This window comes from Vigna radiata, chromosome 10, assembly GCF_000741045.1.
Source record: "Vigna radiata var. radiata cultivar VC1973A chromosome 10, Vradiata_ver6, whole genome shotgun sequence".
NCBI classification, from domain to species: Eukaryota; Viridiplantae; Streptophyta; class Magnoliopsida; order Fabales; family Fabaceae; genus Vigna; species Vigna radiata.
Window position 1 is genome coordinate 10,673,467 of NC_028360.1, and position 67,544 is coordinate 10,741,010.

Sequence of the window (67,544 nt, forward strand, 5' to 3'; positions counted from 1 at the left end):
ATCTACTAATATAGTTAAAACTAACTTAAAAGAAATATTTAATAAAAATAGTAGCATAAGACTTATATAAAAAATAAAGTTGATCCCAAAGTAATTTATTTTAATTAAAATTGGGATGAAACATCTAATTTAACCTTAATAAAAGTTTGTCTCAAAATAATTTATTTAAAAGAAACTCATTAATCTAGTTAAAGTTAGTTTAAAAGTATTTTCAGAAATATTAAATAAAAATAATAGCATAAGAATTATAAAAAAAAATAAAGTTAGTATCAATGAAGAAACAACCTTGTTTCATTTTAATAAAAATTAAATTAAATTAAATTTAAAAAATATAAAGATTAAATTGAGACTTTATTATGTGATTTTGTCATTACAATATTAATAGTGTTACAAGACACATATTTGAAGTGACATATAAAAAAAATAAAAAGCTTTCATAGAAAGAACTGAAAAAAAAACCCCACAAATTGATATATAACATTATTTTTAACATCATTTGTTATACATTATTTAGAGTCCTAATTGCATCAATTTTTTTCATAGACAGAAGGATCAACTTGAGATATATATCAAAAGAATCATTAAACATAAATCTATTATACTATAAGAAAAAAATACATTAAATGAAGATAATAATACACATTAGATTAATATATCTAAAAAAATCTAACAACAAATATTAAAGTGAATTTGTCAATGTAAGAATACTAGTCAATTTATTCCTATATTAATTTGCATTTTAGTGAATTTTTTTATATAGTAATACATATTTTTTATATTTCTACACAAAGTTTATTATTTTGTATTTTTCAAAGCATATTAATTTTTTAAACTTATAAATATTCTTTTTAAATTTGATTATAAAACTGGTTATTATATATGAAATGTTATACGTCTACCTACGCATACACTATACACAACATAAAAGAGTAGTATTGGACTTGTTTTGTTTAACTGAGAGGCAGAGTGTAACCAAGGTTCTCCGACATCAAAGCTAGCAACTTTTGCATCCAACTCTGTCACGGATTCCATATACTGGATGGAAAATCGGGCCTCTGATTAAAAGCGGGAACATAATTTTCTATGGTCTGGAATCTGCGGTCTTTTTGATTAATAGTTGAGTCTCAGGTGTTCGACGAAATGTCAAACCGAGTTTGCATAAAAAGAGGGTTGTTGACACTAATGGGTGTTAAGTTTATGGGCAGACTGGAACACCCAACTCGTTTTTCCATGTATGTTCGATCCAAAACAACGTCTGCTCAGTATGTAGCATCGAGATTTCGAGACCCCACGTTTGAGAAACTCATGGAAAACTACAAGAACCTTGTTAAGGTCATTTCCATTCAAGACCTCATCCTTGCAAACCCAAAGAACCCATCAGTCTCCATTGATTTCCTCTCCAACCTCTCCCAGAAGCTCCACTTAAACCGCGGGGCCACTGCCTTCCTCTGCAAGTTTCCTCACATCTTCCACATTTACTATGATCATTCCAAGTTGAAGCCCTTTTGCAGGTTAACTGACGCTGCTCTTGGTGTTACACGGCAGGAAGCGGTGGCTATCAATGCTTCTTTGCCTGTTGTTGTTGAAAGACTTGTCCGGATACTCTCCATGTCAGCATCCAGAATGGTGCCTCTTAGAGCTGTTTTTAAGGTTTGGAAGGAGCTTGGGCTGCCTGATGATTTCGAGGACTCTGTTATATCTGCTAATTCTGGTGTTTTTCAGCTGTGTGATGGGCATGAACAGAATACTCATTTGTTGAAGCTGGTTGATGGTGTTTCCAGCAATGGCATTAGGGCGGCTGTTGAGGATTGGAGGGTTGTTGAGTGCTGCAAGGAAGACTGCAGTGTTGATAGGATGGAAATGCAGTTTAGTTTCAAACACGGATATCCTCCGGGGATGAGGTTGAGCAAGAATTTCAAGGCCAAGGTGAAGGAGTGGCAGAGGTTGCCATATGTGGGGCCTTATGAAGTGCCGGGTGAGAAGAAGAAGTCTAAGGCTGGAATGATGGCCATGGAGAAGCGAGCAGTATCGATTGTTCACGAGTTCCTGAGTTTGACAGTAGAGAAGATGGTGGAAGTTGAGAAGATCAGCCAGTTTAGGAAATGGTTTGGGATTGATTTAAATGTAAGGGATCTCTTCTTGGACCACCCAGGGATCTTCTATTTGTCAACTAAGGGTAAAAAACATACTGTTTTCCTGAGGGAAGCTTATGAACGAGGGTGTTTGATAGAACCAAATCCTGTCTATGATGCAAGAAGACGGCTACTTGATCTTGTTGTTTTAGGACGTCGGGGTCTGCCAGCTGTTAATTCGAAGTTGGAGGATTCAAGCAGCTGCGGTGAGGCTAGACAAGAGGAAAATCAGCAAAGACATTGTTTGTCACCATCTTGATTAAGGTGCCTCGTTTATTCGTTTTTTTATGTCTAGGGTTCCTTGGTTTTCTTGTGTGTTGCTTTTGGAAAACACCCACATTTACAAGGATAGCAAATTTGATATTTAACTTGGTCGAAGCTGAATGGTATAGAGGAAAACGTCATAATTAATTAGAAGCTCTATTCTCTTCTGTACTAGATGGCTGGATGGGTTAGACTTTTGTATAAGTTAACTCCATGTAGTTACTTTGTATCAGCTTGTTCTGAAAATGTTCTGTGCAGTTGTAGCTGACTTTTAGCCTTTATTACATTTAAAGATGCTAAACAATGGTTCCCTGCTTAGCACAGAAGCTTTGCTACAGAAACCATAAATAATACAAAATCTTTGTCTTTTATGCATTCCTGACAGATCACTTTTCTTGCCTGTATTTGGCATAACTATCATGCTAGTGCTGGGACATCCAGCCCCCTCTCTAATGCAAAACTTTTTTTTTTAACTGCTTTTGTTTATTTTATCTGTATAAATTTATAACCTGGTCTTCAAGTTACCTAAATAATGAGAAGAAAAAATATTTTTAGGGGGAATAGAGTCCCCTTTATGGCACTCAAATTGTTGTGATTTCTTATTACAGTGACATTAAACAAAGGCATATTCCATTTAATAGGTTTTGGCTTTGTGGAATAATTTTTGGCATTGGACTTTATCGAAAACCAAAACTTCAATAAAATGGCTTTTAGATGAAAGAGTCTCGGATTTCTTTTAATGTGTTATCTGGTCTTCTATCCCTGTTTGACTATATTCCATTTCATTCGCTTATTTACTATGATAAGGGTGTATTTGCGAAAACCTTTTCAGAAACTCTTAGGAGAGAAAAATAAGTTGAAAAAAATGCAATAAGTTTCTCAATAAACTAAAATTGTTTATATGCATAAGCCTATTTGTAAAAGTCTTCTCGTAAGCTTCTTTAAAAGTTGATTCATGCATAATATCTTTATTTTAGTTTATGAAAAAACTATTCCACCTTTCCTTCTTATTTTCTTCTCCTGGAAGAGTTTATGGAAAAATTTACCCAAACAAAACCATAGGTTATTTTCAATATATATATTTTTTTCCTGTAATAAGCATCTGTCTTACGAGATTTTCGTTTGCTGTTTTGCTCTGATTCACTGAAGATTTGGCATGTGTCTAGCTGTCCAGGCAAGATGAGCATTTTGTAAACAGAGAACTAGCTTACGATATTACAAAACATTAATTTCTGTTACCACTTTGAGGATGAACAGCAGGCAAACGGTGAATTCATCAAATTATTTGGTTTCAATGGTGCCTACATAATTTAGGCCCCGAGGATAGTGGTAGCTGGTTGGAATGATTGACTGTTGATATTGGCTCATTGCTATTTGTGCTCATCTCTGTGGCTGAAAGTTCATATTCTCATTGAGATCAAGGTGCGTTATAAACTTGTGATAAAATATTTTGACGTTTGTTCAGTTTTTATTATATATCTATTATGCTTCTTGCAGTGCCTTGGAAACTTTTGGAGAAACAAACATCTAAGGAAGAACACGCAATACCGCTACCATTCTGGCCCAATACAGTTCACTCATTTATGCTCTGTTGATATAATTCTTCAAAGTTGAGTTTGTGCAATTTTTGCATGTTCGGTGTTAGTAACTTCTTTTAAATCAAAGTAGCTTTTGGAATCAGAGAATATAGAATAATCGATCTTCCTTCAAGTGAGTTTAAGTCAGAAGTCATTCTAAGTCCCATTTTTTAATGAAAGAACAGTCCAGTTTAAGTCGATGGAAGCTGAATAAATATTGCTGAAACTGGCTCACCGGTATGCCTGGCGCATCCCGAAATTACAGGCTGCAGCATTTAGATTAGCAGTTTAAGACATCCTAAATAGGAAAATATCCTCAACGTGTCTATTGTTGAAGCAAATATGGTACTGATGTTATCAATCTACATAATTTCTGCTTACTTGATTATATATATGGCCTTTGTAATATTCTTAGTAAGCTGAAGAGGCACTACATACTCATCATGTGGCACTGTCCCCAAATCATTTTCATACTGATCTCCGTGTTCCTTTATAAAAAAAAATAAAAATTAATGGAAATAATTTGCTTCTTTGATTTCCAAGCCGAAGCTCAAGTAAGTATCAAACTTACATTCACTTGTTTCTGAAGCAGAATATGTGCTTCCGGGCATGAATGACCTGGAGAATCAATTTTACATATATGGACAAAATTTTCTTAATGACTTAGGTAGAAAAGTAAAAAGAAAAAAAATGAAATAAATTTATTCATAACATAGAATAAATATATATTCTTTTAAATTATGAAAGAGCTTTTAAAAAATAATCAATACTCTACTGCATCAAGGACTATAAATATAATCAGAGATGATGAGATAAACATGTCGTCACTGAGATTTCTTCTTTACAAAGTTCTGCATCTGATATCACCCGTTTGGAGCAATTATATCTTATAATTGCTTGCTATATCATTACATACTTCTCACGAATCACAACTACCGGTATCTTTTTTCACCATAACTAATCAACTCTTGATTTACTACAGGTTTCTTCTATTTCATAACGCTACCAAGATTGTTACACGGTTTCAAATCATATAGTCCTTGAAAATGTTATCATGCCATGGTATATAATAAAGTGACAGTGGCAGTATTTGTCTTTGAATATTTAATAGTCACAATTTGGCCCTTCTCATTCTTAAGTTCAAGATTGTCTAGCCAAAAAGAGGAAAAAATAGAGACTTTTCTTTTCGATAAAGTATACTACTACTGCAACATGGATATTGACTCCCTGTACCTCTGTCCACGGTTCTCCTTTACATCACAGAAAATTTACAACTTTGATATTTTGGCAAAAAGCATAATACAGCCAGAGAAGAGAATCTTTGGAGCCATTCTCTGTGCCAGACAAAACCCACAACGGCTATGCGCTATCAACCAATCACAGGGTCAACATAATCAAAACAAAACAGCAGCATGGTGGACAGCATCAAAAAATCCCTAGTCACGTTCTTCTAACACCAGGTTCACATGAGTCAAAAGAAACATTCATGTCCAAACTTCAGAAGGGAGAAAGTAGGGATGTCTTCAAGTGTTTGATTTTCTTTAGGCAAACTTGTGCCCTCTCAAGAACCAAATCCACCCTGTCTTTCCTCTTCTTCCTGCTTGAGAAGTGCTTTATCACGTCACTCTTGGGAGTTTCAAGCTCAGAACTTCCGGTAGTCTCCCCCTCCATTACTACTCTGTCTGCCGAAGCAGGCTCAAAACCACAGTCACTGCTCTTCCTTTGCCCCTCCAGGCTTGTGGATTCTGTATCACATGAAAAACAATATATCTCAAAAACCATATATATAATATAGTGGCATGACAAAACATATAAAAGAAGAAAGCAAAGGAAAACCTTCAGTATCAAGGAAAACAAGGTGATTGTTGCAGAGGTTGTTTTCTAGAAGAAGTTCAGAATCCAGGTTCTTGGACTGGAGTTGAAAGATGAAGGACTTGAGTTCATTTTTTAGATACTCATGCTGGTTGGGATATTGCGCTTCAAGCAGCTCCAACTCTTCCTTTGCCAGTTCTTCCATCATGCTTCCTTTGCCTTCATTCCAAACCATCATTTCAGGGTTTTCCTTGATAGCTTCATCCCATTTCCTAAGCTCCCTTTCGTGTTCTCTTTCTCACACTCAGACTCTGTCGCTCCCTTCTGACTCTGTACCACTGCTATAATGACTGAGGTGATGGAATTAGAGTATGCCTATTAATCTATTATTAATAGTATTAAGTTCATGCAAAAAATAATAGTTTTATAAATATATTAATTTACAGAACTCAATACTTTAAAAAATAATTTTTTTGTATATATATATTATTTGTAAACTGTATGGTTCGGCATATTGGTAATATGTACAAATTAAATAGACAATTAAACTTTATTTTATATTAAATATCATATTTAATATATATATATATATATATATATATATATATATATATATATATATATATATTTAAGCATAATTTTCAAATTAAAAATAATATTAATTATTCTTTTACCATTTATGCTTTTTTTTATCTTTCACCTAATGATTATTAACTAGTTTAAATATATTTATTATAATAAATGGCATACTTAAAAAGGTGGTAATTTGAGAACAGAAGGCAGAAAAAGAGGGAAAACATTATTGAGCATTGGTTTTTTGAAAGTTGAAAAGTTGTGTCTGCTTCTGTTAGGTTTCCAAAGTCACTAACTTTATTTATTCATGATTTGTTTGGTGGTGGAATTGAATGGTTTATCAGTGCCACCACAACAAAAAGGACCAAACTTTCTATCTCATATCAATATAAAAAAATAAATAACTATGTCTCTTTAATTTGCAGGGAATGTTCCAAATTATTGTCTGATTGGTCTCTATGATTCCCTTTTTGTCTTACTTTATTTTGGATATAATCAAATACAACATTTTAATCTTTTTAGGTTTAACATATCTTTATGATCTTGAAGTGAACTTTTTTAATCAAAATTGTTTTTTATCTTGTTTTTCCTTTAAATTAACTCTATTTTCTTGTATCAATTTTTTTTTCATACTTCTTGTGTACCCTTTTACTGTTTTATGTTAAATTAGTTTAAAACTTTACATATTCTCTCAAATCCAAATTAATATTAGGTTTAAATTTTTTTTCTTAAGTTATAAGTTGGTGTTCAGTTTAGTTCTCGTTTTTCAAAATATCAATTTTTGATCCCTAATAAAAAATGTATCAAATCAGTCTCAGTCATTAACGAAATCAATGAAATATGTATCAAATCAGTCTCATTTATATTCTTTCATAGTTGTATACTCTTTGAAGGTTGCAAAATTTCCATATCTAGATGACAACTTGATACATATTTTATTGATTTTGTTAACGGCTGAGACTGATTTGATATATCTTTTATAACTTAGAGACCAAAGATTGACATTTTTAAAAGCGAAGACTAAACTCAACCCCAGTTTATAACTTAAGGACAAAAAATGATTTAAACCTAAATCCTATACTTGTTACAGTAGAAATTATTCAATATATTTGTTGAAAAAATTAATTACTTTAACTATGATGATTTTTTGTTTAATACACAGTCGATTGTAATATAACTTTTAAGCTATAATAAAAATACAAAATTTATGCTATATAAATGATCTGTGGTTACATAGCTGTGTAAGATTATTATATGAATAATTTTATACACGGTTTTTTCATCGCATAAATAAAACTTGCAAAACAATTATAATTACAAGAGTAATTTTTTTTTATGAATTGTGTGATATCAAAACTTAATATTAATTTATTAATACTGGAAATTTTTGATTGGTTAACAATGGATATTTTTTACACCAACAAATGGGAAAATATATGTCTCATTAAAAGAGTGAAATTCACATTCAAAATTAAAATACAATAATGACCATCAATTAACAGATATAATCATTATTTTTAGATTTTATAACTTACGTATTTGATTATGATGTAATTTTAAATAATTGATTTTTCCATCAATGATAGCAAGTGAATTTATTGTTTTTGAAGTGTAATTCTATAAAAAAAACTGTTGAAAATAAAATTTGAATTTAAATTATTGTTACACTTAGTTACAGATAAATTTTATATATTTAAAATTATTTTTAATTTTTAAATATAAGTTATTTAAGAAAAAAAAATATAAATAAATGAATAAAAGAATTATTTTTCATAATTGTTTAAAAAAACAATAGCAGTAAACATTTTCTATCTCCTTATTTAAAAAGTACTTATAATTTGACATGTGTATTAACTTTATACAATTTAATGAAAAAAAAAAACTACTTTTGGTTGACCGTATTTGATTTTTATGCAAAAGTTAAGCTTTTAAAAACTCTCCCACTATTATTTGGTTGAAATATAATTTCAGTATTTTCATTTTGTTCATTTTATAGTTTTAGCATTTTTTTTTTTCTAAAAAAGCGAGACATTTGGTTTTAAAAAACGTGCAAGTTTGGACTGGTTATTCATTTTCGTCTGCCTCAATTTACATTTTAATAATTTTTTATATCTTAAATAAATACATTAAGTCCAAGAAAAATTAAATGCAACCTCCTAACTTATATTCTATTACTTTAAATTAATATAATATATTTTTTAAAATTATTTATTTTAATGAATAATAAATAATAAATATTCAATTAAATCTTAACTTAAACTGGATATATAATTTATTTCAACTAAAAACGTGTCTCTTTAACTATTGATTTAAAATTAAACATATATTTGTATAACCTACTAAGTGTTTTAGCCTAAGAAATTCATCAAAACCCAGTCTATAATTATTTTGATATAACTTCATTGGTATAGGGTTTCGTGATCAAAGTTCTTTTATCTTATTATCATAATAGAAGGAAGAGCTCAAGGAGGAATTTGTAGATCTTGACCAAAAATTACTTTAGACTTCCATTGTTTGTTCATCTTGATTAAAGGTAATTGACGATCTTAAAAAGTGTACTTAATTTTAATTTAATTTTATAAAATTAGTTTGTAAAATAAGTTTTGTACTTATTTATATAATTTAAATTAATTTCATCTTTAGTTAATGTGATATTTTTAATACATGTTTTTATGTTTAGGTATATATATTTTAAATGTGAGATTAGACAATAATAAATGATTTTATAGTAATTTGTTGGCGAGTAAAATAGTATGTTCACATAAATCTCTTTACGATCAACTTTAACTAAACTCTGTGTTAAAAAGTGATATTAAACTTAACTCCTTAGAAAGAAAATAAACGAGTTTAGAAACTAAAGGCATGAAGTTGATTTTGATGATTAAGGCAAAATAGGACGCATTGAGAAAATGTACTACAACTAATGTATAGCTTTAAAAGAATGTAGAAAATGAACGAAGTGATGATATCAAGATTCTAAAAATCCATCGACCTTTGCATTCTGTGCTCTGGACAAAAACTTCATGCAGATAGGTGGCTTGACTCCTGCCAAAGCTAAAAAAGAGCTAGGAAGAGTCCAAATTCCATCCCCACAAATCAAACCAGAAGCCACAGCTGATCCAAACGTATCAGCACTAAACTTGTCAAGCTTCCGCCAAATAAGCAAGATCAAACTGCCAACACACATATCAATGGCAAAATAACTTCCAATGTAAAAGGGTATTGCCATAGCCATAGGAACAGGGATAAATTCTGCCCACTTTTTTCCAACCAAATCCCGCAAAAGATTTACAACTATTGCAAATCCAAAGAAGGCATAACAAAAAATGAGACAGTATTTTGGCAGAGCTGACAGGCCATCTACTCCCAGTATTGCCATGTTACGATAAACAAGAGCATAAGGAGCAGGATATGCTGAGCCAGCAACCCCAAGGTTTCCAAAGGCCTTGTAAAAAAGCCAGAAAACACAAGGAGATATCACACAGCCCATTGCAGTTCCAAAAACTTGGCTCACAAACATAGACCTTGGTGAAGCCATTGTCATGTAACCTGTTTTGAAGTCCTGCATCAGATCAGAGGCTGTGGATACAATATTCATCATCACCCCACATGCAGCCAACCCAGCTATAACACCGCCATGAGAAGCTCCTGCCCATGCACCGATAGTAAAGATTGCTAATTTTCCATACGTCGATGCAAGGGACCAGTCTGTTAGTCCACACCCATATGCATTACAAAATGCCAGTGCTGGTGCAATCACGTAGATCACAACAATGTAGTACCACTTGAGTTGATGGAAAATCATGGGAACGACTATAATAGAGATTACTGCAATGATAACGTAGCCAGTAATGGCAAACCAAGCAGGAATTTGGTCCCTGAGGAACATCTCAGTCCTACACTTATCATCATATGACAGTGATGAAGATGAGTCAGGATCGCTGGGTGATCTCACTTTCTTTTTGAAGAATTCCATATACAAACCAATAAAAGTTCGACCGAGAACCTTAACAAAATTGTATAGACCGTCACCAAGAATCATTGCTATGGCTATGAAAACCTGCACTTGGAGAATACATTAACCAGAACATGTTCCTCAAATGTGTTTAACAGCTATATCTCCAAATGATATTATCCATATATCTAATGTTTGATCACCATGAAACATACTTCTGGTGTTTGTAAATGTTGAAAGAAAACTTACTTTATAACCTTGAAGGCCATGCAAGCTGCTTGACTTGAGGTCTGCAGAGTACCAATCTCCTTTTCTTGCATCAATGAGAGGCCACATGATGGCCCAAGATAGAATTCCTCCAACCAAAAGGGATATATTGATTATATATGGACATATCATCCCCACACCCACATATGTAGTCGAAAAGTCAAAGAAGAACCTGTTATGTAGATAAATATTGTATAAACTGCGAACTAAAATACATATATAAAACTTTATTACAGATAGTTCATGTCAATAAAAAAGTTAAGTTAGCATTGAGCTTCTTTGGGTCAACTTTGAATAACTTGCACTGATTATTAAGCATAAAAACATTCTGATATGGAAAGAGGAAAATCAGTATCCACAGAAAGAAAACAGAAACAGTGCATTCATTTTTCATATTTTATTCATTAAGGAGAAATATGTAGTCACATACTTGTTTTGATAGGCTTCAAGACCAAATGTAGGGAAGCTATTAAAGCCACAACCATCACTAGCAGTGTAAAACCATTGAAAGAAACCCCACAAGAAGCTAAAGGAAAAGAACTTTCCCAGCACACGTACTTGTTTCCTAGAAAAGGAATGTGTTAATAGGAAATTAAAAACATTTTATAGCTGTATTAATCAAGAAAAAGAAGGTTTTATAATAACTAGGGCCGAATTTTTACTTTGCTAGTTTGGCACCCTCTGTTGTATGGAAACTGTTGATAAGATGAGCTGTTGCAGTACCACTAGGATATGTCAACCTGAAGTCTACAATCATTATCTAACAACAAAAAAGGAAAATGAAACTCAATTGAATCGATAAGAAGATTCATGCATAGAAAATTATATGCCATGAAAGAAAGTTTGCAATTAGACATTCAAATTATAAACTGATCCTGCATTTGCAGTGATGCTTGTTATAAAATAATTGTTGATGTTCATTACTTGATGGATGCCCTTAGATTAGTGTACCTTCCTTAGCGGAACCACCGAAAAGAGTCCCAAAAAGCTAACAATGGAAATAAATCCTATCATCCATCCTAAACTTGGGTTCTTAATATCCTGTGGACCATTAGCTTCAGGAGATTGGTTTGCTACTTCTGAACTCATTGCAAAGATATAGCTACCAAAACCACCTGTTCAAGCAAATTCAATCAAATAAGTGTCAATAAAAAATAAGGTTTATTCTTGAGAAATGCAGTTAGCCGTTAAAGTATTGACAATAATTTCAACAAAGTATATACTACTTCTCAAACAATTGTTGATCATGGATTCAATTTTAAAAATATAGTCTAGATTTAATAAAGATATATCAAATCCATTTTAACTAAATCAAATTGAAGTGTATTTTTTCCATCTAATTTAAATTATATTTAATTGAGCTTGCATAGCTTCTTGAAATTAAATTTAAATTTATATTTGAATTGATTCAACTTAGTTTCAATGTGGCCAAACCTAACTTAACTAGGAATGGGGCGACTAAATCCAATTTGACATGTGTTTGACCCAATCAAAACTAAATTGATTTGAGCTTAGTTCAACATGACTTAAGCTTGAGTTGAGTTCATCAAGCATGACTTGAACTAGGCCTAGTTTGACCCACTTGATTTATTTTTTACTTAATCTAAAATGGACTTGATGAGTCTAAATTAACCTGGGTTTGACTTGACTTAATTTCAACTTGACCTAGACTAGATCTAGCCGAATTCAACCTAAATTAAGTTTGATTGAGCCTAACTTGACATGAACTTTGGGTTTACTCGATCCAACTTAGACTCACTTCAAACTAGATTGATCTTGACCTTCTCAACTTGGCCCAATTTGGGTCTCATCCAACTTGGTCTAACATTGGCTTAGTTTAACTCTACTTGACATATTTCGTCTCATTTGGTATAATATATGTTCCACCTTTTTGGTCTTACTTGGATCCAACTTGATTGGGTCTTACTTAAATCCAATTTAACCTAGTCTTATTTAGGATCAACCTTACTAACTTGACCAAGGTTCATTTTAACTAACTTGACATGATTATGTCTTGATCTAACTTCACTTGGACCCAATTTAACCCAAACTTGGCCTAGCCAAGCTTGACTTAAGTCTGAGTCAGTCCAGATAAAAAATTGATCGAATTCAGTTGAGTTGGACACAACCAAATCCCAGTTAAGTCAATCCCAACCAAGATTCGACTGAGCCAAAAATCGGTCGAATTCAGTGAGTCAGCTTCAATCGAAAATTGACCTAATTTGGTTGAGTCGACTCTTACTAAATACTTTCAAACAAGTAAAAAGTATAAAACAAATTAATTTTAAATTAATGAGTAGAGGTTCAGTTTTTTTGGTTCAATATATAGTACCGTTAATTGATAATTGTATAGTTAATTTTACCCGCTTCTAGTTAGAATATGTATAATGACAAACAGAGATAACTCGTTTCAACTCAGAATATTTTGAATATGGGAAGAGCGATGCAGAACTCTACTACACAGATTTATTTTATAATGACATAATTGTAAACTTCATAGCAGCAGAGCTTTGCGTGCATGCATATACAAAATTTAAAAAAGGAGAAAGTTAATTATCTGCATTTGATTATTTGACAACAAAACATAGAACTGTTTGATCATAGAAAAGTTGAAAAGATGGTGTGAGAACGGAGAAGAAGGAGGAAATCAGATTCCTTTGTTATTGCATGCATGAGTTTGATGAACTAATAATATAAAAAGGAAAGGGTGGTACCACTAAAAGCAATGCCAGCAGATGCAACAACACATGTCTGAATAACAGTATTCTCTTGACGAGTGAATGGCTGAGTGAGCATTCCCGTTTTAGCAAGCACAGTCGTCCAGGTCTTGAGAAAGAAGAAGCCTAACAAGCCTGCCGATATGTTTAACGAGGGAATAATTCCGGTGGTTAAATTGAGTTTCATTACAATGAATGTGAACAACACTGCCAACAACAAGCTGACCACCATTGCTCTCAGTGTTATCTGCTTCTGCCATCGTGGCACCACCTTCCCCTCAAACGCCTTCTCGACAGATGTGTCTTCAACCTCTTCCTCATTACCATTCTCAACTTCTGTTTCCCAAACCATTCTCTCTCTCTCTCTCTCTCTCTCTCTCTCTCTCTCTCTCTCTCTCTCTCTCCTTCTCCACTCTCAATTATTGACCTTTTCTTTCGTCTGTTATTGCTTCTTATAATCTGGAACACAGACACACATGTTACCTCCTCTCTTTCCGCACTGCATTTTACCGGATCTTGACATGTTAACAACTTTTTCATTCACAATGGTCACACACTATTATTCTATTATAGTCTTATTTGAGATTCCTTTTTGTCTTTATTGTTGTTTTATATTTTTTTTCTTTTCTCATTTAACTCTTTCTTTCATTTTTGTTTCTTTCTTCCTTCTCACTTTCATCTTGTTGCTATATTTTAGCCGTCATTGTTATTCTTTTGTAGTTATTATTTGAACAATGATATTTTAATGACTTCTTTAACAATTTTTTATAACAGAATACGTGTCATTATTTTATTGGTCAGTTTAAATTTATTTTAAAAAATATTTAAAACGAACCAATAACAAACTGTCGCGTTGTCAAAAAGTTGTGAATTGTTAAAGAGACTTTTTATCTGTCATTTTCGTGTTAGGACATTGTGACATTGCTTGTTCGTGTTGGACACACAACAATATTTATTCTAATGTTTGTTAACAGTGTAAAAATCTTTATATACAATAAAATTAGACTCTATTTTGAATATAACACATTTTATTAAATATAATATTATTGAAAAATATATTTATCGATTTTATTGATAGCTAATCTTTAACTGTAGATTGGTTAATCATATTTAATAAAATCTTGTTTTTTTTTTAATTATTTTTAACACGGAAGTTTCACTTAAGATAAGAATTCCATTTTCAATCAAACCAGCAATATATTGAAAGTGCACTTAATATATCAAAAAAATTAAATATTTATACTTTTTTTAAGTAAACGATATCTTGCTTAAAAAAAGTAAATGATAATATATGAATGGATGCTAGGTTATATTAGTGAGCCCATTTTCACTCAAACCAACATTGTTAATAGTGAATTTATGAAATAATTGGTGTTATAAGCTAATGAATCTGAGAATGTTTTTAAAGAATTATTGCGCGAATAATAAAATACAATAATTTGTAAAGGTATTATGTTTATTGATTTGTTTTTTCCATTGGTGTTATGTTATGTTTATTGATAACTACCTCACTTTAGTTAAAGTGTTAATTACATGTAGTTAATAAATCTTGATCGAATTTAATTTTAGTTTAAAATTAATTATACGAAAAGAATTTGAGTTTGGTATTACATTGCAACTATTTTAAAAAATATCTAGATAAATTTATTAAGGAATTAAAATAAAAATCAACAAATTTATTATATATACATATAATACAGCATTAATAGATTAAATGATTGTGTGAAAAAAAATACTGTTAATAAGCTTTAATTTAATTTATATAATTTTTAATATAGGCTGAATTTCTTTAACTATTTGTAGTTGAATTACAAGTTTAATCTCTACATGGTAAGATTTTTAAGGAAAATGATATTTTGACACTAATTTTTTATATCATTTTAACACTGAATACATGTCAAAATGTAATTGGACGATTTCAAATTAAAAAAAAATGGTTTTTCTCTTCCAAATATGTCCTTGTCTCAATTTTTTTAATTTGAAATCGTCCGACTATATTTTGACACGTATACAATGTCAAAATGGTGTCCAAATATCATTTTCCGACTTTTAGATAATAAAAGACAAGAACTTTCTTTATAACTGGATAACAAATGTACACATATTTTACACTGTCAATGCAATTTAGGTTCAAGTATACAATTAAATGTATAAAAACTCACATTTAAAACCTAAGAACACATTGGACTGATTTTATATAGATTTTTAATTTTAAAACCTGAAAAGAAGTTAAGTTAGGGGAATAGTTTAGCACAGAAAACGTGATTATGCATTTGTATCATTCGTGTTTCTTAACAAGAAAGGTTTTCATGCAATCTGCTAATTGAGGATAGTCCTCGAGTAGTTGTCGTTTTGAAAGAGTCTCATCCTCATTCTGTGGGGTCCATAACACCTTCCCAGCCTGTAAGAAAATTGAAATTTTTGTGATTACTGATGAACAAATGACACTGATTCAAATATATAAAAATGGATTAATTTGATTAGTGATCTCTCACCAATAAATTGCTTGAGAGAACAGTTCTAAGCTTTTGCAGGGCATTCTTCATATCTTCAGCTCCATAGACGTTAGGAAGCTTATGTGCTCCTTTAGCAGCTACCAAGATGGTTATCTGGCATAAGTACGTCATGAGTATAAGAACAAACAAAAGCAATTTTTTTTTTTTCATTTTTGAATTTTCAACTTCCACAAGAAAAGGGTCTTTTCAATATACATGTTCTGGATTCAGGTTTTTCAATCCAAACATAAATGTGCGCCTAACGATGAGACAATTAGGAATGAGTTACATCTTAGAAATATTTTCCTCTTCTGCTATCTGCGTTTTAGTGCCTATCAAGTACACTTAGGAATGAGTTACATCTAAAAATATTTTCAAGATAAAAGTGAACTGAAGTATCCAATGTGAATAGTGAAATCTTCCACTCGTACCACCCTGTTTGTTAGATGATACAAATTAAGCAACTAAGGATGAAAAGTTTGCGGGAACTGAAGCACTTGAAATCTTTTTATGCTTAAATTAGGAGTGAAATGAAAGTTTATGCCAGTACACAAACATAATATACATGCAGAAAGAGATCATACCATACCACTATGTACTCGTTGCCAAACCCGTTGAGAAGTTTCTCTTCTTCAAATATTTTTCTTTCCTCTTTAATATCTTTTCCATCAAACTGCAACAGAATATTAATTGTTTATATCTCTATTGATGATATTAGATGCAAAACTGTGATTTTCCAAAGAGCTGAAATTGAAAACTTTTTTGCAAAGGTGGTTCACGGTAATCATTTTGCAAAGAAATTGAAATATATTTTAGACTAGGTTTTTAATGATCAGACCATACCACTGAGCTTTCATTGTTAATCTCATCATTCTGGATTCTTGTGTTTCTCTTTTCTGTTTTGTTCAAATTAACCAATGTTTCTTCATCAAATTTTGTCCTTTCTTCATTTGATAACTGATAGTAACATTTCTCCCCATCATCTTTACTCTGCTTTAGATCCACCTGCCAAAGATGGTTCATTAGAGATCACCTCTTTAACAGTTACAATTTCCTAGCTACATAAAATTCAGATGCATATATTTTAACTAAAAACCCAACAGCATCTAGCTTTACAAAACTTAGATACATATTAACTTATAAGGTGTTGATGGTTTGGTCCAGTACAAAGAATCGAGAAGAAGTTGATAACTGTTTGAGAAAACCAAATTGTTTTAAAGAAATGCTTGAGTTGTTTTTTATGGAAAAAGTTTGGCTCCTTTTTTTTCATAAAAAAAAGGTTTGGTTTGGTTCTCAACCAGTTCGATTCAATTAAATTATTTTGAGCACCTCTAATTTGTTTATGATTTGGTTCAACACAGAATTGAACTGAACCAGTAAATGGTTCTTCTGAATTGAACTGAATTATTTTTAAAAATGGTGAGATTCAATCTTTTATAAAAATGATTAACTTTTTGTGCTTCGGTTTGGTTTAATTTTTTATAAACTCCTGCTAATAACCAACAAACAACTGCTATTGAAATTTGGCCACGGGAGAAGGAGTGAACTTACAAATGAATATCCTGCTACACAGTGACCAAGATGTCCAACCAAACTATGTATTGTGTCTGTCACATGTTAAATACTAAGAACATCAAATACAGAGCCTTGAATAGATAATGAAATGTTCAATGTTAGCCAAAACATAGAACAAAATATAAAAACACAGCCTCAAGAACTTTGACAGTAGATTGTAATTATAACCATAGTTCGCAGAATTACAGACAAAAAACTTCCTACGTGCCCACTAATATGACAAAAGGAATCATATTAATGTACAAGTTTTTCACTCCTAATCACAGTAGTTTCTACCTTATTTCACTCTTATATACTGAGGTGATTTGGTTCTTAGGGACGTGCAAGAAGCATTATACCGAAAGTATTATTGCTTATAAGTTTATCAGCTATAACAAGTAACCGTGGCTAAGGAGGATAACTCAAGAAAAATATACCCTCCCACCATCACATCCACACCAACTGATAAAAATATAAAACACTACCTATTTTCACATTGGTTTAATAAAACCAAATAAATAATATTTCACAAGACCCACATCATGCAAGAAAAATCTAAAAAGCAATGCATACCTGTCAATAGATATTTCAATCCATCCCGAGATGATGTATCTGCAGTTTCTGCAATCCTAGTTAGATCCCTTTGTATTGAGCTTCCCTTCCCACCCGAAATTGCAACCTTACACAAGACAGCAAAACAAAACTAAAAATAAACTCAACGGAAACGCAAGGACCAATGACTGTGATAATGCATGCACTGTCAAACTTCATAACAATATCAGTTCAAACCAAAAATATCAAGGTAGTAAGTGACACAAAACCAAACATTATCCTAAATCTAAGTTCCATCAAACATTTCTACATTCTCAGCATAAAAACAATTATTAGTCATTGGAAATAGTTGAAGAGGGATCAGAGCAACTCAAGTTACCAACCTGAAGCTTGAGCACAGTAACTGAATTTCCATTTTTGTTTTTGTAGAATCCAAACAAAAACATAGCCAACATGAAGAATAGAAACAAGAAGGGCACTCCAGCGTGACCTCCCTTTGCAAGCTCAGTGTCATGAGAAGACGCGACATTATCACGATGATGCATCATTCTGTATGATTCTGAATCCCTAGTGTAAAATTCCGAGGACGAAGAATCTGAATCTGAATCAGAATCGAAGAAACTCCCTCCCATCACACCACCGGAGGAAGCCGAAGCCAAGTTAAGGTTGCAAGCCAACAAGAACAGCAAGAAGACAAACGATGCAACAGCACTAGCAGCAACATATCTTCTCAGCAAGGCCATTTGTCTTTCTAATACCATACAAATTAAATCAAGTCCTGCATTCAATTAAATATGTTCAACGGAAGAACATTCATCAAATATTAATTCTAATGAATAAAAATAAGGAAAAACGATGATCTTTATCTAGGCATACATATAGAGGGATGTCTAAGATTTCGTTGAGATCAAAATGTGTAAAAGATTGAGAATCTAAAACCCCTTCCATTCCAACAATTAATTGCAGAAACTAGTTATATCATCTCAAACAAGAGTCAAATGCAATATTAGTGGAAGCAGTTATCTTATGCACATCAACTCATCTTATATACACATAAATAGAATATAATTAATGACAATATAAATTGAAAATGCAAAATTCATATGCAATTCATAATCAATATGGAATCTATTACATATTTGAACACGAGATGAAAAGTAAATGAACAGATTTCGTCACCTTACAATATTATCAGAAGACTTTACCTAATGCCCAGTTTCCTACACACCTTGAGTTTGTAGAAGAAGATTAATATCACAACACAACAAATCTAAAGAACTGAGTTTGTGGAAATAAATATGAGAATTGAAACTCTAATTTCAATTATCAAAAAATGGTTATAAATTGTCGTCACAAAACACAAGGATGGACAATGGCGGTGAAGAAAAGAAAGGTGTAAGAATTGGTGAAGAACAAAACGCGAATGGATGTCGTTTTGGGCCGAAGGAGAAATAGGATTATTGGGCCGAAGGAGAAATAGGATTATTGGGCCGATCCAGGAAATCTTGGTACCCGACCCGGATCCGTTTGAAGAGAAAAGTTTCCATTTTTATGGTTCTTTTCTTTGACAAGAGAGAGAGTGTTGTGTTTCGGAAGTGTGAAAGAGAGAACAGCGATGGCGAGGCGAGGCGAGAATCGGAACGAGTCGTTGTTGACTCGGGCGATTGTGGCGGTCTTCGCCTTCGTGAGACACGCGGAGTTTGAGATCCTCTTCTTTCTTTTCTTCTTCATTGCTTATATTCTCTTCAAAGACATCGTGAGTACCTTCTTCTCTTTGTTTTCTCACCACCAAATTTCCTCAAATTTTCGTTATTTCCTATGTGGTTAAATTGTCTATGGTTTCATAGTTTTTACTCTGTAATTAAAATTAGGCTCAAATTGTGACCTTTGGATCTCAATTTGGCTTCAAATTCAATATCTATGCAGGATTAGTGATCAATGTATTGGGAACTATGCGGACCCTGTTATTGATTTCGTTTTTTTGTACTTAATTAAATTATAATTCTCGTGAATGAATTATATGACTAAATTTTTACCATATTGGTGTTGCCTCGTTGATACATGTAATAAAAAGGTTATTTTCATTTCGTACTTATGTATGAAGGTTTCTCTGAATAGATGCACATATGTGGAAGAGATTTGTGGAATTTATCTGATCTTGTAAAGTTGTGTTTAGCTTGTTTTAACAAGTTTATTAGCGAAATTTCTCTTTTAATCTTATTCCAACAAGTTTTATGGTCAAATTTAAGATATATAAGTCCTCATCTGATGAGAGTTTATTGAACAAGGGCTTTTAACTAGGCTAGTTAGCTGAATGCATTCCTAAATGATTGGCAGCATGACACTTTTCTCCATCTGAATTCCATTACTCTCTACCCCTTCTCCATTGATCACATATTCTGAGTTTTTGGGAGAGTTATAATTTCTAACAATAACTGTTTGCTTCAATTGCAGACATCAAGGCCTGAATACAATCAATTGTTTGTAAAGAAGCCTGGTGGACCAGAATTTTGGCCTTTTTAGACGAGTTGATGTTTGATCTGGTTGGATGTCTTTGTCCATAGAGGTATTCTTAGTACGCCATGCAGTAATTTGTGGATTTCCCTTTTGTATTTGTATCTAAATGTAACTTTGTATGTAAAACATGAGACTAAAAAGTTTGTACAATTTTATGTTCCAGTTAGTTATAGCAAAATCAAGTATAAAAAGGTTTGCTTTTATATTACTATCTCTTTATATCTCATTTCTTTTTCATTCGATATCTCCTTCCTGTAGTCTAGGATGGAAGTGCTGTGCTCAACTATCTCAAATCTGGTTTACGGTTTAGTTCATATGTTCCTTAATGCTTATCATGGATTAGGTGACATCTTGGAATTTCTTCTGTTGCTTCAACGTATCAGTTTCATCGTTTTCTAATTTCTTCTAAAGTAGAATTTGAAAGATTACTTTTGATTTTTAAGGCAGGTAATCGAACCAATAGATATCATATTTTGTTTATTTATGCTGCTTCACAGCTTTTAATTGATTGGTTTAAATCTGAATCTGAGTTTCTTAAATAAATAAAAAACAAGGAGATCATTAACCATTAAATCTTGCTTGTAAGTTTATGTTAACCATTTCGTTTACTTCATCTATAATGTAATCATTATAAAAATTGTCTACCAAACACATTAACAATGGAGATTTGTTAGAAGTTTTCATTTCCATTTGTTTGTTTATCCAATTAGAAGAGGCAAATACAAATATTGTTTATTAGTTTATCTATCCTGACGAAGCAAGAGCACTCCTTTGCTACGAAATAATATCAACTGACATCATTTTCTACCCCATTCCTCTCCTCATATGAACAAGTGACACGAGCATGGTGATTTCAACCATTTTAATAGCAAACCATAGAAGTTAATAATTGTCGTTTTTCCTTAGATGACTCTTTGTACCAAAAGACAACAAATACTTCAGCAGTCAGATTCTGAGATGGTCAAATGCAAATATTTCATACTAATCCTACCACGCGACTAAGACTTGTAAGAGAACAAGTTTGAATTTATGTTGAAATATTTTGGGATTAAAAAATTGTGAGATAACTTTTAACAAAATTTTTGTTGTAACAAGTGAAAGAGAAACAATGTATATCATTTTCTAATTCTTCCTGGCATCCAATAAACAAATCATTCTAGAATGGACAAGTTAACTCATGCTTTTTAACCTGTAAATATTTAACTTAGTAATTTTCATAACATAAATCAAACCAAACACCATACACCACAGTTTTTGTATAAATCTCTATCTAGACTATAGTCAATCTTCCTTGAATAAGTCAGTTATCTTCTCGACTTGAACTTTAACTGCATCACTGCGTACTCCAATATCAGAAACATATCTGCTAACACAATACATTCCACATCCTACCAATGCAGGACCACCAAAGCCAGTGGTCATAAATCTCAGTGAGGAAGAAACTAGAGCACTACCAACAGCCAACCAAGATGATGCTTGTCCACTCCGCCCTACACCGATGTTTGTGAGAACAAGCAAACCTGTTTTGCAGTAAATTGCAAAGTCTTCACAGTTATTCTTGAACACATTGTAGCCACCAAATCCATTCTCAAGAAGAAACAAAGCACGGTGAACAACATCTTCAGTTGGATCAGAAGATGCAATGGTACAAGTGCCTCCTCTAGCTTCGGCTAGAAAAAGTGCAGGTGACACACCATATTCAAATAAGTATAGATCATACCCAGAGAGAAAACAATCTAAGCAGGAACGAATGACACCATCACTTCTCGTTTGGTCACCACAGTTTGGACAAGTATTATGAAGGGGTGATGAACTTATACGGAGACGGTCCAAGATTTTCCATGTTCCAGTTTCTTGGCCTGATCCTCTTGTGAAGTGGATCACCATTTCCTCACCAATATATATTCCTGAAATCTTACAAATTCAGTGACAACATAAATCCATCAAGATAAAGACCTGAATATGAATACATTTGTAGATAAACTTAAAAGTGTTAGACATTAGAGAGAATAAACAAAGGAGAAAAGAGATGACCATGATGGGCATAGATGTAAGCCTGCCTCCATGAGTAAATGTGATCTCCTGGTTTCAATTGATCCCTTTCAATCTTATTGGAAAGCACTACCATTTCCCTCAGATTACTGGTTAACAAAGCATGCCAACAACAGCTAGATTATCAGAATAATGTGTGTTCTTTGTAGAGGTGAAGAATGGAAAACGAAAGGAATGAAGTGATAATAAATATGAATATAAGAATCAGGTTCTTGAATTCCAACCCAAGGAACCGACTCCTTGGCTTCTGCACCTTCCACTTTAATTTCACACTTACCTACACTCTATAGTTATTAATGTTAAACGCTGTTTCGCATCTATATTTTTCTGGGTGGGAAAATATTTTTTGCATTTTTCAAATATATTAGTTTTTTTATTCCCTTTCCGAATTTATAATTTATGTAAAATTTATAGATGAAAGGTTCACTCATTTTCTATATTATAGTGAATGCACTCATTAACCTACTGATAATATATTATTATTTGATTTTTTTTAATTACGATAACCTTATTATAAATATTTTATTTAAATTTACAATGCTATTGTAAATATGTAATTATTTATTTATTTTAGGCTTAATACAATTTTTTGTTCCAATTTTCGTTAGCTTTGTTCGAAATGGTTCTAATTTTTTTTAAATTTTCAATGTAATCCTAAGCATCGTAATTTTTGTTCAATTTAGTCATTTTTGCAAATACGACCAAATGTCCACTTATGAAATTAGTGAATGATATGTCATTTAACTGCTGACTTGGACACTTTAATCGCGTCAACACCACCTTTGTTCATCTTCTCCGTCCAGCCATCACCTAGAAACACCACTATGACCATTTTTCCCTTCCTCCACCGTGAATTGCCATCAACATCTTGTCGCGACAATCATGACCGCCGCAACGAGATAGCGAGCTATGCGCGAGCTCATCTTCTCTGTCAAGTCTTTAACCTGCAAAGGAAAATACAAAGAATGAAAAAAAACAATTAGAGTAGAATTGTCACCGCAAAGGCGCCATTCTCCATCAATCTTCATCTTATTCAGCCATCGCGAAGCTGCTCTTCGAACCTGCAAGTATAAAGAAACCAAATCACAGACAAGCAACTACGAGCCAAATTTGTATCTTTGCAACCACCCTTGCACTAGCCCAAAATCGCAACATGTGCAGCCATGGAGAACGCGAGCATTCAAGCCTGCAAATCCAGAAAAACCCAAACCCCTTTGAACCCTAGCGTCACCACTGCAGGACCATCGTTCCTTGCGCAGCGCAGCAGCGCCTCTATGGACACCATGTTCACCTCGAGACAACGTCATTGGACGATCGAGAGCTTCATCTTCGAGTAACAGCATCACGAAACCCATTTAGTTTTCCTCCCGTGACGCATGCGTAAGGAAACCAACCTTTCCTCATTGCGTTCATAAACCCTAATTTTTTGGGTGGAGAAAGGGATGCTAAGTGGTAGTCTCTCATTGGTTGCGTCATGTTTCAGTAAAGGCAGCTCAGCAATTAAATGACATGTTATTCACTGATTGCACAATTAGACATTTGACCACGTTTAAAAAAAATTAAATTAAACAAAAATTACGATGTTTAAAACTACATTGAACATTTTAAAACAATTAAGATCAGTCAATCATAAAAATTGGGACCAAAGCCTTTATTATATATATATATTAATTAATTAAGTTTTTTTCTTTAATTTATATATAGAATCGGACTCAGTAAAAAAAGAAAACAATTAGACTAAAAATTTATGAGTTTGATTTTATTTTTTTAAAGATTTGAAATTAGTATCTTTAGTTCTTGTAAAATAAATAAATTTTCATTTAATGTGTACAAAACATATGTTTTTATTCTTCTAAAGTTTTAAATCAATATTTTTATTCGTAAATTTATTTTGAAAAAGATGAATATCATTTGCTTTAGATTTTATTTTTTTTTTAAATTAGAGGAATCACATGTTCGCCTTCTGTTACAAATATATATAGTTATTTGACCTTTGGTTGTATAAATAATTAAGTAACGATATATATATATATATATTAGAGATTAAAATAACTATTTTCAATTTTAAATAAAAAGGAAATAGAAAAGCTATAAAAGTTAAAATCAAAACTTAAAATGATATACCACACTCATATTAGCAAAATAATAAGCTTACTATTTACCCATGCTAACTCGAGCCAAATACTTAATGGTTATTTTTTAAAAATAATAAATACATGTCAATTCAATTTCTAAATATATTATTTTATTCAGTAAACTTATTAAATATCAATATTGTAGTCCTATTTGCATCATTTTGAGACTGGATAGAAATAATCATTTTAATCTACCTACTTGTGTTTGTCTAATTTCCAGCTTAGTAAACAATTGAAATATTACGTTTTGATTTTAAGAAGCTAGAATTAATAACAAGGGTTATAAACCAAAAAACTGGGTATTAATAATTTTACGGATAATAATATTTTGACAACATTTTTTTTTTAATATTTTAACATCATCTATATATTATTCTATGATGGGTCTATAGTAATGTTTATGATTATTATTATTATTATTGATTGTAAAATAATTTTGGACCAATTATACAATGAGAAGTAGATGATGTTAAAATGTTGTCAAAGTATTTTATCTTACTTTCGGTTTAAACTTGATTTTTCCTATTTATTATTAGTTCGAATATCTCCATACATTCTTATCAAATTTTTAGTATTTAAAATAAATAATATATACTTTTTGCAATGACAATTTGTTTCTTATTGTATTAGTTAAATTGAAACATTTACTATTATACTTGTCCATGTTAAGGTTTCTTCTTTATTCATTTATCTCATAGATCTATGTATTATTAACAACTTCCGATTGCTTTCATTATAAACATAAACATTGACTTTAGTAACATGGTAATGTTTGAAATTCTTTGCTGCAAGAGAATTTTCGTCATTGTTCATTAGTTTTCTCTACGTTGGCCTCATTTTCTGCCTCCTCATGATGTCAGAAGATTAACTTTGCATAGTAAACTCTTTTCAAGCAATTCAAGTTTCATCATAAAGCCCGTTGTAATGAGGTAAAAACAACTCATAGCAATAAAATGTCAATTCCTGAATTAATATGTAAAAACTCTACCAAACTTTTCGAGCATCATATCATATTTTAAGACAATGATATGGTAATACATAATTTTTTTACAACATTTTGTGTCATTTTTTTCATTAGATTTGAAACACGTTAGTCTAATAACAAATAAATAATAAATAATAATAAAATAATACAATATTGTGTTAAAATATTCTCAAACAATCTATATTAATTTTTTTTTTCACCAACGCATTTATTGTAAAGATTCAACGTTAAATTCAACTAAGAGAATGATTCCACTTCAAGGTGTATGAAAATATTTTAGAACAAAAACTAAACTTAAAAGTCATAGACAACAGAGTTTGTCTATTGCATTTTGTAACACCATGTGATCTTAACCTATCTCTATGAGTTAATGGGTCTTTCATGTTTTACTTTCTCATTTTATCCAATGTGGGAGTTGAACTCACTTACATTTCCAATAAGTTTTTCCTGTGATTACATATTTTGTAAGTATTCATTTATACCACATAATCTAGACCATGTAATAACTTCTCCAACCCTTGCAACAAATTCTTGCATCCAATCTTCTTTGGCCACCTCATGAATCCTCTCTACCGAAACTTTTGATACATCACAGCGTACTCCAATATCAGAAACATATCTACTAACACAATACATGCCACATCCAACCAAAGCAAGACCACACAAGCTAGTGGTCATAAACACAAGTGATGAAGAAACTAAGGCACCAGCAGCAGCTAATAGAGATGTTGCTTGTCCACTTTGCCCTACGCTGATGTTTGTGACTACAAGCAACCCTGTTTTGCAGTACATTGCAAAGTCTTCACAGTTATTCTTGAACAAATGGTAGCCACCAAAACCAGCCTTGAGAAGAAACCAAGCACGGCGAAGAACAGCCTCAGTTGGATCAGAAGATGCAGTGCTGCAAGTTCCCCCTCTAGCTTTGGCTAGAAAAAATGCAGACGAGACACCATACTCAAACAAGTATAGATATCCACCACGAAGAAAACACTCCAAGCAGGTTCTGGTGACCCCCTCAGTCTTTATTTTGTAACCACATCTAGGGCATGCTGTCTCACGAGTACCACGATGAAATCCTGTTCCAGTTTCTCGTGCTGCTCCTCTAGTGAAGTGGATCACCATTCCCATACCAACATATATTCCTGCAATCTTACAACCTTATATAACATGCAAAGTTTATAATTTGACAAAATAATGCAGTGTCCTTGAAACACCTCAAAAATATCTATAAAACTATGTTAAGAATGTCACTAATAAAAACTACTTCAACCAGTGTCTTAAAAAACACTTTTTTGTTTCCATTCTTAAGAAAAGATGAACGGTTTTTACATGCAGAAACGTAAAAGTGTAAGATCAGATAAGAGAAAAGAGAATACCGTGATGGGCAATGATGTATGCCTGCCTCCAAGAGTAAATGTGATCGCCGGGTTTCAAGTGTTCTCTGTCAATTTTATTGGAAAACACTCCCATTTTCTCTTATTGATTACTGTCAAATATTCAAAAATCAAAAATAGACAAAAATTAGTGATGCAAATATTAGTGACAAAGTCACTAATATTTGATCACTTAATTTCTCTTAGCTAGATTATCAGATTCAGATCCTTTTTGTGTTTTCTGAAGGTGAAGAATGAGGAACAAGTTACAATAAGAAAGGAATGAAATGAACACACACACACACATATATATATATATATATATATATATATATAACTCTGTACTCTGCTTCAACAGCTTCGTTTCATTTTCTTCAATTTGACATTCAGCGCCTCCTTTCCATATTTTATTAATATTTAACGTCAATGATGAGTATATAATAAGAGGTTCTTATAGTTAACGAAAGGATACAAAATTAAAATAAGCTAAATAAATAAATAAATGTGAAATTAGACAAAAGCATGATAAGTTTGATGGATATGAAGTATTACTTTGTTTATATTAAAAAAATAATTGTTTAATATATCGTTATTTATGATGATTATGGCATAAAACTACTATCTTTTATGGCATAAATATTACTAAAATATACTTTATTCCTCCCAGCGAACCAGTCTTGTTTAGACACTGGAATTGATGTCTACTTCTTATAACCTAACCTTTCACAACGCTAAGTTCATTTTAAAAATTATTTTCTAAACAACTATCTAGTAAAACTTCAAAATATAGTAATAGTAACAATAAAAAAAAATAATGTTCTTAATTAAACATCCTTTATAAGGTGTGTGTTCAGGTTTGGGTGATGATTATGATGATTAAAGATGCATTGGAAATTTACACATGGTTGTGGGTCTTATAATGTTGAAGTGTCTACCACTCATTCATAGGATATTCAATGCTCCTTTCGAATTTTAGTATCTCACATTACTTATATTCATTTTACATGTTTATGACTTACATACATGTTTTTTTCTAAGAGAGTAAAAAGTAAATGTAAAGTTTGTCAAAGTAATGTTTTTCAATTTCAACATAATCTATATTCCCTAAATCTACTCGTTAGTGGAATATGCTTGTAAGATGTTTTTGGGTTTTTTCAAATAAAATGTCTACTTATTTTTGTTTAAATAGTCTATAAAAGGAACAGATTTGGCCAATTTAAAAAATATCTGTCAAAAGTAAAATAACTTATATTCAAAAGTAATTATTCTAATTTAAAATAACTTATATTATTCTTTTTCACCATCTATTTTTCTTCCATCGATCAAACAAAAACATTAAATCTAATATTTTTATTTGCGTCACTGTATTGTTTTTATCATTTTTTAATTATTTACTCTCTATCAACACATCAAATTGCGTAGTAATTAATTACCAATTAGTTTGTCATTGGCATCAATTATATATTAACAAAAAATCTTAATGTTAATGAATAAATTAGGTATTTATATTTTATACGAGTTAGTCAATTAAATTTTATTAAAATTGAAAAGAATGAAAGCATTTTTATTTTATTTTGAAGAAGGGTAATTTAATGTGTAATTAATTACTATTTGACTTGTTATTGGAAGCTACACCATAGGAAACTCACACCATACCACCTTCGTCTTTCGTTTTTTTTGCATTATTTTCTTATCTTTTCCCATTCCCCTCTTCTTCTTCTTCCTCACACCAATATCTCTTCCCATTTTCTCTTCCAATTCCAATTTTTCGTCCCTCATGGCCCGTGTCGCGATCGCCGTCGTTTTCGTAGCCGCCGTCATCCTCGCCCTCTCCGCCACCTCCGTGACGGCGCGTCCTTGCAGGACCTTCATAATCTCCTCCTACTCCTTCCGCAACCCTAACTCCAACACCTTCGCCACCATCACCGAGATCCGATCCTTCACTCCTATCTTCGTCACCGACAAACGTTCTTCCTACGACGTTTTCTTCCCCCACGCGCTCCCACAGCAGGAGCGCGTCAACCCACGCGCCCCTCTAGGGTTTGCCTCCGCGTACGACTTCTCCTCCCTCCGCGACCGCACCAAGGACATCCTTAGCGTCGCCCTCGCGCTTCTCTTCGGTGTAGGCTGCGGAGCCCTCACCGCCGCTACCATGTACCTCGTCTGGTCTGTTTTCCCTATACGCCACCACGCTGCGGCCTACGACGACTTCTCCTCAGACGAAGAGATCGAGAGCCCCAAAAAGTTAGGATACGTCAAGATTCCGGCCCCGGACACCGTTGCCGCCGCTCAAACGCCTGCCAAAGGCTCGGTATAAAAACCCCGAATGCTGAGATTGGGGATATCTCTTGGTAACCGTGTGGTTGATGTTTGTTAATAATTATAGGTGAATTGAACAGAGAAAGTGTCGAATGGTGCGAACTTTGGCCATGTATTTGTGCCTGCTTATTCTATGTTACATGTTTACTATTGAATTTGGTGTATTTGCGTTGTTTTATTTCTAACTGGCGAACCATGGTGTTTTTGGCGTTAATCATTGCCTTGGATATGGAACTAGTCGTCATATATAGTAGCATTTATGTATTTACTCACGGGTTTTATTTGGAAGCGTTCCTTTTCATCATTATCTTTTATACAGGTTCTGCTGATTTGTGATTACTAATCTCAATTTTGAGTGTCTCTGGGTGAATGTTTGCATAATTGACTCAGGTTAAGCTTCTCTATAATTGATTCTGAATGAAAATGATTCTGTTTGTAATTGATTTTGTCTTGAAATCTGGGGAAAGGGGTTAAAATCTGAGTTTAATGTGCTATGGTATAACGTTGTTGAGATAGTTTGGTTTATAATGATTCAACGCGATCTATTGTTGTTTCAATGTGGTTTTGGATGACTAAGCGAGAATTATACTACTTGTTTGGGGGAAAGGGTTTAATTCTGTGTAGAGGTTTTGGTCTGATCTGGTATATAATACTGTTGGGGTTCATTGGTTACTGTTCTTAATTGGGTTCTTGTTTTCTTCCAGTGAGCTTCTTCTGCATCATTTTGCATCTATGGAATGATCTGTGATTTTATATTTCTGTATTAATATTGTTGAAATCATGGAGCTTCTAAAGTATTTTGTGAATGTTGACTCTTGTTGGTATTGCTAAACTAATTGAATCTTCTAAGTCGATTAACTCAGAATTTGCACATTGGGGGCTTAAGTTAATACTTTGTTCTGTTCAACGTCGTGGAAGTATTCACACCCAGTCAGATTACAATATGATAATGTTTACTAAGAAGGAATTTATAATAACTGTTACAGTATTTTTGCCTTGCACGTATCCAGTTTTGCTGAATAGTTTGTGTCAATATCAGCATCTTGAGAATAATGCAAGCAATATTGTTTTTAGTTTTGGTTATCGTAGTAAAGAGGAAAACTGCAGCCTTGTGTGATGTTATTGTTGTTACTCTGTCCTTTCCAACAAATGAAAAATCAGTGAAATTTTGGGTTTGTAAGGTGTTTGTGCTTCATCTTGGATTTCTGCCAGACTTGGAATTAAAGCTGTAAAGCAGAAAGTGGAAAAGAAATGAAAAAAAAGAGAAGTAGAGGGAAAAGTAGAGTTAATTGGATTATACTAAACTGAGTAAGAATTACTTTAATAAAAGGGAGAAATATATCTATAATTAAATGAGTGATTCATAAATTGATATGCTGATTTTCAAACAAACGTGTTTAGAATCTTTGTAATATAATCGTTTATGCTGATAAACATGATATATTATGTTGTTATTGTCGACTGTGTTTTACTTTTCTATTTTGAGTCGATATTTAGTGTCTATCTCGTTTTAAGTATATTCTGAGCCTTTCAGCTGAAGCAAACCACGGTTTCAGTACATCAACACCGAAGCTTTAGAAAAGGGTCATTGTCCTATGAGGCTCCACAGGAACTCAATACATGAAAAATTGTTGGACTCAATGCCGTATTCAGTTTAATATAGTTTGCTGATTTTAAAAGATTTTAACCATTCTCTTATCAGAAGCTATGATATATAAAACTGATAAATTAATGGAAGTTTTGTTCACATAATTAATTAATGATAATTCGATTTTTGATTCAATCAGTAAAAAAATTCCGTTGCCGGGACTTGAACCCGGGTCTCTCGGGTGAGAGCCGAGTATCCTAACCAACTAGACTACAACGGATAACTTGAAATGTAAAGCTTCTATTCTTATTTAACTAATGGTTAAGTTCTATTCCTTTTTTCCTTTTTCTTCCTATTAAATCAATACTTTTATTTTTACTTATTTGAAGTCATTTATTAACTTACGAAGGAAATAAAATTCATGTCACTGTACGGTAAACAAATTATTATAAATTAAAACTGAAATATTTTTCTTAAAGTGAAATTGTAATATTATATTCTTATTTCAATTTTAATGATTTTTATCAATTAAATTTTTTCTTAACAGAAAGGTGATAAATAATGGAAACCATGATTTAGTCTTATAATAAAGAAAAAGTAAAGGGGTATGTTGCATAACTTTCTAAGGTTTTGTTAAATTATTGTTTAAGGGTAAAAGTTATTTAAAAGAGCTGAAATAAAACATTTTATTTTTTGAATTAAAAGCTTCTAAATAAAAATAAAATTAACTATTTAAACTTATTTAAAAGCTTATAAATAAAAATACATTTAAATTACTTGCTAAGTTATTTCATATTTTTCCATATTTACAATAGTATCTTTCTTTACAAGGAATCCCATTGCAATATCTTTGCATATACATTTAAGAGGATTAAAAGAGAAGTTAGTTTAACATTTTTCAGTAATGGAGATAAGTACGAAGATAAAAAAAAAAAAAAAAAAAAGGTGTTCTTATGATGTATTGTAGAACTTCAAAGATGTTTTATCTTGTATTCACCTGTTTCCTCCCGAACATTACTGTTTTGTTTAATATCCTGTTAACAACTTCCTATCGGTCATCATAAGCACTAACTTTCGCACAAAAATTTTTGTACCCAAAAAGGTTCAAATATTTGTAAGAAACTAAAAACCCTGAAAAAACATAATGTTGCGACAACATAGTTACACTTAAGAGAGATCTCAATGGTAGGTGATGACTTTAACGACAATATAGTAAAATACTACTCATACAAATGTCATTGTAGAATACATAGACAGTTCAAGCATAAACAGCCTTCTCTAGTTTCCTATATAGAGTACATTAGTTCATGCAAAAGTTTAATAAAATATTATGCTAAAATAATAGCAGCAACACTAACTCTAGCTTGCAGTGCCCCATGTTCAAATGGGCACACAAGCATGTCCTAAGTGTTTTTTCATCATAAATGTATATTTTCTTGAATGCTGATAGAAACAATAAAAGGTGGTGAAATGGGGGAAGTGATCCTACACAAGATATTCCAACCAAAGCACAGAAATTTTCTAGACCATGGAGCCTAGAGGAATACATGTTTCAATTATCTCAGTATTCAAGTGAGCCAATTGATGGTGGTCCAGAAACAATGTCCTGAGACTCCGCACCAGTGCCATTGAGCCTTTGTCCTGAACCTAGAGCAAGGGATTCCACTGCTTGTTCCCCCATTTTCTGAATGTCTTCAGGTGAAAGTATTTTGATATACCAAACATTATTGACGAATGATCTGCAAGATGTAAAACACACACCATTGAAGAAAGGACCAATGAATCAACATGGCATGTTTTTTAATTAAGAAACTGGTACTTACTCCCACGGATCGTCTCCAAGGAGAAGAACATCGTTCTCCCTGTCAACGAACACAAGCTGCCAGCCTGATCTAGGAGGGTCTTCCAACTTTCCCTCAATTCCAAACATCTGAGCCAACTCCTCACGCAGTTCATGATAGCTGCTGAACCGGGATATGTCAAGTGAGCGCCCAACAGACCCTGATTTGTATACCTGTCAAATGATAAAATTAAAGAACTCGTTTAGATATAAGAAAATCATACTTGAAAAGGCCAAAGAATACTTGAAAGTCATACCTTCACAAAGGTTTGAGTCTGGTTTTGTGGGTCAACATGCCCTGCGCTTTGCAACAACTCTGACGAATCTTGCATGCAACCAAACAGAGAACCCTGGAAACCAGACTCCCCTAATGGCATTGTTGATGAATTAGTATCCGCAGATGAGGTGCTGTAACCAGGGACTGTGGTGGGAAGAAGAAGGCCAGATGAATCAATATTGACACCAAATAGAGTTGAATTCTGGGCATCTGAGTTAAGATGTGGTAGCACCATTGCAGAATCTTTTCCAGAATATTGTGTCTGCGACACAGTGCTTCCATAAGCATTGACCTGCACAGGTGCATACTTTTGAGTCCATTGCTGTTGAGGTAACTGTTCACTCAGCAAGGACGGACCACTCCTTGATAAATTCAAGAGATTTCCACTTCCTTCAGGACAAAGTGAACTAAGCATGTTTTGCCCGGGGGAAACTGAAACAGGGAACTTCATGCTCGAATCCAAGAAATCTGGTTTTGAATACGATGGTGAAGGAACGCCGGAGTGTTGTCTCTGATGGAGCTGATCACTTGGAATTAAGAGCGATTCTTGATAAGAATGCTGCTGCTGCTGTTGCGCTTGGACTTCTTGATTGTTGTGTGGTTTCTGAAGTAGGTGCTGAGAGAGGTTCTCTGTCAGTACATGGGCCTGTGGCTGCAGCATGTTAGAAGATACAGATTGTTGAACTGATTGCTGCGGCTGAAGTTGCAAAGGAGAATTGCTGTTTCCTGATTGCTGAAGATAGTGGAAAGGCTGTTGAAAATTCATCATTTGTTGCTTCATGAGATATCCACTACCTAGATTCTGCAACCCAGCTGCCAACATGGCTTGGTACTGTTGATTCTGATCACTTCCTAGTAAAGTGGGGTCCATTCTCTGCTGCATCCAGGGCAACATACCAGCTCCTTGAAAATTTAGCGAATTGAGACCTTGGTCTACAGCTCCACCCCTCAGCCACATCAGCCCATTACTTGCTTCATCTCTACCATCTGTAACAAGATTTAGTAAAGAAAGGACAAAAACTAGATTCCCAAAACAACTGTGTCATTTGCTAGGAAAGATAAGGGATGAATGAGACCACAACACCATATTTAGGATACTTGCTTTTTTTAGATCACTAGGAATAATTTCATTTTTTTGTAAAATTTTAAAATTTCCAGTTATATAATGTCCAATGCCAATTCATGCCCCATCAAAGTCCAAAAAAAGGATTTCTTCACTGTTTTGGGAGGATATTTATTCATGCACCTTGCCATCCTCCTTTTGGAGATAAAATCTCCTTTCATTAAAAAAACAAGTCGTATCTCACTAACAATCTAGTGAGTAGTCAGAACAAAATCTTAAAAAGAATAAAGCATTTAGAGAATAAAAATACCATGCAGAGATGAGGAGCCAGGATGCCATGGACGTTTCAGTCTAAGGGGAAATAATGACGGGTACATAGGGAATGTTGTTAATGGCTCAATTTCCCACAGAGACACTCGTGGTTGTCTCTCCCCAGCTGTTGATTCATCCCAACCAACCTAGCACAGCAGAACAAAGATCAAGCAACATCAATTATTATAAAACATCCAACGAAATCAAGTACTGATACTTTTAAAATGCTACTGCCATAGAGCGGTCTTTGTTACAATCACAAATGACCATTTGATGCTTAAGCATAACATTCCCTTATTTATGTAGAAGTAGTAGTAGTAATAAAAGGAATCAGAACAAAAACACATGATAAGAGAGAATGAGAAATAAGCTAGATTTGAGTCTATAATTCCCTTCCCTCTGAATTGATCAAGCAACACAAAAACTACAATGGCTTTTCAAAACCAAATTAAGTTTTTCATAGCTTTCAACCCAGCCCTTTCTCAATTGAACGTTCATTTGTCAAAGTCGTAACAGAAGCCTGTGATTGATAGTATACTTCTTTTTTCTTTCATTTAATGGGGGATAGGGTAGGAGGAACCACACAAATTAAATTCAATATTCAAAATTTCATAAGCTCTGATGCAACAAAGGGTTAGATCATGTGCTAGATGAAGGGAAACTAGTACTGCAAAAAGGATGGAGGCAATATTACAGACCTGCAATAAAACTTAAGGTTTGATAAGAATAAAATATCAAGTTATATGAAACAGGACTAGATATTATAATTAAATGTGGTCAGATATCTAAAATGACTGCATCCGTATGCAGTGTATTCATCAAAGGAGTATAATAGTGAATATAGTCTTTTGACTGCAGTGCAATGTTTTCTTACTTACCTTAACAGAGCGCCAATGAGAATTCGGCCACCGAACAGTATCCAAATCACTTATGCCAGTTATTGTACCCATGTACCTTCAAAAACAAAGATGACACACTGATAAGTAAATGAAGCAATTGTATGGCACAGCATTGATAATATTTTTCTACTGGTGTCCACTGTCTTAAGATTAAAACCCCAGGTTTTTTGGATTATGTACCAAAATAAAGATAATAAAATAAAATAAAAAATAAACTTCAAGGCAAACAGTACGGTACCAGACTCCCCAAATTTAGCAGTTGACATATCCTTTCTTCAGATTGCAGCTGCTAAAGTTTTATCTCTCACATTCTAAATAAGGGCTAGCCAACTATGCAATAGATCTATATGATTTTGCTCACCATGTCATTTCCTACACAGCTTTTAGAACTGGGCAAGACTCAAATTACTGACTAGTACACCACGAAACTTGTACCCAACCATCCTATACATGCAACATATCACCCTCATTATAGGCAAAGGCAAGCTATTACTACTTTTATTTATTTAAAAGGCACAGGTTCTGTATCATAAGTATGTCTATCTATGAAAAATACAACTAACTGGTCTAAGAGTGAAAAGAAATGTCTCTAGATTTTCAAGAGCAAAAATACTATGGTTGCTTAAGGAAAAATAAAAACTACTGATATGTACCTGCGGACACTTGATTCTTCAGTCTCGAAAAGCATCCTGAATCGCATACCAACAGAAATACGTGTATGGTACACAGCTTTGATATATTTTGAAAGTGGTATGACGAACTCAGATGGACTAGCCCTGCCAATGATGTAACTATTAAAAAACATTATGATTAATTGAAAAGAATTTCATGAGTATAAACTTAGACAACATTCAGAACCTCGGATTATAAAACACGGTAAAACAGCTATTAGTCGCTGCAGCATGCGCAGCAGCAGCAAGAAGTCCAATGTGCATGCTATCACTGGATAGAACAGATGATGGCATTACAGTTTGTGGTCTATTGGCACGGCGTATTCCCAAAAGAAGCTGATTCTTCTCATTCCTAAATGTAAAAATACATAGGAAAAGCAAAAAAGAATCAATCTCAGCTTTCATGGGGGGCAAAAAAATATCACTCAAAGAGGTTAAAGTACCAAATGAAAAGCACAGAATCTCCAGCCACGAGTCTCTTGGCACTAACAAATATACTCCAGCCTGTAGTAAGAAGGTGTCGTTTCGGCTGTCCTGCAATTATATGAATGCAACATATTGTGCGCTTGTGCTCATGTATAAGTAGTAATATTAATAATGACACTAGTATGCATCTCCAATTTTAAGAACTGTGTTTTTAAAGTTTAATGCTACTGTTGAAGTAGAATAATTGACTCAAACCAAAACATATACAGGCAAATTCTTGACATAAATAAGTCAAGGAAATGAAAAAATAAATCTTTTGAAAGTAAATGATCATTACATTTACTGGCCTATTTTTCTCTTGCATGGAACAACTAGCAATTACCAAAATACTAAGAAGAGGATTCAGATATGGTCATGGAAGTTGTATTGATACAGTTGATGGTTTGCATGCACATCAATTAAATTTGTGAAATATACAGAAGAAAAAAAATCTAGCAAGTAGTAAGCAAAACATATTTAACACGAGTACACACAGTTGGCTTCCCATCTCTTATGCCATTTATGATAGGCTACATTAACCTTTAGTACTTCCCTGTACTCTTACAATGTTTTGAATAGGTCCCCATTAATAGTTCCAAAATTATAAAGGAGTCATTGTAATTTCAAACATTTTTAATTAAGTGCTTGTAGGGACCTGACATAATCAAGATCAAGGACCACATTACAGTTTATAACATCCAAGAACTTATTTAAAATCTACTGAAAAAAAGTATAGGGACTTTTCAGATTAAAAATTAAGATCTGCTAGAGAGTGCTGACTACTAAAGTGCCTTGCCCCAAAGTCTAATACGAGAGTCTCTAAAAAGATCATACACTTGAATCAATAAAGAACTAGAATCCTACCCCGAAAAATATGCCGAAATTTCCATTCAACATCATGGAGATCCCTGGCAATCAGTTCCTGTGCTGGTGGCTGCTGTGAGAAATCCTGTGTGGTGCACAGATATAAGATAAATGCATCTATCCCAACAAGAACCAAACACAAATGTAAAATATGAACATTACCAGTGGAGGGAAAACTTTCTCAGCAGCACGACGAGGAACAGAGAATCCTCCATGTGTACTGGTATCACTGGCTGTTAATGTCTTGCAAAAATAATTTGATGGCTGCTTACTGGGAATGCCCAATTCCATAGGAAGAAATGTATCTTTCTGCTCTTGCTACATCCAAAGTTAAAAAAGAAAGCTCAGTTGCAGAATCATAGAAATTCATAACTCATACACTGAGCTCATCAAAGAACAACAGGATACCGGAGTCAATGGCTGCAATGTCATTTGAGCATACACTTCATCCGTTTCAACATCTGCCTGAAAATCAACACATGTGCAGTTCACTGAGTTTACTCTTAACAGTAGCAGCCATAGCTCAATCATGATACATAACTGAAAGGAAAACATAGTATACCCACATGCATTGTAACATTGTGCAGTTGACAAATTAACTGGGGTGGCAAGCTAGGGTAATTGGGAATGTGTCCATCAATTTCTCTGTTAGTTGTGGCAGCAACCTGGAATCAATATTTGACATATCCATCTCAATTTCTATTTATAGAATCATTTGAATTGGTTTCAATTCAAGTTGACATGAAACACTCTATTTCTTCTGTATTATGCAAATTGACGCAATCTAGAGTAGAGTAAGTAGTCAAAAAAAGAAACAAAAACCTGCTCACTATGACCCTGAGGGAAGTAAACCACACGAGTCCCTGCAGTTGGTAGGGACACCAGGGGCCCCGCGCATGCATGCCATAGCTCAGAATTCAGACACTTCTTCTCCCCTACTAACCATCATTACTCACACATCAATCAAATTATCAAAAAGGGAAAAGGAAAACAAAAAACTCACAAGCATGTTCAAGCAACACAAAAGGGGTATGAAAGGGACACCTTACATTTATATACAACTATGACAAGAAGCCACACTAAGAGCACAGAATGTTAGCTCAATTTAACAAATAATAAAAAGGTAAAAAGAGAGAATTGGAATAGAATGGATACCTTCTAATCCCTGCTGCCCCAAACCTGATGTTGAAAGCTTCATATCATCAAGCTTTACCTTCTTTTATTTTTATCTTTTACACAAAAACACTACTACTATACCAATCAACCAATCACACATGAAACCCTAGCTCAAAGCCACTACCTTCAATTTGCTTCAAGCCATTGCATAAGCAAGCATCCCCAACAACACCCTCGTCCTCCACCATGATGCCAATGCACTCACTCCATAGAGTGCGCATATAAAACCCAACAATCTTAAAACAATCAAACAAAGCCCAAATCCAAAGACCACAACATCCCAACAAATTCACAACTACTCTAGAACCCCAGAACACAAAACCAGCCCTGCAGACTCCAACAGCAACAAAGTTTCCTTTTTTAAAATTTTTATTTTGCTCCTCTTTTAGCAAATTTCAAAGCAGAAAGCAAACCCAATTGGAGTGAACTGCAGCAACGGTGGCACGTTCCCCGAGATCGCCATGAAAGCTGAGAATGAAGTGTGATGTTGAAACTAAAGGCTCTCTTTTGTGGCCTATCACTTTCGATGGAGACCCAAGTCAGGATTTTTTGGCTTTGAACCAATGCAGAGATAGAGAGAGTGTGATGAGAGAGGAGAGAGAAAATGACAGAGAGAGAAAAATAAAAGAAGAGTCTTTGCCATATATAAGGGGGTCCCGACCAAGCTGGACATGCTGCAGTAGAGAGAGAAAGAGTAGGAGAGAGAAAATCCATGTTATAGTGTTATGGGCGGATGAAACCATCTGAGCCGTTGGATCCTCCGTACGTGAAAAACCTGGACCGTTGTTGGGAGTGATGTGACAGCAGGCATGTGCCACCATCCTTCACAGGTCGCTGTCAGAAGTACGGAGTATATAGAGAAAAATATTAGTACCATAAAATAATTGTTATTTTTAAGTATTATTAAATATTGTTTTTTAATTTTTTAAAATATCTGTGTAAGCGCGTGCTCCGCAAATGGATGTGAAGGGTAATAAGTAGAAGAAAAAGTTAAAAGCAAAGAGATTATCATCAGCCAAAGCAAAAGCAAATTGGTCGTCCATACAATTTCGCTTCATCTTTCATCTAGATAAGGTAAGGTAAGCCTCTTTACCTTCTTCTTCTACTTTTCTACTATTTCATCACTTCCATTTTTGTTTTCTCTTCAACATTCATGAAATCAACCAACTTTGCATTCAATTTGTTATGGGTCAATTTTATTTCTTCATTCAACCCTTCTTCGTTACATGTTGTTTTCATCATTAAAAAGACATGCTGCTAAATCAATGAAATTAGGAATTAAACAATTCATGTGAAGTAATAAATACGGTGGATGTTTTCAGGAGTTAGTTCCCTTTGCAATGGAGTTAAGATCATTCATTTTGCAACCAAACTTGTCGCACTTGTTTCCAACATTCACATGCTGTGTTAAACTCAAACCTTCTTACCGGCATTTACAGCAGAAGGAATTATCATTCAAATTCACCAGAAGAAGGCTGGCATTTTTGGCAACCATAACTCCCTTGATTTTGGGTGGAGAAGATATTTTTAGTACACAAATTGCAAATGCATTTGATTTTAGATTTGTGGCCCCTGACATGACAGCTGAAGAAGCCCTGCGTGGTGTGAGAAATCATGCACAAGATTTGTTACAAGTTAAAGAATTGTTAGAGTCAGAATCATGGACAGAAGCACAAAGGTATCTAAGACAGACCTCAGCACTTCTCAAGAAAGACATATATATCATAATCCAGAACAAGCCTGGAATTGAGAGGCCAGAACTAAGGAAGCTTTATTCCACTCTCTTCAACAATGTAACTAGAGTAAGTGTTACAACATGCCCATTTTCAGCTGCATTTTCAATTTCATAACCATAAATGTGTCAGAGATATATGCATTTGTTGTCTAGTTTCTTGTTGCTCATTAATTAGATAAAGCAATGTGCATGATCCTTGATCGATTGAACCATACAACCAGCATAATAGCTTATACTTAGAAGAATCTAATCGGTACATTGATACTTGATATTCAAGTTTACTTTCTGATTTTGCCTTGAAACTCTGTCAGATAGCTTCTTGACTAAAAATTATTGTTCTTTTTTGTGTGAAAATGTCATCAATTGACAAGATTCATAAACATTGCAGCTAGATTATGCAGCAAGGGGTAGAGATGGACCACAAGTGTGGCGGTGTTATGAGAACATTGTAGTGGCTGTCAATGACATTATATCCAGATTATAGTGTTCACTGTAGCCTTTTCAAAATGGGGGATTGAACTGCTCTTGATAAGTGTATACCAACATTGCTTGCTGCAAGAAGTTGAGTAATGAAGAAGAATATGCACTCAAAGGACCCTGTTATATACAATTATAGATCATGAGTTTGATCGTGAAGAGTAAAATTATTGAATGTATGATTATATTTGACACTAAAATGTTCAATTTTGATACAGAACATTCTATAAGAGATTTTTTAATTGTTGAAGTTAAAACTTTGCCTTTTTTCTATCAAAGTTTATCTAGATAAAAAGACTATTTCAAAAATTGTCTTCTGAGATGCTCAAATAAACATAAACAAATACTTTTTTTAGTAAAAAATTACTATCTATTAAATTGTTTATTTATCTGTTGTTGATATTGAACTTCTTTTATCTAAAGACTCAATTGTATTACTTTGTCTTATTTAAAATAGGATATTAGTTTTGTTCATAAATGTTCATATAATGTAAATGAGTCAAACACATTTATTATGAAAACTTGTCATAAAATTAATCTTTTAATAGACTTAAGTTATACCATATTCTTATGGAGTTCAAACCAAACTACTTTTGCATTGTTGTAGGCATATTCTAAAAAGAATAAGAAAAAACATCATTTCGGACATACACATATGATCATTTCTTATTTTGGCAAGAAACCTTCCTTCAATTTCCAAGTTTTATGAATATGAATATTAACTTTTCCTTATTAAAATAATATAGAATAATAAAAAAATAGATGCACCTTAATAAGTGTTTTCCTTAGTCAATATAATTAATGTTCATGTATCATAAATAAGTACTTAAAATGTTTCAAAAGATATATACTAAAATTTGTAGAATATTTTTTCATACATAGTAATATAAATATAGATTGAAAGTATCTCTTATATAAAAAATTGAACAAGAATAATAAATACAAGAATTAAAAAATTAGCAATTCTATTTAAATTTTTGAAGTAAAGATAATATTTTTTTTATAGTAGTAGATGGATGTGAAATCTTCTCATATTACTCTTTCTTCATCTACTAACAAGTTGTATATTTCATGCACATGTAAACATTTTCTAATATTGATTAAAAATAATTTATCAATACAATATTGAACTATATATATGGGTACATGAATAATGTATTAATTTGATTTTCAACTTTGAACAAACTTATTGTGATAAAGTATTACTTTCTACTTTTAAGGAGAAGATAATCATTTATAGAAAATAGATTGTATGGCCAAATATGTACTAAATCATTCCACACAAAAACTAAAGATTATAAATGATGAATATATAGGGTGAAGAATAAAAGGATACTATGTTCGTATTATTTTGTCTTAAAATTATCATTTAACTTGAATTTCCACAAACTCAATGACAATAATGGTATAAAGAGTTTAACAGTAATAATAGTTATAGCATGAATTCTACCTAAAAATATATAGATACTTTATTAGTTCTATAAGATTTTATAGTGCATAGAACATTAGTGATTGCAAAGTCTTAAATTACTACTGGAAAATAGCTGAACATTATTACACTATCTTATAATGTAAACATCACAAGTCCACCATTATGACAAATGTTTATAAAATCTTTTAAAGAAAAAGTTGTACACATTTTATGAGATATCCAAGAAAGGATATTTTTAGCATCAGTATATTTTTATTATTATTATTTAACTTTTTCTTTTGGCATGGTTAATGAATGATGCACACATATTGTAAAGTGTGATTTTTTAGCTCTAATTTAATCATATACCTTTCTTAAAGGTAAATTAAGTTTTAATTATTTAAAATAAAAAATAATAGTTTTTTATTTTATTTTTAATACTGGTTCGGATACTTCAAATAATATAATTTCTTTTTATTAAATATATGACATTAATTAAATATAATTAAATTAATGATGTTTAAAATTCACTTTTAAAAAGTTATTTTCTTTTAGATTCAATAGTATTTTTCATCTCAATTTTTGTTAGAATTATTCAATGAGGTCTTTTTTTTTAATATAGTTCTCATTTTTGTTAAAAAAAAAAAAATTAATGTGATTTTCTTCTTAGATTGGTGTTGACACATTAGATAGTGATAATGTAATAATGTAAATGACAAATGACATATAAATAATTCGGTGTTAGTCACCTTAAATATTTATAACATCATGTGTGATTTATACTCTGATATTATTAATTAATGTTTAAATGATACCATCATCATTAATTAAAAATAAATTAAAAAATTGAGATTCATTAAATAATTTCAGTAAAAACTAACACAAAAGCAACTATTGAACCTTTCATCTAAATAAAAATTGAAATAAATAAAGAAAACCAAAAATATAAAAGAAACATTAAAATAATTTGTATTAGTGTAGTTTTTGTTTTCTGACCAAAAAAACAAAAGGAGTGTGGTGAAAAGAAGTCAAACGTAGGATGTTTGTCTTGTTTGTGGGTCACTGAAACCAAACCCTTGCAATGTATATGAGAATTTTATAATAAAAAGAATATAAAAGCATTAAAGTTGTTGAAAATTCCTTGCAAGTGTGCAGAGAAACAGTGAATTTTGAGAATCCTTTGAAGTGTGAAAATTGTAAGAAGAAGCATGGCCGAGAAGAAAGTTGTCGTGACTGTGTGAGACATTAATAGGCTGATTTTGTTGGCTTAGAAATTAGTGTGATCTTTGCATTCTAACTATTTGCTTTTATGTTGTTTGTGTGACATTAACAAGAATAATTGAGTTTTGTACTTTTCTAATCTTTTCGCATTGATAAGGTTTTGTTGATAGGAGACAAACACGACTAGTTTTTTTTTTTCTCTCTAACAAGGAAACATCCAACTTAATTCACATCTTCCAAATTAGTGGAGATGTTTGTGTTGTGGGGTTTTGATTAATCATACTTAATGAGAGTTAAAGGCATGTTTAATGAATCTTCTATTATACTTTTTTATATTTTAAGAGCAAAAAGAAAATGAAAAAGGAAAGGCACTAATTGCGTAACGTCATGAAAAGGAAAAAAAAAACTATAGTAAAATTAAACTATGATTAGTGATGTAGAAGATGGTAAAAGTTTCAAACTTTGATTAGTAAAAAAAATTAGAGATGTCAAAATGGGTTACAATCTCCGAGTTAACTCATCATAGGTTCGAGCCGGGTTGGATTTGAAATTTTTTTTTTTTTTTATGCGGGGTCAGATTTCAATCCGGCTCATTTAAACCCGGCTCATGCGGGTTGAACTCGTGGTGGGCCGGGTTGGCCAGCCAACCCACCTACCTAATTTTATTTTTTTAATTTATTATTTTATGTATGAAACCCTAAAAATATAAAATACTCTCTTCACTCACTGTGTATACCACCAAAAAAAAAAGTAACATTTGCTCTCACAAATCACTCTCACGGAACTTGCTCTCATTTACGGTGTTCTCACTCTCACTTCTTCATTGAAATTCTTCAACAAGTAGGTTTTTTGTATGCATTTTGTGTTTGTTTTTTTATGACATTTGAATTATATTGTACTTTTTATTATTATTTTGAATTGTCTTCAGTTTAACATCATTTTTTGAAGTGAAATTTGTTTAAATTTGAATATAGAAAGTTTGTAATTTCTTTTTTATTTAAAACAAAACTCTGATTAAATGGGTTAGTGAGCCAACCCGTTTATCCATCAACCCGTGATGAGTCGAGCCGAATTCAGATTTTTCTAGGTCGTTAATAAATGAGCCGGGTTGGGTTGACTCACTAATTGACCAACCCATAGTGGACCAAGCCGGATCGAGTCGGATTACCTTTTTGACAGCTCTAAAAAAAACCTATTACAATGTCAAAAATATAATTATTAAAATTTTTATGACATATTTGTTACATTAATTATTAAACTAATCAAATATTATAATATCTTAAATATAATAAATTTATATAATAATTATGTCATTCTTTTTGGTATGGGGAATGCAATTTTTAACGAGAAGTTTGAACGCTGTTTGCAACCTTGTCTGAAAGGGAGTGGCCAAACATGAATTGAATTGAATAACTAATATTTCTAAGACAGAAATAAAATAAATAACTTGTATAAATTATATGAGGCATGGGTCGTTTATAAACTATTAACAAATTATTTTTATTAAAATTTTAAATTTAATTAGAAGATTTGTCAGGATAATATTTTTTAATCAGACTTATGAAACCGTCTAGAACTAATATTTATGGGCTAAGTAATGGAATATATATAATATATTTTAAAATCTAATGCAAGTGTAGAGCATGAGTCATGACTATTAGTATATAATTATTTTCAGTATTACATGATTGATATGGATGTTGAACGATTCTACTGATAATTAGGATATTCAATTCAATACCCACATTCAGACAGCAATTTATTAATTTATTTGTAACCTATTAATAATTAATGAAAGAAATAAAAAAATTATTTGTGTACGAGAGAAAAAGATAATTTTTTTTTTCTTTCTTTCCTCTACTCCCGCGAATATTTTCACCACTTTCATAACTAACATTATTACTATAATTATGGTGATTATTATTTATTTTTTATTATTAATATCTATTTCAGATAAGAATTTGAAGAAAATATAATGAAGGGTGCATAAAGGAATTACAGAGGTACAAAAAGTAATTACGTTGTTTTCTTAAAAAAGAAAATCGCGCACTTTGTTTTTCTTAAATGGATTCCGAGAATAAAAGGGTATTTCTTTCTGCACTTCCATAGTTGTAATGTGCACCTATAGAGTGGTAAAAAGACCAAAATTTCCTTCACGACATTCATAATGTTATCTTACTTTTTCTCTTCTTCATAATTTTTTCTTCTTACTCCATTTCTGGTGCTTTTGAGACAAGCTACCTTAACCACGTCACTGTTATTGTTGAGATTTATTCTTTGAAAAGAAAAAAATCATTTGTTCTTATTTTTATTTTAAGTTTTCAAATTACACAATTTAAAATTTATTTTTTAAAAGTTGAATGTATTTTAAATGGTATAATCTAAAATTTATTTTTTAATTTAAATCCATCAATTAACATAATCCAAAATAAACACTAAATCAATCAATTAACCTTGAAAGTTAAACATTGAGTCAATGAATTAATAGACTTGAGAATTAAAACCTTTAAAAATAATATCTATCTGACATTAGATTAGGATAATTATTATCATACTCTAAGTAATATTTATGCAAAATTGTTATATTTATTTATGTATAGAAAGATGACGTAAACAAATTTAGGATTTTCTGATACAGATAGTATATGAACAAATAATATTAAATAATTATGTCGTTTTACTCACCAAAGACATTATCTCTATACTCTTAAAAAGAAAAAAAAGAAAAACTGTCATAAGTGACGGTCTAGCGGCGCAGCCCATATATTAACATCTGCCGCCGTGAATAGATATTTATTTACAGTTAGTCCTAATAAAAGGAATTCTTTGTCCTCAGATCAGCAATTACTAAATTTATGTATATCTCTCTCATGTTTTAAACGTTACGTGGATAAACTTCATATAATATATTTATGTACCATAATTTTTAGGCTTAATACTGTTTTTGGTTCCTAGTTTGAGAGAGTTTGTTCAATATAGTCCTACCTTCTTTTTTTTATAATAATTGATTCCACCTTTTGAAAAAACTGTTCAATTGAGTCCTTTTTGTTCATAGTGGTTCCATATTCAAGTTTAAATTATTTATTATAGTCCTTATTGTATACTATGATAACATGATTTTTAACATAACATTATGTCAGGACTCTTAAAATAACAAGATAAGTGAATGCATGAAAGAACTTATTGACGTCGTAACCACACCGTTAGAAAATTAACGTCGTAACAAAAAAAAGAGTCAATTGAACAGTTTTTTTAAAAAATGGGATAAATTGTTACTTAAAAAAAAAAAGGACCATATTGAACAAAACCTCTCAAACTAGAGACCAAAAGCGGTATTAAGCCTTATTTTTATCCCTACTACCTTATTATTATTTTTCCTTTTGCATCATTCGACGTCATATATATATATATATATATATATATATATATATATATTCACATAAAATTCTCTGATTTTCTTATAAGATCATTTGAGCACTATGTTTAATAGGGTATTTGAAGACGCAACCTCGCAAACGCCAATCAGAAAACGATTAACTGTACCAAAAAACACCAATCGTCGACAACGATGTCTATGCTGTCCTGTCCCCACCAACAACATCACACGTAGGATCTTTTTCTTTTTTTCATTCTTATAATGGACCTTTTTTATTCTCCGATTCATACATAGAAAACACCATATAAAGTTTGTAACCTTTTTGGTTCTTGTTGTGTTGGTTTTCTTGGATCACGAACATGCATCTCAGTTCTCTCCTACCCTTAACTGTGTTGTCGATCTTATTATGGAGCCTAGAGGGTGCCCTAGGAGACCCTCAGATTCTTCTCCTCAACAAGGGTTGTAGCCAATACAACGCCACGGATTTGTCCACTTTCAACCAGAATCTGAACGCAACTTTGAATGATCTCAGAGTTCAAGTTACCAACCAAAGCAAGTACTTTGCCACGGCTCAAGAAGCTAGAGGACAAGACCCTGTCTATGCCATGTTCCAATGTAGAAACTACCTCTCTACCACTGACTGCGCCGCCTGCTTCTCCGCCGCCGCCGCCCAAATCCGCAACTGCTCCGCCGGGGCCAACGGTGCCCGTGTCATCTATGACGGTTGCTTCCTCAGGTACACCTTCACCTTCACCTTCACCACTGTTTCTTTCTTCATATCGCAGTGTTATTATTCTATAAAAGATTGTTTTATTATATCTATATATCAAAACATTTTATTAATTATTATACTATTGAGTAGATATTTTTTATGGAAAATAATGAGAGATATAATGATTTTATAGTTGTCGTGTCTGTGATGGAATTCCAATGGTTGGACTTTTGAGATTGCATCCATGTTGCCATGTATGCTTTAATTCTACTGTGTTAATAATGTAAACAGACTAAATTTTAAACACGATTTGACAAACTTTTAATTAAAAAATTAGTGAAGAATTTTTTGTTGTTTTAGTCATGAGTCGTGATTCAGCATTAAGAGATAAAAAGGTTTATTTGGTCTGAATTTAAAGGCTTCACACCCAAGTTAAAATAAATCCGAATATTATATGTAAATAGTTTGGGATTGTTTTAATTACAAAAATGCATACAATAGATAAATTTATTAATATAAAAGCAATTAATACAAAAATGTTTTTTTGTTAATTTTATTCAAGAGATAAGTTCAAACAAATGTATTGTCAGTGTTTGTTTTTGAGGTAATTTTCAGTTTATTAGTTTCTCAAGTTTTTTTAATAAATATAATTGAACCGTTCTATGAATTACTTTTTTCATTCTTGAGAAAAAAAAGAGCGAGTTTTAGTTACATTTTCCCATGTAAATGAGTAAATAAATATAAAATGTAAATGCTAGTTGACTTTATGGCAGATTAATAATGAGAAATGAGATGATATATTTCCTTTACGTCACTATCTTGCATAAGTTCACAAGAACGGGTTATCTTATTCGAATTATAAATTATTTATACAATACTATTTTTCTTTCTTTCCTTCTTCATTATTTTATCATATATATATATATATATATATATATATATATATATATATATATATATATATATATATATATATATATATATATATATATATCTCCCTTATTTTCCTATTTCTCTCTCTTCCATAAACTAGTTGTATACATGTATTTCTTTTTTCATGTTATTTTCATGTACTTTTAAGTTATCTAAACATGCTAACAGAAAAAAAAAAATATAGCATTTCTTATTATTTTTCTCATTTTCCTAATCTCGTAAAATATTAATAAAAATTTTCAATACAGCATAATAATGATATATAGACTTGAAAAAAGTGAAGATAAAAACATTAAGAATATTTATATAATATAATGAAATCGCTAAAGTCAAAGTTACACGTTTCTATCTCTTATAATTTATTTAAAAAAAATCAATAATTTATATAAATCAGGCGCAGTCAATGAACTAAAATTTCTGGCATCATATAGTTCTCCCCTAAATACAGACTTTTTTGCTTCCACATTGTCACAGCATATTACTAGTTCTAATATGAACCATTAATACTACTATTTTTTAATTAGTGCTTACAAGATCATTGAGTTGACTCTAGCGTGATCTTTGGTTAATTTCATGAAAAACATGACCCGTTTCTTAAAACTAAATCATAAAATAATACAGTATAGTATGTACATACATTCTTCAATGTTGTATTTTAAATAAGTAAGTTTGATGTTTCATACTTTAAAATGTGTTGTTGAGGTATGAGAGCGCTGGGTTCTTTGACCAGACAACTTTGGCTGGGAACAGTATGATATGTGGAAATCAGACAGCGGTTGTAGCCAGTGATTTTAATACAAGTGCACAGCAAGTGTTGAAGGATCTGCAAATTGCAACTCCCAAAATCAGTGGTTTCTTTGCAGCTACCAAGACACAAGTGTCTGGTGCTGCAATCTATGCCATTGCACAGTGTGCTGAAACTGTCTCAGAGAGTGGTTGTCTGGATTGCCTCACAGTTGGATACAACAACATTGAAGTTTGTTTACCCAATACAGAAGGCAGAGCATTTGATGCTGGATGTTTTATGAGATACTCAGAGACAGCCTTTTTTGCTGATAACCAGACAATTGATATCACACCCTTCTTGCAACAAGGTAGAGTTAAGGATAATTTCTTTACATTCATTTTTATATACAAGGTTGAATGAATGAATGATAGAGGTCAAGGAAATCCAAGAAATGTCTGTACCTTTTTATCTTGCAGGGAGTTCAAGCAAAAAGGGAGCCATTATTGGTGGGGTTGTTGGAGGTGTAGCTTTGATTGTGATCATCCTTGCATTAATTGCCTTGCTAAGATGGTACAAGAAACCCAAGAAGGTTCGAAGAGGTAGGACAATTTGGATAATCTTTGAATTTATGATTTCTTATATATGTTTGGTTTGATTTTTATCATATATTATAATTTATGATTGACGGCAGAGTAAAATAGCATACTGATGGAGTTGATTTTTTGTACTGATAACTCCTTTAGTAAAATAACATATAAAATTTCTTTGTTTCTATGATGAACAATTTGATCCATTTATTCACTGAGATATTCTAAATTTTCGTTTCCTTGTCAGGTGACATATTGGGAGCAACTGACTTGAAAGGTCCAGTGTCCTACAGGTATAAGGATTTGAAGGCTGCAACAAAAAATTTCAGTGATGAAAATAAACTGGGAGAAGGAGGTTTTGGAGATGTATACAAGGTAATTTCAACATTTTTTATTGGTTTAAAAACGGGAGACAAAGATAAATCACTTTTTAAAACTGTTGCTAAAATCACAATTCATGGAACAGGGCACTTTGAAAAATGGGAAGATAGTTGCAGTGAAGAAATTATTTTTTGGCGCATCAGGGAAGATCGATGATCAATTTGAAAGTGAAGTGAAGCTTATAAGCAATGTTCATCACAGGAATCTGGTTCGACTCCTTGGATGTTGCAGCAAAGGCCAAGAAAGAATCCTTGTTTATGAATACATGGCAAACAAAAGCTTGGATAGATTCTTATTCGGTAAAACTCACGTCAATCTCCTAATTCAAGCATTTTGTGAGTTTCTGTTTTGTACATATTTCCCTCTGTTCCTCCTCTTTATTCAATCTATTTGTTAAAATTTTCAAAACAGGTGAAGTAAAGGATTCCCTCAACTGGAAACAAAGATATGATATAATTTTAGGCACAGCAAAGGGTTTGGCCTATCTGCATGAGGATTTCCACGTTTGCATCATACATAGGGATATAAAGACTAGTAATATCCTCTTGGATGATGAAATGCAACCAAGAATTGCTGATTTTGGGTTGGCAAGACTTCTACCAGAGGACCAATCTCATCTTAGTACAAGATTTGCAGGAACATTGTAAGACCAAATGTTTGTTTCTTAGATGCTTTTTACTGTTATAATTATTTTTATTACATGTTTCCATTTCATGGTATGTGTGTTGATGCTATAAAAATGATATACACGTCAGAGGATACACAGCACCTGAGTATGCAATCCATGGTCAGTTATCAGAGAAGGCTGATGCCTACAGCTTTGGTGTTGTACTCCTAGAAATCGTAAGTGGCCAAAAGAATAGTGAACTGAGGACAGATGCTAATGATGGTGAATTCCTCCTTAAAAGGGTAAGCAATTTCATATAAGAAAATTTTCAACTTTATTTTATGGAGTAGATATCCTTTTTATTGATGTACAAACAATGTCCAGTGTTTATCATATTACCTTAAAAGTTGTATTTACATTGATATGAAAGTGTTTGAAATAACAGGCATGGAAACTGTACGAGGAAGACAGGCATTTGGAGTTGGTTGACAAGAAATTGGATGGTAAAGAGTATGACGTAGAAGAAGTGAAGAAAGTGATAGAGATTGCTTTGCTTTGCATTCAAGCATCAGCTGGTGCAAGGCCAACAATGTCTGAAGTAGTAGCCTCACTGAAAGGCAAGAATTCACTGGGGCAAATTAGGCCATCTATGCCTGTATTTGTTGAATCTAACTTCAGGACTCGGCCAGCTGACACCTCTACCTCAACTGCTTCCTCTGCATCTAATGCTACTGCTTCCATTTCTATGCTCTCAGCTCGATGAACATATCTTATGTCAAGGAATCAATGTTTCAAAATAAGGGGATTTTTCTTCCATAATTCTTCAAGTATATTGTTGCTCATTTAGTGCTACAAATACCAAGTTGTCAAGTAGTGATTGATGTGAAGTTTTGTTGAACTGAACCATTAATTTTGCATTTTCTTGTAAGTTAGTTTGGATATGGAGATAGAATTTTCACGATGTCTACAAAAAGTGTTGAAATTCTGTAGTAAGTGTGCCACTATGAAGTGGGTAGCTTTAGATACACTTTCCGAGTCAGCGTCATTATTACTCCTCCACCATATCTCACACTCATTCCTCTCAATCACTACATAGTGTATATACTTAGGACTCCATTGATAAGCTGGCTGTCGCAATGCGCTATTTTAGCATGGAAAAGCACGGACTATGGTGTTATTTGTTTGTCACTTTCATGTTTTCTCACCACTAAATTAATCCACTATATGATAATTGTTTTTCTTTAAAGAACGTCTACAAACTTTAATTTTTACATTTTAACTTTATTAAGCTATGTATATATAAGAGATTCAAAAACAACTTTTAATCTAAAACATTCAAAAAGTAAGTTTATGATTTTTTTATTATTTGTATCTTGTTTGCTCATGTGAGATTTTCGAATCAAATTTAAAATAATAGATCTACCAAATCTTTCTTTTTTCATTCATCAACTAAAGAAGATCTTAGCATAATTATTAATCTTTTATAAATATTCAACATGTTATTCATATATACTTATTTTTATTCAAGGTTTTTCGGTCTTTATTTTATTCACATTTATGTTCTTTGACATCTTTTAATTTAAATGTAAAAATGAAGTATTGTTTAACACATAAGGAAAATGATAATCCTGATTTAAAATTATGATACGTTCAATTTTAACGTTTAAGAAACATAATCTAAATTTAGGGAGTAAAAATATGTATGTCATTTTTAAAATTTTGGAAGAATGGTGAAGAAACGTTATGGGGGTGCAAGAAGCAAACTAACATGACTTTTCTGAGTAATAGTCTTTTTTTGTCTTAACTCGGCAAACTTGAAGAAAAAGATTACGATAATGATTGGAAAACATTTCTATAAATATTTATAGAATACCAAAATAAGAAAAAAAGAAATCAAATAAATTTTCATTAGGTAATATTACCTAGTTTATATACACACATTTTGTATAAAATGTTTTTTGCAAATACGATTTATACTTAACTAATTTTAACATTTGAAAATATTTATTTTTTCCTAAAATATATCACTTAATTTTAGTTTATCTAAATTTGTCCCATGCACACTTTGTTGTGAGTAGGCGGCTGAGGGCATCTTCCGTTGGTCAACTCCATTCATTGATAACTCTTCAATGCCTCTCTCTCTCTCTCTCTCTCTCTCTCTCTCTATATATATATATATATATATATATATATATATAAAGCTGCTTAGAAAAACCAAGAATCTGAACTCTAATCCAGTTTGATAAATCAATTAATAAGCTTCTTAACAACCTTAATTACTATCTATACATAGTATTACATTTGTTTCCTTTGCTTCACAGAATTTTTCATATGTTGGCTACTGTCAATTTTGAAACATTGTAGATTCGCTGATTCTGAGAACCATTTGTGTTTCAAGGGATGAATGTGACACTCTTCTTACTTTAGCTTAAGAGATGAAGAACTCCTCCTACTCTACGAATGTCAATCTTAGCTTTTTTGATCTATATTCTAACCGTTTAGATTCTATTGTCAATATGCCATTTATAATGTAAGAGGCAAGAAGAGTGGAGGAGTAGCTTAACTTACTCATCTTAATTAAAAGTTAATTAACGTCAAATTTTCTAATTAAGCAACTTATATATGTACGTGTTCATCACGCTTTCTGAGTCCAACATGCACTACACTGTCATCAATCATCATTAATCTTCGTCAAAAAGTCAAACCTTGCTCAATGTTTTTGCAAAGTAGAAGATGGAACCACTTCCTCCTCTCATAGCAAAAACAAAAACAATATAATCATGCTTCGGACTCTTTTGTTATCTGTAACTAAATTGTATAGAGAGGCAAGAAAGCTATATTTTTGTACCTTCAACAAAATGCTGAAACTTGAGCTACTGGTCTTAATAACCTTGATATGGTGGAGCTCGGATAATATTCATGCATATGGTGCAGTTGAAAATATACAGACAAATCTACTAAGCAAGGGGTGCAGCGCATACAACGCATCCAACTTGCGTAGCTTCTTTGCCAATATCAATGAAACTTTTGCAGGCCTTAGAGCACAAATTAGCAGTGATAAGAACAAGCACTTTGCCATAGAAGACAAAGCCAGGGGAGAGGTGATCACCTATGCTATGTTTCAATGCAGAAACTATCTCTCCAAAACTGAATGTCTTTCTTGCTTCGACACTGCCACCTCCCAGATCCTTAACTGCTCTGCTGCTAATGGCGCCAGAATCATATACGACTCCTGCTTCCTCAGGTTTTTATAATAAACATACTTTTTCCACTATAATATCTATGTTACCTATGAGTTATATTGGTTCATTAGTAAGTGGTTGAGCATTTGAGCCAGAAAATATATTTGATTTTGATGTTGGATATTCTGAAAATGTGAGATGAGGTATGAGAGCGAGAGGTTCTACGATGAAACCAATGAACCTGGCGGTGGAGTATCATGTGGGAACATGAGTTCAACTGTCACTGGTTTTAAAGTAGCTGCACAACCAGTGTTAATGGAGCTCCAGCAAGCAACACCCAAAATTAAAGGTTTTTATGCAGCTACTAAGACACCGGTTGTTGGTGGTAGTGCAATTTATGCCGTTTCACAGTGTGTTGAAACGGCCATGAAGACTAGTTGTCTGAACTGCCTACAAGTTGCACACGACAACTTACAACGTTGTCTTCCAAACACAGATGGGACAGCATATGATGCTGGCTGTTTTATGAGATACTCCACCATACCTTTGTTTGCTGATAATCAGACTATTGATATTGCACCCTTTTTAAAACAAGGTAGAGTTGTAAAACCATTCCCTTTCTTTTGATGTATTTGTTTAAAATGTTATTATCCGTTTTCATTGTTTTGATGATTTTGAATGAGTTTTCTGAATAAAAATAAAGTTTCTAGTGAAAAAACACGCCTTCAATTTTTTTATGATACCTGCAGACCTCGTTTGGAACTGATGTCAAATTTCTTACTTCATCGCAGGAGGTTCAACGAAGAAGTGGGGTATTATAGGTGGTGTTGTTGTTGGAGCTGCTCTTCTGCTCCTTCTGTTGTTTGCTTGGATATGGTTTAGAAAATCTAAGGGGGTTCAAAGAGGTATGTAAATATGATAATTAGTCTTCAATGCAATGCTTGTTATTAATAGTTCATGCTTTGCATTTTTAGTGTTTTTCAATTGAAAAATATATATATAAAATGATATGTAGTACGAAAAGGATTTCTTCAGTGCGTGTGCGTTCTTAATTAGCAGGTGACATATTGGGAGCAACTGAGTTGAAAGGTCCAGTTAACTACAAATATAATGATTTGAAAGCTGCAACAAAAAAGTTCAGTGCTGAAAACAAACTTGGGGAAGGAGGTTTTGGAGCTGTATACAAGGTAAATTTATGTTGTATTTTCAACACTGTCATGAAAACCATTTACTATTTTCCCTTTTCAGTCACACAAACTACTTTTAACAGGGTACTCTGAAAAATGGAAAAGTTGTTGCTGTAAAAAAACTAGTTTTAGGGAAATCAAGCAAGATGATGGATGATTTTGAAGGTGAAGTGAAGCTTATAAGTAATGTTCATCATCGGAATCTCGTTAGACTTCTTGGTTGCTGCAGCAAAGGTCAAGAGAGAATCTTGGTTTATGAGTATATGGCAAATAGCAGTCTTGACAGATTCTTATTCGGTACATAATTCATGTCAAACACTGATAGAAACTCCATTTTTCTTTCACAAATATATTCATTTTTTTCCATCTCGGCAAAAATCTTACAGGTAACAGAAAAGGCTTCCTTAGTTGGAAACAACGCTATAATATAATTTTAGGCACAGCAAAGGGACTAGCATATCTACATGAGGAATTCCACGTCTCGATCATACACAGAGATATCAAGACTGCTAATATCCTGTTAAATGATGATCTTCAGCCAAAAATTGCTGACTTTGGGTTGGCAAGGCTTCTCCCAGAGGATTGTTCTCATCTCAGCACAAAATTTGCAGGAACATTGTAAGGCAAAACTAATGCGTTAACATTAATTTCTGTACATTTAACCGAGCATCAAGTCATTTCAAAAGAGACAGATTAAAAGCTTATGTAGGAAAAACGTAACATGCCATCTGTGAGTGCTGTTTTATGAGAAAGCTTATGCACTTGCAGGGGATACACAGCGCCTGAGTATGCAATGCATGGGCAATTATCAGAAAAAGCTGATACCTACAGCTTCGGTATTGTAGTGTTAGAAATCATAAGTGGTCAAAAGAGTACTGATGTGAAGGGTGATGAGGAGAGCAGTGAATATCTTCTTCAACGAGTAAGCAAGTTGATATAATTAACTGGGAAAGATTGTTTTTCTCTTGACATGATACCATTGCTTTGATTTTCACTTAACAGTCATGGAAACTGTACGAGAGAGGGTGTCACCTGGAGCTGTTGGAAGAGGGCATTGACCCTGATGAATATGATGGGGAAGAAGTGAAGAGAATAATAGAAATTGGTTTATTATGCACTCAAGCTACAGCTGCAGCGAGGCCAACAATGTCTGAAGTAGTAGTATTACTCAAAAGCAGGAACTCAGTGGAGCACCTCCGACCAACTATGCCTGTGTTTGTTGGAACGAATGTGATGACTCGGGAAGGAAACTCTACAAGTTCATCCAATGCTAATGCTTCCATTTCTATTGTATCAGCTCGATGATAATGGGATGTGGAAAAGGGTCTTGTTCACTTCAACTAACAAGTTAACAGAATAATTTAGATATTTAAATATTTATTTCACGTTCTAAAGTTGGCAATATATTGTAATGGAATTTCATGCTAATTCTTTTTTTTAGTGCGCCACCATATAAGAAAAATTTTGGAAATACATGTATCAAATAATTGAATACTCTCCATATAGATATTTTAGAATTATTCAAATTGTAACGTAGAATATTTTTGGATTAACTTTTACAATTTCACTTTGACCATTCTTACTGAACTGATGGAAGACACAATTTTGAGTCTTGTGAGTGAAAGTTCAGTAAGTATTTAATTTGACTTGAAGGACAATTAGAGCAACTTCCATTTGTAAAGGATTACTCACTGTCTTCTGATCATACAAAGTTTAAAGGAATTCCTATGTGAGGTGGAAGGGAAGCAAAGGGGGGATAGGAATTGATTAACAAGAACACTGGAGAATTATAGAGTTCTTCAAAGCATACTTGGGACTTTGGTACTGTTTCTTTTCAGCCTACCAGACTAATTTGATAAGGATCATAATATATTGTGAATGAGGATACTCAAATAAGGAACAAGAAGTAAATGGGGAGCTATGGGAGTTGCTTCTTGCCAAAGTGAAAAATCTAGGCTTGTTTACTATGACAAACAAAGCAACAGTCTTGTTGAGGTGTGACTCACTTAACCCATTGAAGGGTCAAAGGTGTTTGATTGTAGATTTTGTAAAGTTTGATTTGCTGATCCCATTAGAAGGCGTGTTATAATTTTGTTTGTATCATCTTTTGTATATTTGCTTTTTGCTTAACCTATTGATTTCAGGAACTTATAAAATAATGTACACTCAGCTTTTTGTGGTTTGCAAGGAAACTGAGCAGGAATATGAACCACATGTGACAACAAAAAAATTAGGAAGCTGTCTGTTTATTATTGTTCTTGCTTTTGCTTCTTTTCTTTCCTTACCCCAATCGATAGGTTTAGCATTAATTATAAATATCACACGGTTTAGATATATTAGACAAAAACTTAAATTTTTAGCTCAAAATGGCAAGTATAGTTTTATCAATTAATTAAAGTACTTTGGGTATGAATACTGATACTTCTGTAGTCTTACGCATATATTAGCGGTTTGTGTTCCAAAATGTTAAAGAGTTGCAAACTGAGCGTTTTAATTGAGGTAGAAAAAAGTCAGTTCTCTTCTGAATGTCAGAGTACAAGCCAAAGAGTTGGGATAATTTTATAAACATATATATTTAATAGCTATATAAATTTTAGTATCATTCTTTAAAAAGAAAAGTGTTTGTGACGAAAACGTTCAGTCAGTTAATAGTGAACAAACGTGTCAATAATTAGCTAAGTAGCGATAACTGGTATAAGGTAACACACTAACTTAAAAATATGCAACTAGAAAAACGCCATTGATCAAGTCACTATAGCTTTGTATAAACAATTTAAGCTCAAATTTTCCCATTCACTGGTCACAATACATACAGATCTGTCCCATGAATGATTCTTGAGCTGATCTATTAATGAACACCATAGATTTTATGCACCAAGCAAGAACACTATGGAATGATCACACAATAATATCAGTTACACGTAAAAATATACGTGCTCAACTGTCAAAAGGTCAATCAAGAAAAATATACATTAAGCCAAAATTGCAAGAAGGCAAATGCAAAATGTGATACATTACAGCCTTGCAGCGAAAAAGAACTCATCAGTGAATGTCACTTCTGCTTCTTATTTCGCAATATAGAAGAGGTCAAAGGTACCGTTGCCTTCCTCTTAGCAAACGCATTAGTTCTGCTATCTAAGTCCTCGTTGTCTTCATCCTCACCTAAATCATCTCTCGCAATTGTGGCAGACTCTATAGCAATATTGGCTGCTTTTCTTTTTTCAGCAGTCAATTTGGCATACAACTTCTTTTCGACAGGGTCATCGGAAGGTACAATTCTTGACTGGCGTGAAACTTTTGCACCTAGACCAAGCCTATAAAGTTGTGTAATAATATAACGTAAGCAATATCTGTCGTGACAAACAAACAAGTGCATCATAACATAATAAATTTACTACTGACCCGGAAGGTCTACCCTCTAAATCCGCATTTGTCCTATGATCATCAGCATCTTTGCTCATATTATTTACCCATAACTCGGCCTGCCAATCAGAATGGTTGACGTTTAAGTACGAGCACCAAATTAGCAATATTTTGATATAAGTCAAGAGGAGCAAATCGTTCAGAAAGATGGAAATCACTCTAGTATATATTAAGTTCCAGGCTTAACCAAGCTACTTTACTAACAAGTCACACACACGTTTAATAAAATGTTCATTGTCGCCAGTGAAATGAATGAACATTAATACTGCACAAAACGAGTTGACAGCCACAAAATACATATGACAAGAGGGGTAAAAAAAATTGCTTACCAATTTCAATGCCTTGTCCAACTTAACAATTTGGGGAGCACCAGTTTTCTTGGATGTTTCTGTGACACTCATTTCAAGCTCGTGCCCTGTTAAATCGAAAAGAAAGAATTAATATACACTCAAACCATGATATACACTCATACATATGCTTTCTATTCTGACACTGATATTTGAGCCACATACTCCCAATCCAACTTTTGATTCCCAACAACCCCGCATCTATTCAATACACTCATCCTAAGCTAGAGTTGAAATTTATCTAGCAGCAGCCACATGCAAACCTGTTTGTGTTCTATACATAAATATTAACAACACTCATATGATATATAGTTAACTATGCTACTTCAAGTATAGAGTAGCAGAAGCAGAACCTGGTTTAATTTACACCTGTAAAATATATCACAGATTAGATTACCAAAATACTAATAACCGCCAATATCATCCAATTTCAGGAAACACTCCGTTTTGTTACTAGGAGTACTTAACCTTAGGGTCTAAATGCAAGAATGGTTCAACAAAAGCAGTACAGGAGCAAAGTGAAGACATGCTAAATTAAAACCATTCAGAATGTTAAACCCAATGCCTCAGTTCCTGCTCGAAACCCCAAAAGCTACAACCCACATCCCGTGCACCAGCCACTGCTCCAAACCCTAATAGCTACAACTCACATCCTATGGCCCCCAACCCCTGCTTTGAACCCTACAATACAACCACCAAACCCCAACAGCTACAACCTAGGTTATCGAAATTGCTTGTAGGTGATGAAATCTGCAGAACTCACCTGGGTAATAATTCCGTGGTTCAACGATAGGTAAATCTAATTTTTCAAGTAAATTCATGAACAAAAGAAACAAAAATAAAAAAAATTTGGACCATTTCTCGATTTGTGCGTGTCATCCTTGCGCAGGGGCCATGCTAATCTTCTCTGTATCGTTCCAATTTTATCGGATGTCCCCGAAGGGACTACACTAGTAGCTGGGCGTGGGTTTATAAAGATAAAAGTTATATCAAGCTTAGACGATGTGGGAGTTCAATGGAAACACTCTTGAGGTAATGTTGGGTACACAAAAATGGATTGAAAGAGAGAAAATGCATCTTCCTTCTTGTTTGTTCATGAGGATTGTGGAGATTTTCTCCATACGAGCACTGAGTAACACTTTGTTTTGCATATATTTTGTTCACTCTAGCTAGAAATGCTTAAAGGGTGTGAAAAATGTCTTCTCTCTGTTGCATCTAACAATCAGAGATACACATACAAGTCAATATATATATATTTTTTTCATATAATCATCTTGTGTCTTTCTTCATCCTAAGTAAACATATGGTTTACACAAGATTATTGGATGGAAAACAACAGACATCTGCATAGTTTCTAAACCTCTCGATTCCTCATTGATTTATCTACATAAAGAACATCTTCAAAACATAAAAAACTCTAGAATAGCTCTCTAGTACTGCTTTCCCTACATCCTGCAAAACATAATAACCATTCTTAGTCGATGATCCCAAATTTGAAATATTTAGTACTGGAAGTGGAGGTCTACTTCTCAACATCCTTGCAGTGTTTGCCTTTCGAAGATCCAGAAAACCTAGGACGTTTCCAAGAGGTAAGTTATAAATTTTGAAATCTTTAACTTCATTATGCTTGATATTAAATATCGGTGCTTTGCATCCCATATAAGTTTAAATTGCTATTGTAATATCTTTTTATTGTTGGATAAACTTAAATTAGGATGTTTTTGTTATTTTATTAATTTCTTTTTTAGTCTTATTTTTTATTCTTGTAAATAGTTTTAACTTTACAGAGATTTAGTTTTTGTTATTGTTTAACTCTACAATACTGTATTCGAGCTCTTTGTTAGCAACAATTTTTCTGAATCTTCTTCTGTGTCTTTAGTAACGAGATTTGTCTTCTCCTTTATCTCGGTCTTACAATATTTTGAAATATGACCAAACTTGCTACAATTGTAGCACTTTGTTGACCTACATTCGTTTGCATAATGATCGTACTTGTCACACTTAAAACATTCCATTCTTGACTGATCTCCTTGGCCTTTTCCTTGTCCTCGGTCATGCCAATTCTGCTGATCAGTTTGATCTTCATTATCATTACCTCGGCCACGTCCACCTTGTCCTCGGCCTCCTCGCCCTCTTCCACCAGGACCTCAACTCTGAGTAATCCGAGATTTATTCCAATCAAACTGTACTTATAGTACTTAATCATCGGGTTCAACCTGATCATCCCAACTCCTTCTCCTTTGTTCGTGGGCTTTTAATGACCCAACAAGTTCATCCACTGTGAGAACCAACAAGTTTTTCGATTCTTCGATGGCGCACACGATACTTTTGAAATCTTTTGTAAAGGATCTCAAAATTTTTCCCACAACTCGGCTAGATGGCATTTGTTCTCCATTCCTATCGAGTTGGTTGGCCACATTCTCCACCCAAGTTATGTACTCGGTTATATGCTCTTTGGGCTCCATTTTCAACTGTTCAAACTCTCCTCTAAGAGCTTGTATTCAGACTTGTCTAACGCAGTTGTTACCTTTATACGCAACCTCCAATATGTTTTAGGCTTCCTTTATTGATTTGACATTCGCTTTTTTTTCGAATTCCGACTCTTTTACTGCATTGTAGAGAAAATACAATGCTTACCCATCTTTTGCACGTGTTTTCTTCAATGTTGCTATCCGTGCCACCGTTTGATGTTCGTCCGCATCAGGTTCAACGTACCCGTCTTCCACCATATCCAAACGTCTTGGGATCTCAATAATGCCTTCATCTGTAGGCACAATTATCATAATTGGTTTTTCTCGTCAATTATGGCACACTCATACCATTGACAACCTTTACCATCTCTCACAAAAAACAAATCAAGCACTCATTTTTTCTCTCATGTGTTTGACTCTCTCCCTTCTTTTTTTTCTCTCTCGGTACTCAGAGCATAAAGCTATGATACCATTGTTGGGAAAATCTCACTATACACACTCAGATATTTTTTTAAAATTGAGTCTTGTTATTCATTGATAATTGATGAGTTTTAAATAGTCGTGATACTTACAATATCACGGAAATAAAAATAAAATTTGAAAATAAAATATCAACTATCTTAAAAATAAAATCTGCTTATTCTATCATAAAATAATATTCTATCTAAATAAACAGAAAATCATAACTATCCATTCTTATTTTATCTCTATCAAATCAAACTAAATATTATTAGACCCAAAACTAATAAAATAAGATTTAAACAAAATTATTAATAAAATCCTAAAATTTAAGTTTATCCCAACACGAGAGATGCATGCACTTGGAGTTTGTGGATGAGGCCATAGACCCTAATGAGTATGATGCAGAAGAAGCAAAGAAAATTATAGAGATTGCGTTGTTATGCACTTAGGCATCAACTGCAACGAGGCAAACAATGTCTGAAGTAGTATTGCTACTGAAAAGTAAGAGCTTCCCAGACCACCTGCGACCAACTATGCCTGTGCTTGTTGTCTCCAGTTTGAAGTCTCGAGAAGACAATTCCAGGTTTGCCTCAACTACTGCTTCTTTATCTAATGCTACTGCCTCCATTTCTATGCCATCAGCTGTTGGCAACAAGAAGGCAAAAGTTGGCTACGTTTTGAAAAGAAACTCTTTCTTTTTTCTCTGCATATATCAAATAGCTGATACAAGTATTTATAGGCAAAGATTTGCCTCTTCACATGCCAGAGACAAATCAAAAGTTTTTGTCTTTTCAAATGCTAGAGCTAAATTATGGTGTCTGCCACCTAAAACCATTAATGATATTCTAGGGAATACTAAGCAACAATCATTAATGCTATCTAGGAATACTAAACAACAACCATTAATGCTATCTAGGAATACTAAGCAACAAGAAATAAAGTTTCTTAATTTAAGTTTTATAACATCAGCTCGATGAATGTAACAGACTAAAATGAACAATAAGAGGATTCATCTTTATTACATCAGTATGGTAGAAAATTTACTGAACTTCTTGTCTAAATCAGCAGGGTTTTAACTCTTTATGTTCACCATTTTGATCCATATTAGCAACGGAAAATGTATCTTTAAAAATTTTTGTTGACAACTTTTTTACAACCGTTTATGTGACAGTTTATGATTGATTCGTTTCAAATATACGAACTAATAAAATAGTGACATATAATCTTATGTCAAAAAATTGTTAAAATATTATTGTACCTTTGCAACAGTGAATTTACTGGTCTTCTTATGCACAAAGAAGGGTTTTGTGATGCAGGCACAAAGTAATATGTTTGGGATGTTTTACATCATTCTTATCACTATTGTTCTCCTTATAAAAATGGAAAAACTTCTTTTAACAACATTTTTTTAACAACTTTTTGACAACGCATACGTGGCAGCTTGTGATTGATCCGTTTTAAATATTTTTTAAACATAAATTCAAATAGACCAATAAAATGATGACACGTGTCCCGTTGTAAAAAAAGTTGTCAAAAAATGTTGTTAAAATATCATTGTCCTATAAAAATAGGGGTGTTTACGGAGATATTGTGGGGCTGCAGAAAGAAAAAGCTTACCTAAACATATATGTACCAGTCCAGCTGTAACGCCCCGGCAACTTACAGGGACTGCTGACTGCCCCCACACATCAACACGAGGCTTTCCAATGTGCTTTGTCCGCTTAACCATGGAGTTCTTATGAGTTAGGCTACCGAAAAGCAAATGCATTTGTTGATATGAGTAGTCAAATCAATTCCTTTAAGCTATCCTTCAACTGTATAGTCCCATACCTATACAATTTTCAGATCCCTCTCATTCCGGTGTATGTTCAATTCGTCCATGTGACACCCGGGCACTGATGAAGGCGAGGAGTGATCGCCGGTGCAAGAGGCATGGTGTAGGGGGCACGGACAAGGAGCGGCTCCTGGCAGGCTTCGAGTGGAAAGGGCACATGGACGAATCAAACATACACCGGAATGAGAGGGATCTGGAGACTGTATAGGTATGGGGACTATACAGTTGAAGGGTAGCTTAAAGGAATTGATTTGGCTACTNATATCAACAAATGCATTTGCTTTTCGGTAGCCTAACTCATAAGAACTCCATGGTTAAGCGTGCTTGCTTAACCTAGAGAAATTATGGGATGGGTGACCTTCCGGGAAGTTTTCTCGGAAAGTGTGTGAGTGAGGACAAAGCACACTGGAAAGCCTCGTGTTGATGTGTGGGGGCAGTCAGCAGTCCCTGTAAGTTGCCGGGACGTTACAAATGGTATCAGAGCCTAGCCTCTCCCTCTCCCAGTACGATGTGGTTCGAGGACGAACCAGACGGAAGCTGGTGGGCATGTGACACCCGGGCACTGATGAAGGCGGGGAGTGATCGCCGGTGCAAGAGGCATGGTGCAGGGGGCACGGACAAGGAGCGGCTCCTGGCAGGCTTCGAGTGGAAGGGGCACATGGACGAATCGAACATACACCGGAATGTATAGGTATGGGGACTATACAGTTGAAGGGTAGCTTAAAGGAATTGATTTGGTTACTCATATCAACAAATGCATTTGCTTTTCGGTAGCACTTTATAAGAACTCCATGGTTAAGCGTGCTTAGCCTAGAGAAATTATGGGATGAGTGACCTTCCGGGAACTTTTCTCGAAAAGTGTGTGAGTGAGGACAAAGCATAAAAGAATATTTATTTATTATTTTAAAAGTCAAATCCTTTTTAATTTAATTTAATTGCTCCTTAATTATATGCGTCTTTAAACATAGTTATTATTTAAATTAAATATTATTAATTTAAAATTATTAAATATAGTTGACGTTTTAGAGATTTATTTAATGATTTTATATAATGACACTGTTTAATAACTATTTAAAAATATATAAACGAAAAATTGAGTAATGTATTAGATACCGGTGGACACCAAATATTCTATTGATGGACAGTCTAATAGACACATATTCTATTGATTCACATGCAAACGTTCCTTTAATTAGCATGTTATCGCCATTCATTATGCCTTAAAAGTAGGACTTAAAAAATGCTTAATTAGCCTCTTTTGGAAGTTTCAAACCACACTGCATAAATCAAATTTATGCTTCATATTCAACTACAACTTTTCTTTTTCTTTTGTGTTAGAATTTTAAACCTTATTTAATTTCCATAAAAAGTTAGTAGAATTCATTTTTAGTGCATCATATTCGTTCTGCATGAAACCATTGCATCTCTGCTAAAAAAGGAAAAGTTTTAGAAATAGTGTATCTAACCACAAGATGAAAAGTAGAAATTATAAATTCTTATATTTGATATATACTTAATATTACAAATCTTACATGATATATATTATTTATTTTAGAACATGAAATTCTATTATGATTTTATTTTTAAAAATATTAAAGAATATATTTAAACTGTCTTTTTTGACCTGGTCTCTTAAACCTATAGTGTGATAATAAGAGTACGTAGGAAATGATGTCTAATAATTTCAATACATGTTTCGATCATTACAACATATATACCGATATAATAAGTTTGCGTGGGAAGAAAATGGCGGAAGTGAAGCTTGTAGGATTGAGCTTGTTGTGGTTGTGGTCATGGTGGAGCTTAGAGGGCGTAGAAGGAGACCCTCAACTCTTTCTACTAAAATGGGATTGCAGCGGATTCATTGCACCCAACTTATCCAACTTCAACAAAAACCTTGATGCAACTTTTGCAGATCTGCGAGATCAGGTCAGCAACCAAAGGAACCACTTTGCCACTGCACAAGCAACCACCGGATCAGATCCTGTCTATGCTATGTTTCAGTGCAGAAACTACCTCTCCGACACCGACTGCGCCACCTGCTTCACTGCCGCCGTCACCCAAATTCGCAACTGCTCCGCCGGAGTCAACGGTGCCCGTGTCGTTTATGACGGTTGCTTCCTCAGGTATATACAATTATTTGACATGGACTATTGAAAATGAATCACCAGAACTTAGTAATTAAAACACTGATTTTATTACATATGTATTTCTTAAATAAATAAAAATGTCATGTGATAATTTTATGCTGAAAAAAAGTGATAGTTGAAACATATATGTTATGAAGAGAAGAACAACGCGTAGGTCTGAAGTTGATGAGTTTATGAACTGGAAACAAAGTGACGAGTTTGATGTTTGATAGTTGAAATGTGTTTGACTGTTGAGGTACGAGAGCAACGACTTCTTCGACCAGATCTTTTCTCGCAGCAGCATACTGTGTGGAAATCAGACTGCAGATGGAAGCACTGATTTTGGCGCAGTTGGAGCACAAGTGCTGATAGATCTACGAATAGGAACACCCAAAATCAGAGGCTACTTTGCAGCTACCAAAACAAAAGTGGCTGGTGGTGCAATCTATGCCTTTGCACAATGTGCAGAAACTCTCTCACAAGACACTTGTTTGGATTGTTTGTCAATTGAAGAGAGCAGTGTACGAGGTTGTCTTCCCAGTACTGAAGGTAGAGCATTCGACCCCGGCTGCTTTATGAGATACTCAGAGACACCCTTCTTTGCTGATAACCAAACCATTGACATCACTCCCTTCTTAAAACAAGGTATAGCTCCATTTCATAGTTTTTAACAAGTTTTAACTCTGAAAAACACATTGCTAGTTATCTTGTATTGTTGGACTATCATTATGAATTGAGATCAGGTTCTTTTGTGTCTTAAAGGAGGAAGAGGTCCAAGCAAGAAGTGGATTCTTCTTGGTGGTTGTGTTGGAGGTGCACTTCTTGTTGTGATCCTTATTTCATTATTTCCCTGGCATAAGAGATCGCAGAGTCCCAAGAGAGTTCCCACAAGTAAGACTATTTGGAAAGTTTTTAAGTTATGTATAAAGAAAAATCATGCGTTACTTTATTTATGTATGAAGAAAAATCAAACTGATATTTTACTTGGCAGGTAACGTATTGGGAGCATCTGAGTTGAAAGGTGCAACCAAGTTCAAGTATAGTGAATTGAAAGCTGCAACAAGAAATTTTAGTGAGAAAAACATACTAGGAGAAGGAGGCTTTGGCGCTGTATACAAGGTAAACAAACATGAGTTGTTCAGAGCATTTCATTTGTCATTCTAAGATACTTTTTCTTTTTAATCTATCGTAAAGTTTTGTCAATTGAGTTCTTATATAAGCCTAAAAAAGCCAATATTAACTTAATTTTTTGTTCTGATGCTATTGGGTAGGGGACAATGAAGAATGGAAAAGTTGTTGCTGTAAAAAAATTATTTTCAGGAAATTCCAGCGAGATAGATGAAAATTTTGAAAGTGAAGTAACGCTTGTAAGTAATGTTCATCACAGAAATCTGGTTCGGCTTCTAGGTTGCTGCAGTAAAGGCCGAGAAAAAATCCTTGTTTATGAATACATGGCAAACAACAGTCTTGACAAATTCTTGTTTGGTAACTAACATATCAATTACAATTATTCTGTGCTAAGTTTTCCTTCTATAAATTTTTTGAGCATATAAAGTTGGAAGACAGGTAACAGAAAAGGTTCACTCAACTGGAAACAACGCTATGAAATAATTTTGGGCACAGCAAGGGGATTGGCCTATCTACATGAGGAATTTTATGTGTCTATCATACATAGAGATATTAAGAGTGGCAATGTCCTCTTGGATGAACAGCTTCAACCCAAAATTTCTGATTTTGGTTTGGTGAAGCTCCTACCAGGGGACCAATCCCATCTCAGAACAAAAGTTGCAGGAACATTGTAAGTAAAAATCAAATACCAATGACTTAGGTTGAAAGTTTTGAAGGTTAAAATGTGTGGAATAGTCTGATAATTTGTTAATATTATCAGGGGATACACAGCACCCGAGT

At 33.1% G+C, this 67,544-nt stretch overlaps 13 protein-coding genes and 1 non-coding gene across 29 annotated transcripts in view; 6 read left to right on the plus strand and 8 right to left on the minus strand.

Annotated features, from left to right (window-relative positions):
• The first annotated feature begins 902 nt into the window (after positions 1-902).
• Positions 903-4,363, plus strand: LOC106775433 (protein ROOT PRIMORDIUM DEFECTIVE 1). Of its 4 annotated transcripts, none has more exons than XM_014662557.2 (3): positions 903-2,396; positions 3,546-3,818; positions 3,894-4,363. In XM_014662557.2, the coding sequence occupies exon 1, from the start codon at positions 1,141-1,143 to the stop codon at positions 2,389-2,391; it is 1,251 nt and encodes a 416-aa protein (XP_014518043.1). In that variant the 5' UTR covers positions 903-1,140; the 3' UTR covers positions 2,392-2,396; positions 3,546-3,818; positions 3,894-4,363. The 4 variants fall into 4 exon arrangements, with proteins under 4 accessions (XP_014518043.1, XP_014518044.1, XP_022642835.1 ...); XM_014662558.2 differs by having other exon boundaries at positions 3,563-3,818; XM_022787114.1 differs by having other exon boundaries at positions 3,571-3,818.
• Positions 4,364-5,020: 657 nt separating this feature from the next.
• Positions 5,021-6,115, minus strand: LOC106775609. Its single transcript, XM_014662757.2, has 2 exons — positions 5,810-6,115; positions 5,021-5,718 (listed from the first exon to the last, which is right to left on the minus strand). The coding sequence occupies exons 1-2, from the start codon at positions 6,021-6,023 to the stop codon at positions 5,471-5,473; spliced, it is 462 nt and encodes a 153-aa protein (XP_014518243.1). The 5' UTR covers positions 6,024-6,115; the 3' UTR covers positions 5,021-5,470.
• Positions 6,116-9,326: 3,211 nt separating this feature from the next.
• Positions 9,327-13,622, minus strand: LOC106774807 (probable metal-nicotianamine transporter YSL7). The gene is made up of 6 exons (XM_014661841.2): positions 13,295-13,622; positions 11,532-11,695; positions 11,243-11,340; positions 11,011-11,145; positions 10,563-10,752; positions 9,327-10,418 (listed from the first exon to the last, which is right to left on the minus strand). The coding sequence occupies exons 1-6, from the start codon at positions 13,527-13,529 to the stop codon at positions 9,327-9,329; spliced, it is 1,914 nt and encodes a 637-aa protein (XP_014517327.2). The 5' UTR covers positions 13,530-13,622.
• Positions 13,623-15,359: 1,737 nt separating this feature from the next.
• On the minus strand, positions 15,360-19,328 carry LOC106775141. Of its 5 annotated transcripts, none has more exons than XM_022786634.1 (8): positions 19,104-19,328; positions 18,282-18,649; positions 17,920-18,025; positions 17,344-17,399; positions 16,636-16,797; positions 16,382-16,465; positions 15,793-15,906; positions 15,360-15,698 (listed from the first exon to the last, which is right to left on the minus strand). In XM_022786634.1, the coding sequence occupies exons 2-8, from the start codon at positions 18,639-18,641 to the stop codon at positions 15,576-15,578; spliced, it is 1,005 nt and encodes a 334-aa protein (XP_022642355.1). In that variant the 5' UTR covers positions 18,642-18,649; positions 19,104-19,328; the 3' UTR covers positions 15,360-15,575. The 5 variants fall into 5 exon arrangements, with proteins under 5 accessions (XP_022642355.1, XP_014517693.1, XP_014517695.1 ...); XM_014662207.2 differs by having other exon boundaries at positions 18,282-18,676; XM_014662209.2 differs by having other exon boundaries at positions 18,282-18,676; positions 19,083-19,328.
• A 132-nt stretch (positions 19,329-19,460) lies between these two features.
• On the plus strand, positions 19,461-20,626 carry LOC106775142. The gene is made up of 2 exons (XM_014662210.2): positions 19,461-19,654; positions 20,353-20,626. Exons 1-2 carry the CDS (start codon positions 19,514-19,516, stop codon positions 20,419-20,421), a joined length of 210 nt encoding a protein of 69 aa, XP_014517696.1. The 5' UTR covers positions 19,461-19,513; the 3' UTR covers positions 20,422-20,626.
• Positions 20,627-21,440: 814 nt separating this feature from the next.
• Positions 21,441-22,794, minus strand: LOC106775524. The gene is made up of 2 exons (XM_014662666.2): positions 22,450-22,794; positions 21,441-22,322 (listed from the first exon to the last, which is right to left on the minus strand). Exons 1-2 carry the CDS (start codon positions 22,541-22,543, stop codon positions 21,697-21,699), a joined length of 720 nt encoding a protein of 239 aa, XP_014518152.1. The 5' UTR covers positions 22,544-22,794; the 3' UTR covers positions 21,441-21,696.
• A 3,246-nt stretch (positions 22,795-26,040) lies between these two features.
• On the minus strand, positions 26,041-27,057 carry LOC106774808. The gene is made up of 2 exons (XM_014661842.1): positions 26,964-27,057; positions 26,041-26,729 (listed from the first exon to the last, which is right to left on the minus strand). Exons 1-2 carry the CDS (start codon positions 27,055-27,057, stop codon positions 26,041-26,043), a joined length of 783 nt encoding a protein of 260 aa, XP_014517328.1.
• Positions 27,058-28,575: 1,518 nt separating this feature from the next.
• LOC106774809 lies at positions 28,576-29,591 on the plus strand (the record flags this gene model as incomplete). The annotated part of the gene is made up of 1 exon (XM_022787000.1): positions 28,576-29,591. A coding segment is annotated over one exon (702 nt), but the record flags the coding sequence as incomplete, so codon positions are not given.
• Positions 29,592-31,074: 1,483 nt separating this feature from the next.
• TRNAE-CUC lies at positions 31,075-31,147 on the minus strand. Its single transcript has one exon. It is a non-coding gene; the product is annotated as a tRNA-Glu (tRNA).
• A 913-nt stretch (positions 31,148-32,060) lies between these two features.
• LOC106775853 (auxin response factor 8) lies at positions 32,061-39,062 on the minus strand. 2 transcript variants are annotated; one of them, XM_014663075.2, is made up of 14 exons: positions 38,414-39,062; positions 38,081-38,193; positions 37,825-37,923; positions 37,667-37,723; positions 37,421-37,576; positions 37,259-37,343; positions 36,373-36,463; positions 36,117-36,281; positions 35,912-36,034; positions 35,238-35,313; positions 34,358-34,505; positions 32,965-33,971; positions 32,691-32,881; positions 32,061-32,606 (listed from the first exon to the last, which is right to left on the minus strand). In XM_014663075.2, exons 1-14 carry the CDS (start codon positions 38,454-38,456, stop codon positions 32,429-32,431), a joined length of 2,532 nt encoding a protein of 843 aa, XP_014518561.1. In that variant the 5' UTR covers positions 38,457-39,062; the 3' UTR covers positions 32,061-32,428. The 2 variants fall into 2 exon arrangements, with proteins under 2 accessions (XP_014518561.1, XP_014518560.1); XM_014663074.2 differs by having other exon boundaries at positions 38,081-38,196.
• Positions 39,063-39,399: 337 nt separating this feature from the next.
• LOC106775504 (psbQ-like protein 3, chloroplastic) lies at positions 39,400-40,853 on the plus strand. 3 transcript variants are annotated; one of them, XM_014662639.2, is made up of 3 exons: positions 39,400-39,508; positions 39,757-40,236; positions 40,558-40,853. In XM_014662639.2, the coding sequence occupies exons 2-3, from the start codon at positions 39,775-39,777 to the stop codon at positions 40,651-40,653; spliced, it is 558 nt and encodes a 185-aa protein (XP_014518125.1). In that variant the 5' UTR covers positions 39,400-39,508; positions 39,757-39,774; the 3' UTR covers positions 40,654-40,853. The 3 variants fall into 3 exon arrangements, with proteins under 3 accessions (XP_014518125.1, XP_014518124.1, XP_022642678.1); XM_014662638.2 differs by having other exon boundaries at positions 39,438-39,513; XM_022786957.1 differs by lacking the exon at positions 39,400-39,508 and having other exon boundaries at positions 39,556-40,236.
• A 6,035-nt stretch (positions 40,854-46,888) lies between these two features.
• LOC106775622 (cysteine-rich receptor-like protein kinase 2) lies at positions 46,889-56,275 on the plus strand. Its single transcript, XM_022786954.1, has 16 exons — positions 46,889-47,390; positions 49,002-49,393; positions 49,503-49,625; positions 49,861-49,988; positions 50,080-50,293; positions 50,406-50,637; positions 50,750-50,903; positions 51,047-51,256; positions 53,475-53,845; positions 53,987-54,378; positions 54,575-54,688; positions 54,843-54,970; positions 55,054-55,267; positions 55,357-55,588; positions 55,739-55,892; positions 55,973-56,275. Exons 1-16 carry the CDS (start codon positions 47,014-47,016, stop codon positions 56,273-56,275), a joined length of 3,738 nt encoding a protein of 1,245 aa, XP_022642675.1. The 5' UTR covers positions 46,889-47,013.
• A 1,441-nt stretch (positions 56,276-57,716) lies between these two features.
• On the minus strand, positions 57,717-60,341 carry LOC106775357. 6 transcript variants are annotated; one of them, XM_022786958.1, is made up of 4 exons: positions 60,267-60,341; positions 58,723-58,808; positions 58,373-58,452; positions 57,717-58,284 (listed from the first exon to the last, which is right to left on the minus strand). In XM_022786958.1, the coding sequence occupies exons 1-4, from the start codon at positions 60,274-60,276 to the stop codon at positions 58,023-58,025; spliced, it is 438 nt and encodes a 145-aa protein (XP_022642679.1). In that variant the 5' UTR covers positions 60,277-60,341; the 3' UTR covers positions 57,717-58,022. The 6 variants fall into 6 exon arrangements, with proteins under 6 accessions (XP_022642679.1, XP_014517955.1, XP_014517956.1 ...); XM_014662469.2 differs by lacking the exon at positions 60,267-60,341 and adding an exon at positions 59,504-60,249; XM_014662470.2 differs by lacking the exon at positions 60,267-60,341 and adding an exon at positions 59,596-60,247.
• Positions 60,342-65,216: 4,875 nt separating this feature from the next.
• The window catches only part of LOC106774811 (cysteine-rich receptor-like protein kinase 2), a 3,096-nt gene continuing 768 nt past the window's right edge, over positions 65,217-67,544 (plus strand). The window contains exons 1-7 of the mRNA XM_014661844.2: positions 65,217-65,633; positions 65,893-66,281; positions 66,399-66,527; positions 66,628-66,755; positions 66,908-67,121; positions 67,203-67,434; positions 67,525-67,544. The exon at positions 67,525-67,544 is cut by the window's right edge and continues 134 nt beyond it. Of these exons, the coding sequence (XP_014517330.1) occupies positions 65,254-65,633; positions 65,893-66,281; positions 66,399-66,527; positions 66,628-66,755; positions 66,908-67,121; positions 67,203-67,434; positions 67,525-67,544 (1,492 nt within the window). The 5' untranslated portion in view covers positions 65,217-65,253. The remainder of the gene's footprint in view (positions 65,634-65,892; positions 66,282-66,398; positions 66,528-66,627; positions 66,756-66,907; positions 67,122-67,202; positions 67,435-67,524) is intronic.

Bases quoted from the DNA above. Each gene is read 5' to 3' on its own strand.
- LOC106775142 (XM_014662210.2), top strand. From the start codon at position 19,514: ATGGCGAGGCGAGGCGAGAATCGGAACGAGTCGTTGTTGACTCGGGCG. The intron at 19,655-20,352 runs GTGAGTACCTTC...CTTCAATTGCAG, and splicing joins ATATTCTCTTCAAAGACATC to ACATCAAGGCCTGAATACAA.
- LOC106775433 (XM_014662557.2), top strand. From the start codon at position 1,141: ATGTCAAACCGAGTTTGCATAAAAAGAGGGTTGTTGACACTAATGGGT.
- LOC106775504 (XM_014662639.2), top strand. From the start codon at position 39,775: ATGGAGTTAAGATCATTCATTTTGCAACCAAACTTGTCGCACTTGTTT. The intron at 40,237-40,557 runs GTAAGTGTTACA...TAAACATTGCAG, and splicing joins TCTTCAACAATGTAACTAGA to CTAGATTATGCAGCAAGGGG.
- LOC106775853 (XM_014663074.2), bottom strand. From the start codon at position 38,456: ATGAAGCTTTCAACATCAGGTTTGGGGCAGCAGGGATTAGAAG. The intron at 37,344-37,420 runs GTAATGTTCATA...TGCACCACACAG, and splicing joins AGAAAGTTTTCCCTCCACTG to GATTTCTCACAGCAGCCACC. The intron at 34,506-35,237 runs GTAAGTAAGAAA...CTGCTGTGCTAG, and splicing joins CTCATTGGCGCTCTGTTAAG to GTTGGTTGGGATGAATCAAC.
- LOC106774808 (XM_014661842.1), bottom strand. From the start codon at position 27,057: ATGGGAGTGTTTTCCAATAAAATTGACAGAGAACACTTGAAACCCGGC. The intron at 26,730-26,963 runs GTATTCTCTTTT...GTAAGATTGCAG, and splicing joins ATACATCATTGCCCATCACG to GAATATATGTTGGTATGGGA.
- LOC106774807 (XM_014661841.2), bottom strand. From the start codon at position 13,529: ATGGTGGTCAGCTTGTTGTTGGCAGTGTTGTTCACATTCATTGTAATG. The intron at 11,341-11,531 runs GTACACTAATCT...TTTTGTTGTTAG, and splicing joins CGGTGGTTCCGCTAAGGAAG to ATAATGATTGTAGACTTCAG. The intron at 11,146-11,242 runs GTAAAAATTCGG...TTCCTTTTCTAG, and splicing joins GAGGGTGCCAAACTAGCAAA to GAAACAAGTACGTGTGCTGG.
- LOC106775357 (XM_014662469.2), bottom strand. From the start codon at position 59,561: ATGAATTTACTTGAAAAATTAGATTTACCTATCGTTGAACCACGGAAT. The intron at 58,453-58,722 runs GTAAGCAATTTT...TCTGATTGGCAG, and splicing joins TGGACAAGGCATTGAAATTG to GCCGAGTTATGGGTAAATAA. The intron at 58,285-58,372 runs GTCAGTAGTAAA...ACAACTTTATAG, and splicing joins TTAGAGGGTAGACCTTCCGG to GCTTGGTCTAGGTGCAAAAG.
- LOC106775622 (XM_022786954.1), top strand. From the start codon at position 47,014: ATGCATCTCAGTTCTCTCCTACCCTTAACTGTGTTGTCGATCTTATTA. The intron at 54,379-54,574 runs GTAGAGTTGTAA...ACTTCATCGCAG, and splicing joins TGCACCCTTTTTAAAACAAG to GAGGTTCAACGAAGAAGTGG. The intron at 54,971-55,053 runs GTAAATTTATGT...TACTTTTAACAG, and splicing joins GTTTTGGAGCTGTATACAAG to GGTACTCTGAAAAATGGAAA.
- LOC106775141 (XM_014662207.2), bottom strand. From the start codon at position 18,659: ATGGTATTAGAAAGACAAATGGCCTTGCTGAGAAGATATGTTGCTGCT. The intron at 17,400-17,919 runs GTATGCATTGCT...AACATGTGACAG, and splicing joins ATTGAAATATCTATTGACAG to ACACAATACATAGTTTGGTT. The intron at 16,466-16,635 runs GTATGGTCTGAT...ATTCTGTTGCAG, and splicing joins TTAACAATGAAAGCTCAGTG to TTTGATGGAAAAGATATTAA.
- LOC106775609 (XM_014662757.2), bottom strand. From the start codon at position 6,023: ATGATGGTTTGGAATGAAGGCAAAGGAAGCATGATGGAAGAACTGGCA. The intron at 5,719-5,809 runs GTTTTCCTTTGC...CATGTGATACAG, and splicing joins TGTTTTCCTTGATACTGAAG to AATCCACAAGCCTGGAGGGG.
- LOC106775524 (XM_014662666.2), bottom strand. From the start codon at position 22,543: ATGGTAGTGCTTTCCAATAAGATTGAAAGGGATCAATTGAAACCAGGA. The intron at 22,323-22,449 runs GTCATCTCTTTT...GTAAGATTTCAG, and splicing joins TTACATCTATGCCCATCATG to GAATATATATTGGTGAGGAA.